Below are 71,645 nucleotides of genomic sequence, written 5' to 3'. Positions count from 1 at the left end.
ATCCGTCGCCCCGCAGAGACCGGGTCAGGGATCCCACCAAAGGCAATGACCTCCTCCCGAGTAAAACCTCACACGGAATCCCACGAAGGGTCAGCCAGTGTTACCGAAGGAGGTAGCGGTGGGCTCCCAATTCCCACGGACAAGTGTGTCAAACCGAAGCCCTGGGCCGTCGGTAAGCCAGGAGAGGGAAGCGCGGGGGCCACCTGCTCGAGCACTCCTCCCGCCCCAACCCTCTGGCCAGAGGGTAACACCGGCGCCATAGGAGATGCGGCCTTCCTGGCCGCCGAAGGAGAAGGGGGGGTCGAGGCCACCTGCCCCAGCCCACCCTCCTGCGCCACTAGATGCGTGGCCACTCTAGCCGAGGCCGGAGAAGAAGGGACCGAGGCCACCTGCCTTGGACCGCCTCCCCCACGGCCGACCGTCGTCGGTGTCGCCTGTGTCGCTGGCGCCAGGATCTGAGGAGAAGAAGTCGAGGCCACCTGCCCCGAACTCCCTCCCCTAGACAAATCATCCAAAGCAAACGTCATCTCCCGGTATGCGACCGCTGGGGGATCGGGGGAAAGAGAATCCACCTCATGCTCCACCTCCCCTCCCCCATCCAAGGTCGTCGCCGAGGGCGTCCTCGCCAAGCCTCCAGTCATGGTACTATCAGCAGCATCAAACTCCAACACAGGGAGCATGCACTCAAACACCTCATCAGATTCCACCCGGTCGCTCCAGAGTCTGGGAGGCGCAGAAGCTGGCTCAAACGACCCAAACCGCAAGGAACTCATAGGCTGCGAGGAAGATGGTGCCGTCTCTACCCCGGGCCCATCCTCGGGCAGCTGAGCAACAGGTCCCGATCCTTTGGACACCTCTCGTCCAACCTCATCAGTCGGTGCCCCTTTAGCACCCGCGTTGTCATCACCCTCGTGCATATCCACATCAGTTCCATTGATCGCCTCAGCAAACAGATCTGCATCCTCAAACTCAATCTCGATAGGTAAAACCTCCCCCTTGTAAGTCCAGTTGACCACATCAGGGATGAACTCAATGTCCAGAATGCTCACTAGAAGTTGGGCCACCCCATGAGCGCGGGTAAAGGCCATATCCACTTTCTCAGTTTTTCCAACCATAATGCCCAAACTAGCCACAACTGGAGAATCCTTCAATGGCTCAGAAGGAGCCCTAGAAAACCGCAACCAAACCTGAGTAAGGGGCCTGCCCTTTGGCTCCACCTTCTTCCACTCGTGAAATTCCAGACTGCATTTAGTGCCAGGAACTCTGCACAACCCAAAGCTCAGCAATCTCTGCAAATCATCCACAGTTGGGAAGTCAACCCTGAACACATTGGCCTCAATACTGACAAGCTCCCACTGGAACTCACCTGGAACCAGTTCCTGAAGCCTCTGCACAACCTGAGCCTCAGAAACCTCTCCCTGGGTAGCTTTCACAATCCCAGTGGTCAAACTCAGCGTCTCCACCGGAATCTCTCTCGCAACCGGGGACTCAAAGAACATCAACTCAGCACAATATACTCCATACATTGTAAGAGCCAGGACCTGATCACGCAAAAATGGGCAATCCCCCGTGACATGTGCTGGCTTACCACACGAATCGCACAGCTCCGCCACGCACTCAGTAATGAAGTGACCCTTCTCACCACATCGATAGCATAACATCTTCTCCTTCTTACATGCCCACTTGGACGCTCTCTCTGAATCAGTCTTGTCTCCTGCCTCAGCTGTAACCCCAGTCCCAGGAACCTCCACATTGGCCAATGTCGTCACGACGTCCATCGCCTGGCTAGGCAAATCAGTCGTCTGAATGAGATCGGCTGCCACGACAGATGCGGAATGGTCAGCGACGACCGGTGGCGGAGGTTGTCTGCGGAACCGACCACGACCACCATGGTGACCACGGTAGCCATCTCTCTGCCGATAGTTTGGGCATGAAGCACCCTCGATAAAACCACCCGGAGGCCGAGAAAAGGTCTCTCAGCAGAACCATCACTCTGCCAGGCATAACCACGACCACCTCCCGTAGATGACGAGCCACGGTCTTGGCCATCCCCATATGCATCATAACCATCGTCCCCCCACTGTCCCCGGGGCGGATCATTGGCACCCCGGTACCCACGTTCTGAGACGAAGATGCATGCATCTGCACCTGTCCATGCTGTGTTTGCGGCGGCCTTGTGACATAGTGAGGCGGTGTCGCCCGAGATTGAAGGCCAGGTGCCGACGACTGGTTCCCCGGTGGCAGCGCCCGCGACCCTTGGGCCGAACCACCCCGCCCCGCAGTGATACGTCTCCAACGTATCTATAATTTTTGATTGCTCCATGCTATATTATCTACTGTTTTGGATGTTTATGGGCATTATTATAAACTTTTATATCATTTTTGGGACTAACCTATTAACCCAGAGCACAGTGCCAGTTTCTGTTTTTACCTTGTTTTAGAGTATCGCAGAAAAGGAAAATCAAACGGAGTCCAATTGACCTGAAACTTCACGGAACTTATTTTTGGAAGGAAATCAACCTGATGGACTTGGAGTGCACGTCAGGAAAGAAACGAGGGAGCCATGAGGTAGGGGGCGCGCCCTCCACCCCCGTGGGACCCTCATGCCCCCCCTGACGTACTTCTTCCGCCTATATATCTCCCTATACCCTAAAAACATCCGGGAGCACAATAGATCAGGAGTTCCGCCGCCAGAAGCCTCTGTAGCCACCGAAAGCCAATCTAGACCCGTTCCGGCACCCTGCGGGAGGGGGAATCCCTCTCCGGTGACCATCTTCATCATCCCGGTGCTCTCCATGACGAGGAGGTAGTAGTTCTCCCTCGTGGATGAGGGTATGCACCAGTAGCTATGTGTTTGATCTCTCTCTCTCTCTCTCGTGTTCTTTAGGTGATACGATCTTGATGTATCGCGAGCTTTGCTATTATATTTGGATCCTATGATGATTCTCCCCCCTCTACTCTCTTGTAATGGATTGAGTTTCCCCTTGAAGTCATCTTATCGGATTGAGTCTTTAAAGATTTGAGAACACTTTATGTATATCTTGCCTTGCATATCTGTGGTGACAATGGGATATCATGTGATTCACTTGATGTATGTTTTGGTGACCAACTTGCGGGTTCCGCCCATGAACCTATGCATAGGGGTTGGCACATGTTTTCGTCGTGATTCTCTGGTAGAAACTTTGGGGCACTCTTTGAGGTTCTATGTGTTGGTTGAATAGATGAATCTGAGATCGTGTGACGCATATCGTATAATCATACCCACGGATACTTGAGGTGACATTGGAGTATCTAGGTGACATTATGGTTTTGGTTGATTTGTGTCTTAAGGTGTTATTCTAGTACGAACTCTAGGGCTGTTTGTGACACTTATAGGAATAGCCCAACAGATTGATTGGAAAGAATAACTTTGAGGTGGTTTCGTACCCTACCATAATCTCTTCGTTTGTTCTCCGCTATTAGTGACTTTGGAGTGACTCTTTGTTGCATGTTGAGGGATAGTTATGTGATCCAATTATGTTAGTATTGTTGAGGGAACTTGCACTAGCGAAAGTATGAACCCTAGGCCTTGTTTCAATGCATTGCAACACCGTTTATGCTCACTTTTATCATTTGTTACCTTGCTGTTTTTATAATTTCAGATTACAAAAACCTTTATCTACTATCCATATACCACTTGTATCACCATCTCTTCGCCGAACTAGTGCACCTATACAATTTACCATTGTATTGGGTGTGTTGGGGACACAAGAGACTCTTTGTTATTTGGTTGCAGGGTTGCTTGAGAGAGACCATCTTCATCCTATGCACCCTACGGATTGATAAACCTTAGGTCATCCACTTGAGGGAAATTTGCTACTGTCCTACAAACCTCTACACTTGGAGGCCCAACAACGTCTATAAGACGAAGGTTGTGTAGTAGACATCAAGCTCTTTTCTGGCGCCATTGCCGGGAGGTTAGCGCTTGAAGGTATATCTTTAGATCTTGCAATCGAGTCTATTAGTTTCTTGTTTTATCACTAGTTTAGTTTAAAAAAGAAAATTACAAAAAATGGAATTGAGTTTGTCTCATACGCTTCACCTTTTTAATATCTTTCGTGAGTATGATGGAAAGGATAATTGTGCTCAAGTGCTAGAAGAAGAAATCTATAAAATGATTGGCACTAAATCTTTGAATGATGAGCATGATTGCAATGTTGTTAGTATGAATTCCTTGAATATCCATGATGCTAATGATATGCAAAGCCACAAGCTTGGGGAAGCTATGTTTGATGAAGATGATATTTTTTGTCCCCCAAGTTTTGATGAGCAAATTTATTATGATGAAAGCATGCCTCCTATTTATGATAATTATGTTGATGAAAGTGGATTTGGAGAGGTCACGACTTTCTTTTGTGATGAATCCACTATTCCGGAAGGGGTTCCAATTGATTATGAGAACAAAGTTGCTATCTATGATGATTATTGTGATGACTTGTATGCTATAAATAATAATGATATCCATGAAACTTGTCATCATGATATTAGTTTTCAATTGGATTATGCCTCCCATGCTAATTATTTTGTTGAGTTTGCTCCCACTATTATTCATGAGAAGAATTTTGCTTGTGTGGAGAGTAATAAAAATTCTATGCTTGTAGATCATGAAAAGAATGCTTTAGGTGCTGGTTATATTGTTGAATTCATTCATGATTCTACTGAAAATTATTATGAGGGAGGAACATGTGCTTGTAGGAATTGCAACAATATCAAGTTTCCTCTCTATGTGCTTAAAATTTTGAAGTTATGCTTGTTTTGCCTTCCTATGCTAGTTGATTATTGTTCCCACAAGTTGTTTGCTCAAAAAATCCCTATGCATAGGAAGTGGGTTAGACTTAAATGTATTAGCAATATTCTTCATGATGCTCTCTTTATGTTTCAACTCTTATCCTTTATGTGAGCATCATTGAAATCATCATGCCTAGCTAGAGGCGTTAAACGATAGCGCTTGTTGGGAGGCAACCCAACTTTATTTTTATTCCTTGCTTTTTGTTCTTGTTTAGTAATAAGTAATTCATCTAGCCTATGTTTATATGTGGTTTTATGCTTTTAATTAGTGTTTGTGACAAGTAGAACCTTTGGGAAGACTTGGGGAAAGTCTTGTTGATCATGCTGTAAAAAACAGAAACTTTAGCGCTCACGAGAATTGCTGCCATTTTTATTTGGAGAGTACTATTTAGTTAATTATTTTTGAATCTTATTAATAGATCAATTCCTCAGCTCCAGAAATTTATTTGAGAATTTTATGAGTTCCATAAGTATACGTTTTATCCAGATTACTACGGACTGTTCTGTTTTTGACAGATTCTGTTTTTCATGTGTTGTTTACTTATTTTGATGAATCTATGGCTAGTAAAAGAGTTTATAAACCCTAGAGAAGTTGGAATACAGTAGGTTTAACACCAATATAAATAAATAATGATTTAATTACAGTAACTTGAAGTAGTGTTTTGTTTTATTTCGCTAACGGAGCTTACGAGTTTTCTGTTAAGTTTTGTGTTGTGAAGTTTTCAAGTTTTGGGTAAGGATTCGATGGACTATGGAACAAGGAGTGTCAAGAGCCTAAGCTTGGGGATTCCCAAGGCACCCCAAGGTAATATTCAAGGATAGCCAAGAGCCAAAGCTTGGGGATGCCCCGGAAGGCATCCCCTCTTTCGTCTTCGTTCATCGGTAACTTTACTTGAAGCTATATTTTTATTCACCACATGATATGTGTTTTGCTTGGAGCGTCAATTTCTTTTGTTAGGATTTGCTTGCTGTTATTTATAACAATGTTTTGCATCTTTTATTTCAATAAAAGTGGCATTGATAGCCTTTACTATGCCTATGTTACAAGTATACATGTTGCTGTTTGAAAACAGAAAGTTTACCGCTGTTGCAATAATTCCCTAGAAAAGTCAGAATTTGATAAAATGTTGAAACCTTTTGCATATTAAGCTATGATAAATTTAATACAGTGGGAATTTTCTTTCATAATTTTTGGAGCTAGGGAAGTATGGATGTTGCAGCATTCTTTACAGACTATCCTGTTTAGGTAGATTGCTGTTATGTTTGCATTGTTTGCATATGTTTGCTTCTTTAATGATTCTATTTGAGGATAGGACTATTAAATATGAAGAGGCGTTTAGTATGCAATGTTGAATAATAATTTTAGTGATTTGCTACAGTAGAGTATGATAAGGTTTTTGCAATGGTTTATACTAACTTATCTCACGAGTCCTTGTTGAGTTTTGTGTTGATGAAGCGTTTGAGATTTAGGGAGACCGTGCTATGAGAGGAATTAAGGAGACACAGAAGCTCAAGCTTGGGGATGCCCAAGGCACCCCAAGATAATATTTCAAGAAGTCTCAAGCATCTAAGCTTGGGGATGCCCCGGTTGGCATCCCACCTTTCTTCTTCAACAACTATCGGTTAGTTTCGGTTGATCCTAAGTTTTTGCTTCTTCACATGATGTTTGCCATTATTAGAATGTCATTTTCTTTTGCTTTGCTTGCTGTTTGAATAAAATACCAAGATCTGAAATTATTAAATGTTAGAGAGTCTTCACATAGTTGCATAATTATTCGAGTACTCATTGATCTTCACTTATATCTTTCGGAGTAGTTTGTCATTTGCTCTAGTGCTTCACTTATATCTTTTAGAGCATGGTGGTAGTTTTATTTTGAAGAAATAGATGAACTCTCATGCTTAACTTATATTATTTTGAGAGTCTTAAGCAGCATGGTAATGTGCTTAATCCTAATATACTAGGTATTCAAGATTAATAAAACTTTCTTATGAGTGTATTGAATACTAAGAGAAGTCTGATGCTTGATGATTGTTTTGAGATATGGAGGTAATAATATCAAAGTCGTGCTAATTGAGTAGTTGTGAATTTGAGAAGTGCTTGTGTTGAAGTTTGCAAGTCTCGTAGCATGCACGTATGGTAAACGTTATGTAACAAATTTGAAACATGAGGTGTTATTTGATTGTCCTCCTTATGAGTGGCGGTCGGGGACGAGCGATGGTCTTTTCCTACCAATCTATCCCCCTAGGAGCATGCACATAGTGCCGAGGTTTTTGATGACTTGTAGATTTTTGCAATAAGTATGTGAGTTCTTTATGACTAATGTTGAGTCCATGGATTATACGCACTCTCACCCTTCCATCCTTGCTAGCCTCTTTGGTACCGTGCATTGCCCTTTCTCACATTGAGAGTTGGCGCAAACTTCGCCGGTGCATCCAAACCCCGTGATATGATACGCTCTGTCACACATAAACCTCCATATATCTTCCTCAAAATAGCCACCATACCTACCTATTATGGCATTTCCATAGCCATTCCGAGATATATTGCCATGCAACTTTCCACCATTCCGTTTATTATGAGACGCATCATCATTGTCATATCGCTTAGCATGATCATGTAGTTGACATAGTATTTGTGGCAAAGCCACCATTCATAATTATTTCATACATGTCACTCTTGGTCCATTGCATATCCCGGTACACCACCGGAGGCATTCATATAGAGTCATACTTTGTTCTAGTATCGAGTTGTAATAATTGAGTTGTAAATAAATAGAAGTGTGATGATCATCATTTTATAGAGCATTGTCCGAAGTGAGGAATAAAAAAAGGAGAAATGCCATAAAAAAGAGAAGGCCCAAAAAAAGGGAGAAAGGCCATAAAAAAGAGAAGGCCCAAAAAAATGAAAATGAGAGAAAAAGAGAGAAGGGACAATGCTACTATCCTTTGCCACACTTGTGCTTCAAAGTAGCACCATAATCTTCATGATAGAGAGTCTCTTGTTTTGTCACTTTCATATACTAGTGGGAATTTTTCATTATAGAACTTGGCTTGTATATTCCAACAATGGGCCTCCTCAAGTGCCCTAGGTCTTCGTGAGCAAGCAAGTTGGATGCACACCCACTTAGTTTCTTTTGTTGAGCTTTCATAAATTTATAGCTCTAGTGCATCCGTTGCATGGCAATCCCTACTCCTTGCATTGACATAAATTGAGGGGCATCTCCCTAGCCCATTGATTAGCCGCGTCGATGTGAGACTTTCTCCTTTTTGTCTTCTCCACATAACCCCCTCATTATATTCTATTCCACCCATAGTTCTATGTCCATGGCTCGCGCTCATGTATTGCGTGAAAGTTTATAGGTTTGAGATTACTAAAGTATGAAACAATTGCTTGGCTTGTCATCGGGGTTGTGCATGATGAGAGCATTCTTGTGTGACGAAAATGGAGCAAGACTAAACTATATGATTTTGTAGGGATGAACTTTCTTTGGCCATGTTATTTTGAGGAGACATAATTGCTTAGTTTGTACGCTCGAAGTATTATCATTTTTATGTCAATATGAACTTTTGTCTTGAATCTTTCGGATCTGAATATTCATGCCACAATTAAGAAGAATTACATTGAAATTATGCCAAGTAGCATTCCACATCAAAAATTCTATTTTTATCGTTTACCTACTCGAGGACGAGCAGGAATTAAGCTTGGGGATGCTGATACGTCTCCAACGTATCTATAATTTTTGATTGCTCCATGCTATATTATCTACTGTTTTGGATGTTTATGGGCTTTATTATACACTTTTATATCATTTTTGGGACTAACCTATTAACCCAGAGCCCAGTGCCAGTTTCTGTTTTTACCTTGTTTTAGAGTATCGCAGAAAAGGAAAATCAAACGGAATCCAATTGACCTGAAACTTCATCGAACTTATTTTTGGAAGGAAAGCAACCTGATGGACTTGGAGTGCACGTCAGGAAAGAAACGAGGGAGCCACGAGGTAGGGGGGCGCGCCCTCCACCCTCGTGGGCCCCTCGTGCCCCCCTGACGTACTTCTTCCGCCTATATATCTCCATATACCCTAAAAACATCCGGGAGCACAATAGATCAGGAGTTCCGCCGCCAGAAGCCTCCGTAGCCACCGAAAGCCAATCTAGGCCCGTTCCGGCACCCTGCGGGAGGGGGAATCCCTCTCTGGTGACCATCTTCATCATCCCGGTGCTCTCCATGACGAGGAGGGAGTAGTTCTCCCTCGGGGCTGAGGGTATGTACCAGTAGCTATGTGTTTGATCTCTCTCTCTCTCTCTCTAGTGTTCTTGAGGTGATACGATCTTGATGTATCACGAGCTTTGCTATTATATTTGGATCCTATGATGTTTCTCCCCCCCTCTACTCTCTTGTAATGTATTGAGTTTTCCCCTTGAAGTCATCTTATCGGATTGAGTCTTTAAAGATTTGAGAACACTTTATGTATGTCTTGCCATGCATATCTGTGGTGACAATGGGATATCACGTGATTCACTTGATGTATGTTTTGGTGACCAACTAGCGGGTTCCGCCCATGAACCTATGCATAGGGGTTGGCACACGTTTTCGTCGTGATTCTCTGGTAGAAACTTTGGGGAACTCTTTGAGGTTCTATGTGTTGGTTGAATAGATGAATCTGAGACCGTGTGACGCATATCGTATAATCATACCCACGGATACTTGAGGTGACATTGGAGTATCTAGGTGACATTAGGGTTTTGGTTGATTTGTGTCTTAAGGTGTTATTCTAGTATGAACTCTAGGGCTGTTTGTGACACTTATAGGAATAGCCCAGCGGATTGATTGGAAAGAATAACTTTGAGGTGGTTTCGTACCCTACCATAATCTCTTCATTTGTTCTCCGCTATTAGTGACTTTGGAGTGACTCTTTGTTGCATGTTGAGGGATAGTTATGTGATCCAATTATGTTAGTATTGTTGAGGGAACTTGCACTAGCGAAAGTATGAACCCTAGGCCTTGTTTCAATGCATTGCAACACCGTTTACACTCACTTTTATCATTTGTTACCTTGCTGTTTTTATAATTTCAGATTACAAAAACCTTTATCTACTATCCATATACCACTTGTATCACCATCTCTTCGCCGAACTAGTGCACCTATACAATTCACCATTGTATTGGGTGTGTTGGGGACACAAGAGACTCTTTGTTATTTGGTTGCAGGGTTGCTTGAGAGAGACCATCTTCATCCTACGCCTCCTATGGATTAATAAACCTTAGGTCATCCACTTGAGGGAAATTTGCTACTGTCCTACAAACCTCTGCACTTGGAGGCCCAACAACGTCTACAAGAAGAAGATTGTGTAGTAGACATCAAGCTCTTTTCTGGCGCCGTTGCCGGGGAGGTTAGCGCTTGAAGGTATTTCTTTAGATCTTGCAATCGAGTCTTTTAGTTTCTTGTTTTATCACTAGTTTAGTTTAAAAAAGAAAATTACAAAAAATGGAATTGAGTTTGTCTCATACGCTTCACCTTTTTAATATCTTTCATGAGTATGATGGAAAGGATAATTGTGCTCAAGTGCTAGAAGAAGAAATCTATAAAATGATTGGCACTAAATCTTTGAATGATGAGCATGATTGCAATGTTGTTAGTATGAATTCCTTGAATATCCATGATGCTAATGATATGCAAAGCCACAAGCTTGGGGAAGCTATGTTTGATGAAGATGATATTTTTTGTCCCCCAAGTTTTGATGAGAAAATTTATTATGATGAAAGCATGCCTCCTATTTATGATAATTATGTTGATGAACGTGGATTTGGAGAGGTCACGACTTTCTTTTGTGATGAATCCACTATTCCGGAAGGGGTTCCAATTGATTATGAGAACAAAGTTGCTATCTATGATGATTATTGTGATGACTTGTATGCTATAAATAATAATGATATCCATGAAACTTGTCATCATGATATTAGTTTTCAATTGGATTATGCCTCCCATGCTAATTATTTTGTTGAGTTTGCTCCCACTATTATTCATGAGAAGAATTTTGCTTGTGTGGAGAGTAATAAAAATTCTATGCTTGTAGATCATGAAAAGAATGCTTTAGGTGCTGGTTATATTGTTGAATTCATTCATGATTCTACTGAAAATTATTATGAGGGAGGAACATGTGCTTGTAGGAATTGCAACAATATCAAGTTTCCTCTCTATGTGCTTAAAATTTTGAAGTTATGCTTGTTTTGCCTTCCTATGCTAGTTGATTATTGTTCACATAAGTTGTTTGCTCACAAAATCCCTATGCATAGGAAGTAGGTTAGACTTAAATGTGCTAGTAATATTCTTCATGATGCTCTCTTTATGTTTCAACTCTTATCCTTTATGTGAGCATCATTGAAATCATCATGCCTAGCTGGAGGCGTTAAACGATAGCGCTTGTTGGGAGGCAACCCAACTTTATTTTTATTCCTTGCTTTTTGCTCTTGTTTAGTAATAAGTAATTCATCTAGCCTATGTTTATATGTGGTTTTATGCTTTTAATTAGTGTTTGTGACAAGTAGAACCTTTGGGAAGACTTGGGGAAAGTCTTGTTGATCATGCTGTAAAAAACAGAAACTTTAGCGCTCACGAGAATTGCTGCCATTTTTATTTGGAGAGTACTATTTAGTTAATTATTTTTGAATCTGATTAATAGATCAATTCCTCAGCTCCAGAAATTTATTTGAGAATTTTATGAGTTCCATAAGTATACGTTTTATCCAGATTACTACGGACTGTTCTGTTTTTGACAGATTCTGTTTTTCATGTGTTGTTTACTTATTTTGATGAATCTATGGCTAGTAAAAGAGTTTATAAACCATAGAGAAGTTGGAATACAGTAGGTTTAACACCAATATATATAAAGAATGAGTTCATTACAGTACCTTGAAGTAGTGTTTTGTTTTCTTTCGCTAACGGAGCTTACAAGTTTTCTGTTAAGTTTTGTGTTGTGAAGTTTTCAAGTTTTGGGTAAGGATTCGATGGACTATGGAATAAGGAGTGGCAAGAACCTAATCTTGGGGATGCCCAAGGCACCCCAAGGTAATAGTCAAGGATAGCCAAGAGCCAAAGCTTGGGGATGCCCCGGAAGGCATCCCCTCTTTCGTCTTCGTTCATCGGTAACTTTACTTGGAGCTATATTTTTATTCACCACATGATATGTGTTTTGCTTGGAGCGTCAATTTTTTTTGTTAGGATTTGCTTGCTGTTATTTATAACAATAGTTTGCATCTTTTATTTCAATAAAAGTGGTATTGATAGCCTTTACTATGCCTATGTTACAAGTATACATGTTGCTGTTTGAAAACAGAAAGTTTACCGCTGTTGCAATAATTCCCTAGAAAAGTCAGAATGTGATAAAATGTTGAAACCTTCTGCATATTAAGCTCTGATAAATTTACTACAGTGGGAATTTTCTTTCATAATTTTTGGAGTTAGGTAAGTATGGATGTTGCAGCATTCTTTACAGACTATCCTGTTTAGGCAGATTGCTGTTATGTTTGCATTGTTTGCATATGTTTGCTTCTTTAATGATTCTATTTGAGGATAGGGCTATTAAATATGCAGAGGCGTTTAGTATGCAATGTTGAATAATAATTTTAGTGATTTGCTATAGTAGAGTATGATAAGGTTTTGGCAATGGTTTATACTAACTTATCTCACGAGTCCTTGTTGAGTTTTGTGTGGATGAAGCGTTTGAGATTTAGGGAGACCGTGATATGAGAGGAATTAAGGAGACACAAAAGCTCGAGCTTGGGGATGCCCAAGGCACCCCAAGATAATATTTCAAGAAGTATCAAGCATCTAAGCTTGGGGATGCCCCGGTTGGCATCCCACCTTTCTTCTTCAACAACTATCGGTTAGTTTCGGTTGATCCTAAGTTTTTGCTTCTTCACATGATGTTTGCCATTCTTAGAATGTCATTTTCTTTTCCTTTGCTTGCTGTTTGAATAAAATACCAAGATCTGAAATTATTAAATGTTAGAGAGTCTTCACATAGTTGCATAATTATTCGACTACTCATTGATCTTCACTTATATCTTCCGGAGTAGTTTGTCATTTGCTCTAGTGCTTCACTTATATCTTTTAGAGCATGGTGGTAGTTTTATTTTGAAGAAATAGATGAACTGCATAACCGGCACCTGCCCCGGCGGCCGAGCGCCCATGTAGCCACCACCGCGACCCAGAGTGCTCAGTGCCACTCCATCACCCGCCAGCGGTGAGGGAGTCCTGGATTAGGGGGTCCTCGGACAGTCGAACTATATCCTTTGGCCGGACTGTTGGGCTATGAAGATACAAGGTTGAAGACTTCGTCCCGTGTCCGGGTGGGACTCTCCTTTGCATGGAAGGCAACCTTGGTAATTCGGATATGTTGATCTCCTCCCTTGTAACCGACTATGTGTAACCCTAGCCCCCTCCGGTGTCTATATAAACTGGAGGGTTTAGTCCGTAGGACAAGAACAATCATAATCATAGCCTAGCTTCTAGGGTTTAGCCTCTACGATCTTGTGGTAGATCAACTCTTTTAATACTCATATCATTAAGATCAATCAATCAGGAAGTAGGGTATTACCTCCATCGAGAGGGCCCGAACCTGGGTAAATATTGTGTCCCTTGCCTCCTGTTACCATCCGCCTTACACGGACAGTTCGGGACCGCCTACCCGAGATCCACCGGTTTGGACACCGACATTGGTGCTTTCATTGAGAGTTCCACTGTGTTGTCACCATAAGGCTTGATGGCTCCTTCGATCATCGGCAATGATTCGATCCAGGGTGAGGTTTTTCTCTCCGGACAGATCTTCCTATTCGGCGGCTTCGTACTGCGGGCCAACTCGCTTGGCCATCTGGAGCAGATCGAGAGCTACGCCCCTGGCCATCAGGTCAGGTTTGGAAGCTTGAACTATACTACCAACATCCGCGGAGACTTGATCTTCGACGGATTCGAGCCCATGTCAGGTGCGCCGCACAGTCACAACGAGCATGACTTAGCTCTACCGTCGGACGGTGCATAGGAGATCACACCTGTGGCTACTGCGGCCCTCAATCCGGAGAAGATCGTGCCATCCAAGGACAGGTGGATGGACCCCGCCATGGAGGCCGCACACTCAGCGGCGATAGAGCCGAATACTTACTTCACCTCCTATGAGACCTGTGTTGCCGGACCCTTGGATTCGTCCCCGGCCACAGGCTCCGAACTGCCTGCGTCCGTGTCTATCGAATCTGATTGGGCACCGATCATGGAGTTTACCTCCGCGGATATCTTTCAGCACTCACCCTTGGGCGACGTGCTAAATTCATTGAGGTCTCTCTCCTTGTCAGGAGACCCTTGGCCGAACTATGTCCGGCTTGAGTGGGAAGCGGACGACGAAGAAATTCATTCCCCACCCACCACCCACTTAATAGCCACTGTCGACGACTTAACTGACATGCTTGATTTCGGCTACGAAGACATCGACGGTATGGACGACGATGCAGGAAAAGAACCACCGCCCACAGGGCGCTGGACAGCCACCTCATCATATGATATATGCATGGTGGACACCCCCAAAGAAAGCGATGGCAATAAGGCAACGGAGGATAATTAGAAGCAATCTAAGCACCGGTGTCATCAGCGCCGCTCTAAGCCCCGCCATAGAAAAAGCAGCGATACCGGCACAAGAGACAATAACGTTGCGGACAGTGCCGAAGACGAAGACAATCCCTTCCAGCCAGGCTTCGAGCGGGAGGATGGGCAAGCTAGACCTAAGGAATAGGCGGTAGAAGGAGAATCAGAGGATGACAATTACATGCCCCTCTCTGATGACGAGGTGAGCCTCGGCGACGAAGAATTTATCGCGCCTGAGGATCCCGTCGAGCAGGAGAGCTTCAAGCGTCGGCTTATAGCCACAGCAAAAAGCCTGAAGAAAAAGCAACAGCAGCTTCAAGCTGATCAAGATCTGCTAGCGGATAGATGGACCGAGGTGCTGGCAGCCGAGGAATACGAACTCGAGCACCCAACCAAAAGTTACCCAAAGCGCAGGTTGCTACCCCAACTCGAGGAGGAAGCATTAAAGCCTACACTACCAGCGTATGATGCGGCTGACCGGCCACCTCGTGGCCGAGACAAAGCGGCATATCAGCCCGAAGTCCAGCCCGCACCACGTCACCAGTCAAACAAAAATACCAAGGCCCAGGGTAACACGTAGGACCTGTGAGAAGTATTGGAAAACAAATCAGGACATAAAAGATCGGTCTATGGATCACGAGGGCGCGCCCCAATGCGTGACGACAACCGTCATGCCGGATATACTAAAAGCAAATCCGGCCAGGCCAAACACAGCAGACAAGACTCGTATGAACTGCGTCGTGATATAGCCCGGCACAAAGGCGCCGCACACCCCCTATGCATCACTGATGAAGTAATGGATCATGAATTCCGAGAAGGGTTTAAACCCGTGAACATTGAATCATATGACGGCACTACAGACCCCGCGGTATGGATAGAGCATTTCTTCCTCCACATTCACATGGCCTGCGGGGATGATCTACACGCCATCAAGTATCTCCCGCTAAAACTCAAGGGGTCGGCTCGGCATTGGCTGAATAGCTTGCCGGCAAACTCCATCGGAAGCTGGGAGAACCTGGCAGACGCATTCCTGGACAACTTCCAGGGCACTTATGTGCGGCCACCGGATGCTGACGATTTAAGTCACATAACACAGCAGCCCGGAGAGTCAGCCAAGAAATTCTGGACTCGGTTCCTAATTAAAAAGAACCAAATTGTCGACTGTCCGGATGCCGAAGCCCTAGCGGCCTTTAAACACAACATCCGTGACGAGTGGCTCGCCCGACATCTCGGCCAAGAGAAGCCAAAATCCATGGCAGCCCTCATGACACTCATGACCCGCTTTTGCGCGGGCGAAGATAGTTGGTTGGCCCGTAACAACAACACAACAAGCAACCATGGCACATCAGAAGCTAGAGATAGCAACGGCAAACCCTGACGCAACAAACACAAGCGCCGCAAAAATGGTGGAAAAGCCGAAGATACGGCAATTAATGCCGGATTTAGGGGCTCCAAGTCCAGTCAGCGGAATGGGCCACTCAAAAATGACAATTCGGGTCCGTCCAGTCTGGACCGCATACTCAACCGCCCATGCCAAATTCATGGCACCCTAGGAACACCAGCCAATCATACCAACAGAGAATGCTGGGTCTTCAAACAAGCCGACAGGTCAAGTGCCAAAAACAAAGATAAGGGGTCTCAAAGCAACGATGGCGACGAGGAGCGCAAATCACCGAGTATAGGAGGGCAAAAGAAATTCCCCCCGCAAATCCAAACGGTGAACATGGTAAACGGCACTCACACTCCCAACCCGGACCGGACGCACACCCTTAGGGATGTCGACTTAACGGAACCAGTCGTCCCACAATATAAACTAGGGCCGATCACCTTCAACCGCACGGATCGTCCGGTTAACACCAATCAGGGCAATCCAGCCGCACTAGTCCTCGACCCAATAATTGACGGGTTCCACCTCACACGAGTCCTTATGGACGGAGGGAGCAGTCTAAACCTACTTTACCAGGACACAGTGCGCAAGATGGGCATCGATCATTCGGTGATCAAGCCCACTAAAACCACCTTCAGAGGTATTATACCAGGTATGGAGGCCAGTTGTACAGCCTCCATCTCCCTTGAGGTAGTCTTCAGATCACCAGACAATTACTGTGCCGAAGAGTTAATCTTCGACATCGTCCCCTTTCGCAGTGATTATCAGGCGCTGCTTGGGCGAACCGTGTTTGCTCGATTCAATGAGGTACCACATTATGCCTACCGTAAGCTCAAGATGCCCGGTCCGCGTGGCGCCATCACAGTTAATGGCAAGGCCGAACTTCCCCTCGGCACCAAGGAGTATACCGCTACTTTAACAGCAGAAGCTACAAGTGGCACCTTCCAACCGAACCTCGAGTCGATGACCCGATTCCTGGACACCGCCAAAGGACTTCGAACTACTTCGCGGCAAGATAGCCCGGCTCGTCCAGAGCTCAATTAAACACTCCGGCGAAAGCCAGGACAGGACACATACCGCGGCTCAACCGCTCGGCGGCACACAAGCATTTCTTATATTTTGTTTGCAGGTTCAACTTTGCACAGACCAAGACTGACGATATGGAAGCTGTTCGAACACGCAAGGGAATCCTTAGTTATTCCCCGCGATGACCATCCGACTATACTCCGGATCCACACACAGCTTCTCCCCCCTGGTCTCAGAAGGTTCCACAGTCATATTTCTTTTTTATCACATTACCTGCATTCACACGCATCGACGTACTATTCAAATACAACATGTGGATTTATATAACGCTTATTTGATGTTATTTCTTATTCTTTTGTCAAGTGGCATCCGTACACCGCGATATGCTTTAAATATGCCAGGGGCTTCGTTTTACCCATAATACGGCAATGAAGTCCGAACACCTTCATGGAAGTTCGGCACCCAGAACTTATAGCATTATATGCATCAGCTCCGAATCATGTCTTGGGTCAAATGTTGGGTTTGCCCGGCTCCCATGTTTTGCTGCCTTACGTTCCGCTATATCGACTAAGGCGGCACAGGGAGAACTACTGCGATTGTGTCCCGGTTCTTCCGGACGAGCACCTCAGTAGAGAAAGCCAAAAACTGACTGTCATGATACGGCGAAAGCTGGTCAGCTGTTTGATAGGTTGTAAAATCTTTAAGGATTTCTCCCGCATAATGCCATAACCAATGTAGCGTGTGGTGGATCGGCTTTTCTTCCAATCAGGTGCTTATATAGCCCCTCGTGCGGTCTTTTGAACACCAGGGGCTGCGCCTACCTTACTTTTATAAAGCTCCTATGGCTAAGTGAGAGTGATAAAGCCCTATAGTCCGATTGCCTGGTTCGTTGTGCTGAACACCTCCTTCGAAGGACCCAAAACTAGGATAAAGAGTGATTAGGTTTATCCCGAACACCCTCGTATTTCCTACGTGGGGGCAGAAGCAGACGACTGGCCAACTCTCAGGATTAATATATAAAACAGCCGCGCAGGAGGATAAACTTTTATATAACAGGCAATAAATAATAGAAATGACCTTGTTCAACATTACAAAGGACAACATGATTGTATTCATGGAAATATAATGTCCTTGGTACATTGCTCCGCCGCTAGGCATGATCCTTTCAGGACACTTTCATAATATAATTCGGGATTGCGGTGCTCCTTCCCCTCTGGCGGTCCCTCGGTCATCAGCTTTTCAGCATCCATCTTCCCCTAGTGCACCTTTGCGCGGGCGAAGGCCATTCGCGCACCCTCTATACAGACCGACCGCTTGATGACGTCAAGTCGAGGGCAGGCACTCACAAGCCGCTTCACGAGCCTGAAGTAGCTGCCTAGAATCGGCTCGGCAGGCCATAGCCGGATAATCAAATCCTTCATGGCTAGTTGATGTCTACTACACAACCTTCTTCTTGTAGACGTTGTTGGGCCTCCAAGTACAGAGGTTTGTAGGACAATAGCAAATTTCCCTCAAGTGGATGACCTAAGGTTTATCAATCCGTAGGAGGCGTAGGATGAAGATGGTCTCTCTCAAGCAACCCTGCAACCAAATAACAAAGAGTCTCTTGTCTCCCCAACACACCCAATACAATGGTAAATTGTATAGGTGCACTAGTTCGGCGAAGAGATGGTGATACAAGTGGTATATGGATAGTAGATAAAGGTATTTGTAATCTGAAATTATAAAAACAGCAAGGTAACTAATGATAAAAGTGAGCGTAAACGGTATTGCAATGATAGTAAACAAGGCCTAGGGTTCATACTTTCGCTAGTGTAAGTTCCCTCAACAATACTAACATAATTGGATCACATAACTATCCCTCAACATGCAACAAAGAGTCACTCCAAAGTCACTAATAGCAGAGAACGAACGAAGAGATTATGGTAGGGTACGAAACCACCTCAAAGTTATTCTTTCCAATCAATCCGTTGAGCTATTCCTATAGGTGTCACAAACAGCCCTAGAGTTCGTACTAGAATAACACCTTAAGATACAAATCAACCAAAACCCTAATGTCACCTAGATACTCCAATGTCACCTCAAGTATTCGTGGGTATGATTATACGATATGCATCACACAATCTCAGATTCATCTATTCAACCAACACAAAGGACCTCAAAGAGTGCCCCAAAGTTCTACCGGAGAATCACGACGAAAACGTGTGCCAACCCCTATGCATAGGTTCCCAATGTCACGAAACCCGCAAGTTGATCACCAAAATATGCATCAAGTGAATCACGTGGTATCCCATTGTCACCACAGATACGCACGGCAAGACATACATCAAGTGTTCTCAAGTCTTTAAAGACTCAATCCGATAAGATAACTCCAAAGGGGAAACTCAATTCGTTACAAGAGAGTAGAGGGGGAGGATAAACATAAGATCCAACTATAATAGCAAAGCTCGCGATACATCAAGATCGTGCCAAATCAAGAACACGAGAGAGAGAGAGAGATCAAACACATAGCTACTGGTACATACCCTCAGCCTTGAGGGAGAACTACTCCCTCCTCGTCATGGAGAGCACTGGGATGATGAAGATGGCCACAGGAGAAGGATTGCCCCTTCCGGCAGGGTGCCGGAACGGGTCTAGATTGGTTTTCGGTGGCTACGGAGGCTTCTGGCGGCGGAACTCCTGATCTAATCTCCGTTCTCGAAGCTTTAGGTTAAGTAGGTATATATGGGTGCAGGAGGTACGTCAGGGGAGCCACGAGGGCCCCACGAGGCAGGGGCGCGCCCTAGGGGGGCGCCCCCCACCCTCGTGAGCACCTCGTTCCTTCCTTGACGTGGGGTCCAAGTCCATCGGGTGGCTTTCGTTCCAGAAATAACTTCTCTAGTTGATTTCGTTCCGTTTCGACTCCGTCTGATATTCCTTTTCTTTGAAACATTGAAATAGGCATAAAACAACAAATCTGGGCTGGGCCTCCGGTTAATAGGTTAGTCCCAAAAATAATATAAAAGTGGATAATAAAGCCCAATATTGCCCAAAATAGTAGATAATATAGCATGGAGCAATAAAAAATTATAGATACGTTGGAGACGTATCAAGCATCCCCAAGCTTAATTCATGCTCGTACTCGAGTAGGTAAATGATAAAAAAGATAATTTTTGATGTGGAATGCTAGTTGGCATAATTTCAATGTAATTCTTCTTAATTGTGGTATGAATATTCAGATCCATAAGATTCAAGACAAAAGTTTATATTGACATAGAAAATAATAATACTTCAAGCATACTAACTAAGCAACCATGCCTTCTCAAAATAACATGGCCAAAGAAAGCTATCCCTACAAAATCATATAGTCTGGCTATGCTCCATCTTCACCACACAAAATATTTAAATCATGCACAACCCCGATGACAAGCCAAGCAATTGTTTCATACCTTTAATGTTCTCAAACTTTTTCAATCTTCACGCAATACATGAGCGTGAGCCATGGACATAGCACTATAGGTGGAATAGAATGGTGGTTGTGGAGAAGACAAAAAGGAGAAGATAGTCTCACATCAACTAGGCGTATCAACGGGCTATGTAGATACCATTAATAGATATCAATGTGAGTGAGTAGGGATTGCCATGCAACGGATGCACTAGAGCTATAAGTGTATGAAAGCTCAACAAAAGAAACTAGTGGGTGTGCATCCAACTTGCTTGCTCACGAAGACCTAGGGCATTTTGAGGAAGCCCATCATTTGAATATACAAGCCAAGTTCTATGAAAAATTCCCACTAGTATATGAAAATGACAACATAGGAGACTCTCTATCATGAAGATCATGGTGCTACTTTGAAGCACAAGTGTGGTAAAAGGATAGTAGCATTGTCCCACCCTTTTTTGGCCTTTTTTATTTGGCCTTTATTTTTTTATTTGGCCTCTCCTTTTTTATGGCCTTTCTCTTTTTTTGGACAATGCTCTATTGAATGATGATCATCACACTTCTATTTATTTACAACTCAATGATACAACTCGATACTTAGAACAAGATATGACTCTATATGAATGCCTCCGGCGGTGTACCGGGATATGAAATGACTCATGAGTGACATGTATGAAAGAATTATGAATGGTGGCTTTGCCACAAATACGATGTCAACTACATGATCATGCTAAGCAATATGACAATGATGAAGTGTGTCATAAACGGAACGGTGGAAAGTTGCATGGCAATATATCTCGGAATGGCTATGGAAATGCCATAATAGGTAGGTATGGTGGCTGTTTTGAGGAAGGTATATGGTGGGTTTAAGGTACCGGCGAAATTGCGCGGTACTAGAGAGCCTAGCAATGGTGGAAGGGTGAGAGTGTGTATAATCCATGGACTCAACATTAGTCATAAAGAACTCATATACTTATTGCAAAAATCTACAAGTTATCAAAGCAAAGTATTACGCGCATGCTCCTAGGGGGATAGATTGGTAGGAAAATACCATTGCTCGTCCCCGACCGCCACTCATAAGGAGGACAATCAATAAATAAATCATGTTCCGACTTCATCACATAACGGTTCACCATACGTGCATGCTACGGGAATCACAAACTTCAACACAAGTATTTCTCAAATTTACAACTACTCAACTAGCATGACTCTAATATCACCATCTCCATATCTCAAAACAATTATCAAGTATCAAACTTCTCATAGTATTCAACACACTCATAAGAGAATTTTATTATTCTTGAATACTTAGCATATTAGGATTTTAAGAAAATTACCATGCTATTTAAGACTCTCAAAATAATATAAGTGAAGCATGAGAGTTCATCTATTTATTTAAAATAAAACTACCACCATGCTCTAAAATATATAAGTGAAGCACTAGAGCAAACAACAAACTACTCCGAAAGATATAAGTGAAGATCAATGAATAGTCGAATAATTATGCAACTATGTGAAGACTCTCTAACATTTAATAATTTCAGATCTTGGTATTCTATTCAAACAGCAAACAAAGCAAAATAAAATGACATCTAAGAATAGCAAACATCATGTGAAGAAGCAAAAACTTAGGATCAACTGATACTAACCGATAGTTGTTGAAGAAGAAAGGTGGGATGCCAACCGGGGCATCCCCAAGCTTAGACGCTTGAGACTTCTTGAAATATTATCTTGGGGTGCCTTGGGCATCCCTAAGCTTAGACGCTTGAGACTTCTTGAAATATTATCTTGGGGTGCCTTGGGCATCCCCAAGCTTGAGCTTTTGTGTCTCCTTAATTCCTCTCATATCACGGTCTCCCTAAATCTCAAAAGCTCCATCCACACAAAACTCAATAAGGACTCGTGAGATAAGTTAGTATAAACCATTGCCAAAACCTTATCATACTATACTGTAGCAAATCACTAAAATTATTGTTCAACATTGCATACTAAATGCCTCTGCATATTTAATAGTCCTATCCTCAAATAGAATCATTAAAGAAGCAAACATATGCAAACAATGCAAACATAACAGCAATCTGCCTAAACAGGATAGTCTGTAAAGAATGCAGCAACATCCATACTTCCCTAGCTCCAAAAATTATGAAAGAAAATTCCCACTGTAGTAAATTTATCATAGCTTAATATGCAAAAGGTTTCAATATTTTATCAAATTCTGAATTTTCTAGGGAATTATTGCAACAGCGGTAAACTTTCTGTTTTCAAACAGCAACATGTGGACTTCTAAAATAGGCATAGTAAAGGCTATCAATGCCACTTTTATTGAAATAAAAGATGCAAAACATTGTTCTAAATAACAGCAAGCAAATCTTAATGAAATAAATTGACTCTCCAAGCAAAACACATATCATGTGGTGAATAAAAATATAGCTCCAAGTAAAGTTACCGATGAACGAAGACGAAAGAGGGGATGCCTTCCGGGGCATCCCCAAGCTTAGGCTCTTGGATATCCTTGAATATTACCTTGGGTTGACTCGGAAATCCCCAAGATTAGGCTCTTGCCACTCCTTGTTCCATATTCCATCGAATCCTTACCCAAAACTTGAAAACTTCACAACACAAAACTTAATAGAAAACTCGTAAGCTCCGTTAGTATAAGAAAACAAAAGACCACTTCAAGGTACTTTAATGAACTCATTATTTATTTATATTGGTGTTATAACTAATGTATTCCAACTTCTCTATGGTTTATAAACTATTTTACTAGCCATAGATTCATCAAAATAAGTAAACAACACATGAAAAACAGAATCTGTCAAAAACAGAATAGTCTGTAGTAATATGGATCAAACGCATACTTCTGGAACTCATAAAATTATAAAATAAATTTCTGGACCTGAGTAATTTATCTATTAATCATCTGTAAAAATAATTAACTAAATAGCACTCTCCAAATAAAAATGGCAGCAATTCTTGTGAGCACTAAAGTTTCTGTTTTTGACAGCATGATCAACAAGACTTTCCCCAAGTCTTCCCAAAGGTTCTACTTGGCACAAACACTAATTAAAAGCATAAAACCACATCTAAATAGAGTCTAGATGAATTCTTTATTACTAAACAGTAAAAAAAGCAAGGAACAAAAATAAAGTTGGGTTGCCTCCCAACAAGCGCTATCGTTTAACGCCCCTAGCTAGGCATGATGATTTCAACGATGCTCACATAAAAGGTAAGAATTGAAACATAAAGAGAGCATCATGAAGAATATTGCTAATACATTTAAGTCTAACCCACTTCCTATTCATAGGGATTTTGTGAGCAAACAACTTGTGGGAACAATAATCAACTAGCATAGGAGGGCAAAACAAGCATAACTTCAAACCTTTAAGCACATAGAGAAGAAATTTGATATTATTGCAATTCCTACAAGCATATGTTCCTCCCTCATAATAATTTTCAGTAGCATCATGAATTAATTCAACAATATAACTATCACATTAAGCATTCTTTTCACGATCTATAAGCATAGAAAATTTACTACTCTCCACATAAGCAAAGTCATGAATAATAGTGGGAGCAAACTCAACAAAATAACTATCATGTGATTGAAAATTAAGATCCAGATGACAACGTTCATTGTTATCATTATTCTTTAAAGCATACGTGTCATCACAATAATCATCATAGATAGGAGGCATGCTTTCATCATAATAAATTTGCTCATCAAAACTTGGGGGACAAAAAATATCATCTTTATCAAACATAGCTTCCCCAAATGGATGACCTAAGGTTTATCAATCCGTAGGAGGCGTAGGATGAAGATGGTCTCTCTCAAGCAATCCTGCAACCAAATAATAAAGAGTCTCTTGTGTCCCCAACACACCCAATACAATGGTAAATTGTATAGGTGCACTAGTTCGGCGAAGAGATGGTGATACAAGTGGTATATGGATAGTAGATAAAGGTATTTGTAATCTGAAATTATAAAAACAACAATGTAACTAATGATAAAAGTGAGCGTAAACGGTATTGCAATGATAGTAAACAAGGCCTAGGGTTCATACTTTCGCTAGTGTAAGTTCCCTCAACAATACTAACATAATTGGATCACATAATTATCCCTCAACATGCAACAAAGAGTCACTCCAAAGTCACTAATAGCGGAGAACGAACGAAGAGATTATGATAGGGTACGAAACCACCTCAAAGTTATTCTTTCCAATCAATCCGTTGAGCTATTCCTATAGGTGTCACAAACATCCCTAGAGTTCGTACTAGAATAACACCTTAAGATACAAATCAACCAAAACCCTAATGTCACCTAGATACTCCAATGTCACCTCAAGTATCTGTGGGTATGATTATACGATATGCATCACACAATCTCAGATTCATCTATTCAACCAACACAAAGGACCTCAAAGAGTGCCCCAAAGTTCTATCGAAGAATCACGACGAAAACGTGTGCCAACCCCTATGCATAGGTTCCCAATGTCAGGAAACCCGCAAGTTGATCACCAAAATATACATCAAGTGAATCATGTGGTATCCCATTGTCACCACAGATACGCACGGCAAGACATACATCAAGTGTTCTCAAGTCTTTAAAGACTCAATCCGATAAGATAACTCCAAAGGGGAAACTCAATTCATTACAAGAGAGTAGAGGGGGAGGAGAAACATAAGATCCAACTATAATAGCAAAGCTCGCGATACATCAAGATCGTGCCAAATCAAGAACACGAGAGAGAGAGAGATCAAACACACAGCTAATGGTACATACCCTCAGCCCCGAGGGAGAACTACTCCCTCCTCGTCATGGAGAGCACCAGGATGATGAAGATGGCCACCGGAGAAAGATTGCCCCTTCCGGCAGGGTGCCGGAACAGGTCTAGATTGATTTTCGGTGGCTACGGAGGCTTCTGGCGGCGGAACTCCCGATCTAATCTCCGTTCTCGAAGTTTTAGGTTACGTGGGTATATATGGGTGCAGGAGGTACGTCAGGGGAGCCACGAGGGCCCCACGAGGCAGGGGGGCGCGCCCTAGGGGGCGGCGCCCCCACCCTCGTGAGCACCTCGTTCCTTCCTTGACGTGGGGTCCAAGTCCATCGGGTGGCTTTCGTTCCAGAAATAACTTCTCTAGTTGATTTCGTTCCGTTTCGACTCTGTCTGATATTCCTTTTCTTCGAAACATTGAAATAGGCATAAAACAACAAATCTGGACTGGGCCTCCGGTTAATAGGTTAGTCCCAAAAATAATATAAAAGTGGATAATAAAGCCCAATATTTCCCAAAACAGTAGATAATATAGCATGGAGCAATCAAAAATTATAGATACGTTGGAGAAGTATCACTAGTTCGGCCGCCCTATGCAGTTCGATCAGCTGTTTCAGTTGGTCGGCAAAATGCACCGGATAATTCGGTGCCAGATACTGCGACCAGAAGAGCTTATCCGCAGTGTTCCCTTCTTCGGCTCGGTAGAATTGGGCGGCATCAGATATGCTGCGGGGCAGTTCCACAAATACCCCTAGAGAAATCCGAACTCAAAATTAGAAACATGATTTTCTCCTCAAATACTTGCTTTACATGGAAAAAAGCCTTACCTGCCGCGATCGTCCTCGCCTCTTGGATCTCATGCAGGGCACCTTGGGTTTCCCCCTGGGCATCGCGCGTGGCCTGATGAGCCCTGGCGAGTTCGGATTCTTTCTCCGTTAAACTCTACTCCAAGGTCTTGCATTTCTTCAGGGACTCTTGAAGCTCCTGCTCAGCTTCAATAACCCTGGCCTCATGCTTCTCATGAAGAGCCTGCTCTGCGGCTGCCTTTTCCTCGGCCTCGGCAACAACCTTCCTCAGAGCCTCGACTTCGGTCATCGCCCCTAGAACAAATAATGAAACATATTTTATCATACTGAGAATTTGTTCGCACTGAACGCCAACAAGGCTTGCGCATACCTTGTTTATCTTCCAACTGCCTTTTCAACTGGCCAAGTTCTTCTTCGGCCCGCTCCGGAGACTTTGATTCAATATGGCTCCAGACTTCTTCGGCCCGCTGCAGACACCTGCTTATAAAAGAAGAGAGATAGATGTCATCAAGTGAGTCCTCCTGCGAACATAAAATTGATCCTCTGTCCGGTCCTTTCTTGCACCGAACAGTGTATCAGGGGCTACTATCCATATTATGACACTCTTCGAAACCTCATAAAACATACCTCAAAGCCTCTTATAAGGATGATACATGCTTCATTCAGTCCACTCTCAGCAGACTGAATCTCCTTAATCACCGCACCCATCAGGGCACGGTGTTCATCGACGATGGAGGCACTCTTTAGCGCCGCCAACAAAACATCCGGCACCTCTGGCTGGACAGAGATTGCTGGTGGAACAGGCATGCCCCCTCCAGCTGAGGGAGGCCGCCTGCTTGATTCTGGAGCCATATTGGTCTCCGGAATTGCGTCCGGCTGGGAGCCGAATTCAAGATGGCTCCTGCCGTCGACTCCCATGGGAATCTTCTCCCCCATGTCTCCAGCCCCCGAAGTTTGACCTCCAGGCACCACTTTCACGATCTCTTCCCCCCTCCTTGGCCGGGGCCCTTCTGGGACGAAGCCTCGGTGTTATGCACATATTTGGGGGAAGGGGCCTTCGAGGGCGTCCCGCTCTCTATAGCATCCGAGCTCAGTGAATCCTCTGATGAGGATCGTTCGGTGCGGGACCTCGCCGGACTACAAAAAATATAGCTCAGGTTAAAATATTATGCCATGATGAGTCTGGACGCATAAACGTGTTCGGATTTTATACTCACGAGTTCACCAGGGGCTGGGCCCTGGGATCCCACGCCGGGCTGCTATCGGCGGCGGCAGTGGACTCTTCCGGAAGAGGAGTTTTTCCCCTTTTAGGCGACTCGGCCTCCAAGTGCATGGAGGCTGCCCTCTTCTTTCTTCCCCCCGCTGGGGATTCGTCTTCATCCTCCTCCTTGTCCTCTTCGGAGGCAGAACGGACGTTGGAGCCTTCGGATATTGTGCCCGAAGTGCCGCGGCAACGAAGGCCGCCCCGGGTCTTTTTAGCCTCCTTTTTGGTCTTCTTCTTTGGCGCCTTGTACGGCGCCGGGGCCAGCATCCTCGTCAGAAGTGGGCCGGCCAGTTCTTCGGGCAACAGGGCTGGACAATGGATCCGCCCCGCCTTCTTCGTCCAGCCCTAGGGGAGTTGAGGAAACCACATTAAGCATTTCCCTTGGGTTATGCGGGTAAAACGCATAAAAACTTATCGAGCTTGCAGGACGGGACAGTTGATACCCGCGGTCCTCGGCTGAGTCCGGCCATGATTTTCCAGACTTGAAAAGCACCTTCCAGATGTCTTCGTGCGAGGAGCCAAAGAGTTTTCGCAGGGTCTGGTGCTTGGCCGGATCGAATTCCCATAGATTGCAAGTCTGGTGCTGACAAGGCAGGATCCGGCGAACTAACATCACCTGGACTACATTGACAAGTTCGATGTTCTTGTCTTCCATATCTTTAACGCGCGTCTGGAGCATAGACAGTTCGTCGGACGAAGACCAGTTCAGGCCCTTCTTGGGCCAGGACATAAGCCGCAGAGGGGCTCCGGATCGGAACTCTAGAGCAGCGGCCCATTCCGTGCCGCGCGGCTCAGTAATGTAAAACCACTGTTGTTGCCACTCTTTGACGGAATCATTAAAAGTACCTGTTGGCCATGTGACGTTGGGCATCTTGCTCACCATGGCGCCCCCGCACTCTGCGTGCTCGCCGCTCACCACCTTGGGCTTCACATTAAAGATCTTCAGCCATAAGACGAAATGTGGTGAGATGCAGAGAAAAGCCTCGCACACGATGATGAATGTCGAGATGTTGTGGAAGGAATTGGGGGATAGATCATGAAAGTCGATCTCGTAACAATACATGATGCCGCAAATGAACGGGTGGAGGAGAAACCCTAGCCCGCGGACAAAATGAGGGAGGAATACAACCCTCTCTTGGCATTCCGGAGTAGGAATGATCTGTCCCACCGTCGGGAGACGGTGGCCGATTTTTTTGGCCAGATACCCGGCCTCCCGAAGCTTTTTGATATGCTTCTCCTGGACGGTAGAGGCCATCCACTTGCCTCCTGCTCTGGATCCGGACATTTTCGAAAGGCCTTTGTGGGCGGAGAAGACGAACGCTCGGGCGCTGGAGCTCGGGCGAAGGGGAATGGATCGGGAAGAAGAAAGCGTGGGTGCGAAAGGGAGTCCTTATCCCCTTATAAAGGTAGCAGGGATTCTGCGCCTCCCCACTTGCCTGGTAAACTCGCTTATTCCCCAAGCGCCATGATTGATGGCGCGGTTGGGTTACCCACACCCGTATTGATGAGAATCCCGTGATAAGGGGACACGATCTCTGCTTCGACAAGATGCGCCAAGAAAACCGCCTCGCAATATGTGCAGTAGCTGGTTGGGGAAAACGGTTCGTAATGACTGGGCCATGGCAGGACGTAACGTTATAAAAAGTTGTCAGCAGATTAGATTTGTGAAATAAGATACTCTCTATGGTGGTATGTGGAATTTTTTTTGCAGAGCCGGACATGATCCTTGTGTTCAAAATCTTCTATGGAGTATTCGGAGAAGGAACCCGCCTTACAATGCCGAAGACAATCTGCGCGCCGGACTCATCGTCATTGAAGCTTGGTTCAGGGGCTATTGAGGGAGTCCTGGATTAGGGGGTCCTCGGACAGCTGGACTGTTGGGTTATGAAGATACAAGATTGAAGACTTCGTCCCGTGTCCGGGTGGAACTCTCCTTTGCGTGGAAGGCAAGCTTGGTAATTCGGATATGTAGATCTCCTCCCTTGTAACCGACTCTGTGTAACCCTAGCCCCCTCCGGTGTCTATATAAACCGGAGGGTTTAGTCCGTAGGACAAGAACAATCATAATCATAGGCTAGCTTCTAGGGTTTAGCATCTATGATCTCATGGTAGATCAACTCTTGTAATACTCATATCATCAAGATCAATCAAGCAGGAAATAGGGTATTACCTCCATCGAGAGGGTCCGAACCTGGGTAAACATTGTGTCCTCTGCCTTCTGTTACCATCCGCCTTAGACGCACAGTTCGGGACCCTCTACCCGAGATCCGCCGGTTTTGACACCGACAGGCGGCCTTTGGCCATGCGTCACCAGGGCACCACGCTCGGCACCCGCAGCCGGCGGCGGTGCAGCCCCGCCATGACATGCTGCAGCCGGAGCGATGGGTTTTTTGGCGGGCGGCGCCGCAGCCCCGCGGCCAGCCATGGCCCCGAGGGGTTGGATTCGCCTCGCCCATCCAGAACTGCACGCCGGGAAGCCTGGTGTTCCGCTCCTAGGAACCCTAGCAGCAGGTGCCGGCGCACGAGCAAGGGAAAGAACGATCGTTGACGTGCATGGGGTTTCGCTACGAGGAGGGATAGGGTCCGATTCAGCCTTGGTCACATACCCAGCTGACCCTGGCCCATCCACTCGCGGCCCCGACTCCCACCGAGCCGGCCCAGCGCAACCCAACAAGAGATTCAAACGATGTCACATGTCGATCATTTCAGACCTTGATATTCCACATACCATGTTGTTTGTTATCATAAGACCTTGATATCTCATACGGGGTCTGCTGTAGATGCTCTTAAGAGATGCGAGTGGGAAGAGGGGTATACGATGGATCACGGCAAACGGCTCGGTGGCTTTTACATTTCTGTTTTACCCTCCCTACTTTCTCCGTCCAAAATAAGTGTCTTGAGCTTAATACAAATTTATACTGGAGCTAGTATAAAATTAAGACACTTGTTTTGGGATGAAGGGAGTATGAGAGAGAGACCACCTATCGCAATTGAGCTGTGAAATCAATAGAAGACGAGTAGATCCTAACAAAAACATTTTTTTTCGAGGATACGTCAATGGCGTACTTTAGCTTTATAGAAGAGAAAAATATATGTACAAGAGATTACAATTATGCTAGTTAGGAGTCACAAGCCGGCCCTAACCGAGCCTCCACCCCACTCCCACACTCTACTCGACTACTCGGATACTAGTTGTCCTCTAAACGCTCCTGCCATGGCTCATGTCCTCAAATCATCGAAGATCGAGTCCACCTTATCGCCCTAACAAAAACATAAGAGACGGTCGTGGCGGCAACGCAGCAGAGAGGCGCCTGCGCGCGTCGCAGCAAAGGTGCCGCCGCTGTGCAGCAGCGACGACAGGAGAGGGCAGCGTGGGCGGTGTCGTCCCGTCCCGTCCCGCAAGCCATTCCTCGCATGTTACCCTCACGCCGTCAATCGTCGTCACTCATCAACTGGCCACAAAAGGGGAGCCGGCGGAGGCGAGCACGCGCACCGTGACTCGGCCGGAATAGAAAACTCCACTCCCGATCCCACCCCGCGGATTCCCCGAGCCTCACTCCGCTCCGCCTCCCTTGCCCAATTCCGCCGCTGTCTGCTCTCCAAGCCCGAATGGCGGCGGAGGCCCGGGCCGAGGGCTCCGGGCCGCCCGCGCCCCCTCCGCTGCCCGTCCCCGAGAAGCGCCCGGCCCCGGCGGACGGCCGGGAAGAGGAGCGGCCCGGGACGAAGCGGCGCCGCGCGAGCGTCGCGGCGCTCGACGGCGTGCCCTGCGCCGCGGCCAAGGGTGGGGATGGCGAGGCGGACGGGAACCGTGACGGCGGCTCGTCCTTCTCCTTCCAGCACGCGCGCGGCGGTTTCGTGGCGCTGGAGACGACGCCCAAGTTCGGGTCGTTCAACCCGCCGGTGGCCGCCGAGCAGGAGGCCCTCGACCCGGAAGATTCCCCGGTTGCGAAGGAGGAGGAGGATACGGCCACGGCCTCGGACACCGGAGCTGAGGACGGCAAAGACGGGAGCTCACAGTCAGTGGCGGCGGTGGGCGATCAGGGCCGTCGCCATCCGGGAAGGCAAACTGAATCGGAACGATGACTCCCTGGATTTGATTCGTTTCTTGTCCGCGACCCAGCTTAGATTTCAAGGGCGTCAATGTCGTTCTCTTCCTTCCTAGTAGATCATGTGATAGTTTCAGTTGAAGGGAATGTATGTCAAAGCTTTGTTTTCTTATGGAATGGAAGATTGGAAGTCAACGTTGATCCCCTTCAAATATACTGTAGAACCAAACCTGGTGTTTTCCCTCTCATACAGAATGCACCCACTCTTTTCTTGCCAAGTGATCTGGAAACAATTGTGATTCCTTACTGCGCATGCTAGTGATAGATACCCACTGAAATACTCCCTCCCTCCCTCCCTCCCATAATGGGCCGGAGGGAGTAGTTAGTTCCAGGATTTGCTTGATTTAATTACCGTTTCCCTTTACAAAATCAAATTTTCTTATCAACAAACTTGATGGTGTAGCTGCTCTTCTCATGTCAACATGTATTGAACAAATCCACACCTGTGTGCCACAGCCGCAAAACTGAGACCAAATACAGAACCTCACTCGGTCAGTCCACGACTGGTGCTGCCTCTGACAGTGAATCTTCTTTGCTAAACCTGGCATTCGACGACATTGGTTCCCTGTACCACTCATTCTCGTCGCGAGTGAGAAAGCGAGCCTCTGCACCAAAGACATGGAGGACTCAAAATTAGCGCAATACAGGTTCCAAATTGTTTGTTTAACACAACTTTTGTCTGTTCGGATATCAGCAATCCAGTTTTGTCTATGTGTTCGGCAATTCGGCTAAGCGTTTCGACCGTGTATAGATGAGGAACATGAATTTTGTGAAATGCAACAGGCAACATACCTGACACAAAAACATCCTTGTAGTCGTCATCGTCATACACAAACGCAGGTGGATCTGGGGAACCAATTCCAACTATAGTGCTTCCACTGCATGAAACATTCACAATGTTGTCCCTTTCAAATAGTTTGCCTACTAAATGCATTTCCAAATTCCAAATGCAGATACGAGTGTTGAATAGGTCAACAGGGGGGGGGGGGCATATTTGCCCTGATTGTTATAATCAAACTTGTAGCATGGAATCTCACACCTTGAATACGTTATTTTTGCTACTGAAATTTGACAGAATGACTAATGAAAGCACTTAGGTAGATTGCAATGCTAACTACACAGCAAAATTTTAATATTTGGAGCTCTCAAAAAGACTCATCTAATCGACCCAAGATCAGGGCAAAGTATAATTTTCTGAGGGAAGTCAAATATAAATTAAGGCAAGACGCAGAGAATAATACGATGGTGATTAAAGCTAGAATAAGGCTATTTTGGAAAAAACAGATTTAGTTCAGCAAGAGAATGTGCCCTCCTTACCTTCCTGACATAAAAACAGCGCTGTAATCTCCCCGGTTGGATGCAATAAATCGTTTCTTCAACTTCTTTAGTGAACGCAACACCTCAAAAGCTGGAGGCTCTGATAAAAGAAAATGAGGAACATGAAGCAGTTTTACTAAATGTTCTCCAGCAACATACTGAAAAGACAAAGAATTGAAGATACATCTAGTGATAGCATATAACAAGTTATTGTAATCACACTCCATACCTAGATCATTTACACAGACATCTTGTGATATTCCGTTTTGCGTAATCTCCTTGAGCAAAGCCAGAGGATCAGCTTTACTAGTCTGGTCTAACCGGAGTCGCTGCAGTATATAAAGCTTGTTAAGAAAAGCATGTGCTTTAAGTTAAGAAAATTTAAATATATATTACCTTGTAAACTTCAGCGGTTGCGCATGCTTCAGGTGGCTTTATTAGAACCATTGGCAGATTCTCTGGCAACAGGTTCGGAATATCTTGGACAATCTGCATACATTTAACTTGAAAGTTGTAGATTATGATCAGCCACTTCAGCAGTAAGGTAAACATAGATCATGGACATACATTTCCATGTCAGTTTCTAGTTTATACTCCCTCCGTCCGAAAATACTTGTCATCAAAATAGATAAAAAGGGATGTATTTAGAACTAAAATACGTCTAGATACATCCCCTTTTGTTCATTTTGATGACAAGTATTTCCAGACGGAGGGAGTAGTAATGAATAAATAAATTTTGGAATCTGAAAGGAACCCTCTATGAAAGTGGGTATTTGCTCGAACACAGTTGAATAAGGCAACTCCTGTAAATAAAAATCAATAATGTAGTATGGCCCAATTGCGATGTACTCCCTCCGTAAATTAATATAAGAGCGTTTAGAACACTAAAATAGTGACCTAAATGCTCTTATATTAGTTTACAGAGGGAGTATCAGCTAAACCAATTATCTAATCAACTGTCAATAGGTTGAAAAAGGGTTCAGGTAAGATACTTCACTCTTTCTGGTCCAGGATATTATAGATGCACTTATAAGAAATTGAATGATGGATCTGCTCCAATCAGATTAATGTGGCCTGGCCTTTCTTCCAGATTTTCTTTCTAACATAAGAGTCCACATATAGGAAACTGAAAAAGATACGGAAGTTCTTTTGGGGAGACCCAGAATGTGCTATCAGGATTGTAACAAAGAGTTTCATGCCAGTATTACAGAAAATCATCACTCAGTTCTCAGCAACTTGAGGAAAGGTTTTGGTGGATTCCATCCTGGGGAACTAAGCTTTGGGTGTTGGCAGGTGTCAAGGCACTCCGGCGTCTACCACTCCATGCCCTGTCTCCCTACGCCGTACCCTAGCTTAGCTAGCTCCCTGTATAGTCTTTTTCTTTTTGCTGTCTAGTTGTTTTTGTTTCCTTAGCTAGGCTGCTTTGTATCGGTTTCAGTTTTTCGTTCGCCTTCTACTTTGCATCATCTTGATGCCTTCTTCTGATATACAATGACACATATTTTGGTTTCTGTTCGAGAGAAGAAAAAAAGAACACGCACATGCCTTAATGGAGTAGGGACTATTCACTGGGAAGTAGTGCTTCACATACCTCTCCTCTACCGGTACAATATGCTGCTCCTCGTGAAAAGAAGAAGGGGATATCTGATCCAATCTCACCAGACCATTCTTGAAGATCTTTTTCTGAAGCAATGCCACCACTAAACTGGTTAGCAGCCCATAGTGCAGTTGCAGCATTACTGCTTCCTCCACCAAGACCAGCACCAGTTGGGACCTTCTTATCAAGATGTATCTACACTTCAACAAGGACAAGAGTAAAAGATAAAATCTATAGCAAACATACCAAGTAAAATAAAATAACCTTCACTCCCTTTAATGTCAAAACAATGTATAGTTTACATACCCAAAAGTGCTTATCAGTGCCAGTTTTCTTGCGGTAAAGGTCAAGTGCCTTGATGATCTGCGAATTCATGAAATAAAAAAGTAAGGTAAGGTAATAAAGATGCTTCAAGTGTATTTGTAAGTCCATATAAGAAGTATCTATATCAAACATACCAGGTTACTATCATCAACTGGGACACCTGCAACATTGGTTGATAGCCGATCTTTGCTCTTACTTGGCGACAGTGAGAATTTGATAGTATCACCCAAACTAACCACCTGGTTCATATATATGATTATCAAAAGTGATACAAAGAACAGCTCTATAAAGCAGAACAAATCGTAACCATATCAATAAAAAGGAAGGACACACCACTATAACATAGGGCTAAGATCAGATCTGGCAACTTAATTTGGAGAAGGAATAATGTACATTGCAGAGCCAATTGTTTATTACTAGCTCTAATTACCCGATGCACAAGAACTTAGGGGGAAACTGACATATTAGTAAATAGAATTGTTATAGCTAGACCAGAAAAGATCATACAGCTGATAAGTTGGTACATCTGACAGATTATGCGAATAAAAGAAACATCTCTATAGATTTATTTTTAATCTTCCACCTGCTGGGTTTTCCCCCAAAAAATATTAATCTTCCATACTACAACTCCATGAAAAGATGAATGGTGCTAAAATTATAAAATCACCCTTTCCACATATGTTCATGCAGATATCACTAAATATCACTACAACAAGCACAAGAAATAACTCACGTGAAACAGAGAAGCCAGGTCATGGAACCCGTCTGGTCTCTTCCCGGTTATCCTCAAGAAGACATTAATCTACAAGGTATATGCTATACAGGTCTAGGTCAATGGGCAAAACAATAATAACCAAATTTAACCTTTCCCTTGCTTATCAGAAACATAACAACTGATACATACTTTGCAAGGTGAGAACAGGTTGAGCCGTGTAATCCCGACATCCTGGTCAATCTGGTCGGCTAGCTGGTTAAACTTGGCTTGTGCGTCATACGTAAGCTTAACAAAAGAACACAGCTATAAATTAGAATACAAAATATGGTGGAGAAACAACAGCTGCAGTAGATTTTCTTAAATTGCCAAAACTGCAGGGCAGATAGTCTATGGCGGGCAGATATCGTAGCAGTATGTTACATCAAGGGAAAAAATGATCACACAGAGCTTGAAGCAATTCGCTATGTTGTAGCCAATACAAATGCTGTTCTCAGAGTGAAATACTGAATCTGTTGATACCATATAACTATGATGATACACTTGGTGCTTACTCTACAACACGAAGAAACGAAAGTCCATGACTGTTGTCCAGAATTATTTTATTAATTTGCAGTAAAGCATCATGGGATGAGCGGAACCACACAGGAAATTGCGCCGGTGACTAACTAATTGGAGGGGGTCAGAAATCACAGATGACGCCCGGAGAGAGTGCAGAGCAATCAATTACCTCGATTTTCTTCCTCCCTTGCTCGGCCGACGCGGCGACTCTTACGCTTGGAGACCGTCGGCTCCTGGTGCTGGAGCTGGAGCTGACGCCGGCGGAAGCCGCCGCCGCGGGTCGGGCCTGGAAACGGAGGTGCTTGGACGGGGCCGGGCAGGAGCGGTGGGACTGGTACAGGCTCTGCGAGAGAAGATGGGCGGAGCAAGCCATGACTGCCGCCGGGCGCCGGCCGGAGTCGGAGCTGAGAAACGGGGAAGGGAGCGGGGGGAGGAAGAAGAGACTGGGAAGAAGATAACACGGTAGCTAGCCGGCCACTCTGGCGGGGCGACGGCTTTTGGGCAGCGGCCTCCGGTCAAGAGGTCCTCGACATGTGTTTGGAATTTTGATGAACGTGAGATAGATAAGTCTGGGCGGCCTGACTAAACAAGTATGCTACAGTAGTAGCAGGACAAAATGGCATCTCCATGCCTCGCTCTTCTCGCTGGCACGTTTCTTTTGTGCGACAACGCAGGAAACACGACCGATCAAACTCTTCACAGATCCTTATGTGTGACAATACAAAGTTCAGCTGGAACTGAACTGGTACAGTCCGATATACTAGTTTACTTTACTGCAGAATATACGGAGTAGTTCACTCTGCTCAGTAGACAGTTTGGGTGAACGTTACAGGCACCCATCACAGATTCATCATATATATCTAAGCTCCACACCACGCCTCCAGCTTGGAGCAGGAGCTCAGGGGAGTGTCACGGATCATAGTGCCACTCAGAGTAGGTTATCTGCCCAGGGTCGTCGTTGTAAACCGCAGGCGCAGGCTCACCCCCGCCTCCTCCGTACTGGTAAGAACTGGGACCGGAGCTCGACGACCCGAACGGCCAGAGGAACGAGAAAGGGCTCCCTCCTTCGTCGGCGCCGTTCCTCATGACAGGCCCAGGGTCCGCTCCGGCACCGTCAACCCCATGGCTCACGGCTTCGCCGGCGTGGGCCGAAGGTTGTGGACGGGCTGCATTGTTGTCCGATCCTCGCTGCGGCGGCAGCGGGTGGCGGCAAACTGGGCAGGAGTTGTGCTGAACCAACCAGGGGATGATGCAGCTGGCATGGTACAGGTGCTTGCACGGCATCTCCCTCGCCTCCGAGCCAATTTCAAATCTTTCCGTGCAGACTGGGCAGACTGGATCATCGCTCAGATGCCTGCGGGTTATCCTCACCACCGGCATGGAGTCGATCGCGGACTGTGGAGCCGGCGCTGGTCCTTGACGGTTGCCGGTCTGCAGTAGCAGCTGCTCGAACAGAGCTTCCAGGCTGGGGCCGCCGACAAGGAAGCCACTGAAGTTTGGACGGTCAGCGCCGATTCTGCGGCCTCCCCTGACAAGCACGTTTACTCCGCTGTCGTCGCTCCCCTGAGCAGGCATGTTGCTGCCGAATATCAGCCTAGGGCCAATAGGGGATGGCCTTCCTTGTGTAGTACTTGCCCAAGCTGCATTAGGATCAAACACAGGATTGCTGCCCATTTCTGCCATCCGGCGACGCATGAGGGCAGACATAGCATCCATCATTCCAAATCGTCCATCTAGGCGATCATCGAAGCGTGGCCCAAACATACCGTAGTTGTTCAAAGCGCCTCGTGTCTCACTGATCTCTTGTATGAAGCCATCATTGCAGTTGGGACAGATTATATCTTGTCCACGAAGACGAATTGGCCGACGGCACGCATAACACCAATGTGTGGCTCTGTTTGACATCTTGAATCTGTGACAGATTAAGCTCCCAGCATTAGCAGGCAGTTTCTATATTTTGTAGTACCATACAAGCAACATTTGAAAACATACACTAGCACAAGTGATTACTAAGTGGAAAAAGGTAAGCAGGATAAACTGTACTTGATTAATATTACGCTTAACTCATCATTCATCAAATGGCAAGTTTGCTCATATAGATATACATATGTCATGAAGCAGAATCAATGTGTTTAGCTGCAAATATCACCTCTATATTTCCTAATTTGGGTTTCTATTGTTCATGCGTACAACAATTAACTCCGTGTAAATTCATATCAGGAAGACAACAAAAGAATGGTGTCAGAAGGTACTGTGCTACTGCAATGATAATCTCTTACTCAACTTATCACAGATAGAATGCAATCCACTTTGGCTACACTATGATAAAAAGAGATAATTGTATCAGTCCAATTGCATGTGATTTGTACCATATGCAGAGCACACACTGAAATGCTTTTTAAAAATGTAATTTTAAAAAAATTGACTGCAATTGAAATGCTTGCTTGTCACTGCATTTCATTACGGTTAACATTTGGGGGCTATAGTACAGTTTGTTCTTCAGTAGACTGGAAGGAAATAACAGATAAGAACAACTCACGTTTCTCACTAGAACTTATCCCACTGAGGTTTGGAAGACTGCAGGCAGTGCTTATTGCTGCTTTTTCTACGCTGAATTGAATTAGTATCTTAGATTTGTTTCAGGGATAAACCCTAACCCCCAGGGTACTACATGGAAAACTCACCACTTACGATTGGTTATGTATGCTATCCAAATTTCATATGGTTGCCTGTGAGCATGCTACAGAATGGTGTACTCTGAATAAACAAAGTATCACCTCAGTTTCGAATTATACGGCGTTTTGAATATTTCAATATGGACTACATACGGACAGAAATGAGCGAACAAATACACTAAAACGTGTCTATATACATCCGATTCAGAAAAAAGTTAGAACATCTTATAATACGAAACGGGGGGAGTAATTGCCAGTGATTTCTTAGTGAATCATCCACTTACATGATTGCTGAGAATAAGGCTCTTGAACCAATTATCCTACTAGACCAAAGTTTAGCATTATTTGCCCATTACACTGCCTATGCTTTGCCTGTCAAAGCAACAACCAATTATCCACCGGATCCAGACGCACTATGATTCTGCTAAGACGTCAAGACGCGATACGAAACAGAGTGCACTTGCTAATAAGCTATCCAGCCTGTGTGAAAACCCCTATTTTGCTGCGTGGCTGCTGTGTTAAGTGGTGCAGGATGTGTATTTAGAACCGCTATGTCGGAGTGCTTTTGTTAGTAGTACTGCCAGATAAAAATACTGGAGGTTCAACAAGTTGTTCCCCTGAATCCAATTCCAATTTTAAAAGGGGAAAGAAAGATCTTCGTACCCAACCAACCCTAGGACCACGCAGTCGTCTCGTGCAAAAGAGAACAGTAAAGGCTACAGAACTCATAATCTCACACCTCGCGTCAGAAATCAGAACCAGTTGTTCAGGACCCATAATCTCACAACAGGCCTCAATTGGCCCCTGACAGGAAGGTAAACGAGAGACGAACAGCGCCATGAATCATCCAATGCATGAATCTAGCAAATCATGCATCCCCAATTCGGCAACAGTCCCCACACACCCCACACGCAGCCCCCAAATCTCGCGCGGCTGGGCACGGAAAGGGGCACCGGAATCGGCGCTCATGCAGAAACCTTAAGCGATTAGCACGAGGAGCGTCGATCGGGGTTGGTGGTACGGTACCTTTGATCCCGGCGGGGAGGAGGGATGGCGGAGGGGCGGGCGGTTGGGGCGCTGCTGGGAGTGGCGAGGAGTGTGTGCGTGATGTGTGACGGGGAGTGATCAGGCGGTGCGGTCATATAAACGCGGCGGGGTTTGCGGCGAAGCGTGGCACGCCGGTGGCACCGATCGAGTGAGCAGTGCGCCGTTCGCTGTACCGCGCGGGGCCCCATGGTTAGCTGGCGTGCGCGAGGGTTGGAGGTGGCGTGGCGCGCTCCAGCACCACTCGACCACCACGCTACGCGCGCTTCCGGGTCACCACCAGCAAGCATGGGCCGGAACGAGTATAAATAATAATTCTGGAGTATCAAACAATTCTCGAAAAAAACTTGTCATAAAAAGAACTAACGCGTGATTGGATGACTGCAGGATGGTTGTGTTGTGTTCCCAGCCCATGAGGGGAAAAAGTGAGCTTACATGTGCTCGTTCATATGGGTAAGCACATGTGCGTGTATGTTTGTATTGTGTTTCTCACAAAAAAACTTGTTGTAGCGTAGATTTTACGCCGGGCATAAAAATAATAAATTTAATTCTTAACTTATTGTTTTTGAAGTACCAAGCAAATGAATCCCTCGACAGGTCTCCTTTTGTGGATCTGAAAAAGGAGGCCCTGAGCGTTTCGAAGCTTATGAAGGATTTCAAAATCGTGAAGATTGATAGACAAGCTAATAGGGTTGTGCACGAGATTGGTAAGTTTAGTTTTGTTAGCAGGACCGATGGTGCTTTATGTAATAGCGTTTCGTCTTGCGTGGCTACTTTTGTAATGAACGATTGTAAGAATCTTGTTTTTGACTAATTAATATATGGGGGTTTAAAAAAAACTGGTCTTTCCTCTTAAGTGCAAAAGTGTTCTTTTTGTTATGAAGAGTTGATAAGCACACAGTAGACATGAACACATATTTGCAAATGTTTATAGACAATTTTTGACACTTCAAACATTTCAACAAATTTAATGTTCATCGCAAGAGAAGTCGTTTTCACTTTCTTAATTTATTGACTTAGTTGTTATGATTTGTATTTTAAAGGGAGTCCGGGACTCAGTGGTTATGGTCAATTTTAAGTTTGGCAACTGTTAAGGTAACACCTAGTTAATCTTTAGTATAAATCAAGCAAGTTGAATAAGTAATGCAACGGAGAATGATAACTTGCATGAAAGTAAACAGTTGAGTGAAGATGATGTGAACATAGAAGGGCTTGAAGATGTTTTACCGAGGTTCGGATGGTTGCCGCTATCCTACTCCTTGTTGATGGAGGCTTTGAACCAAATGGTTCTAAGATTACAAGGACCTTGATTGCGACGCCCACCAAACATAATGTTTTACCATGGTCTATCGACCTTTCATTGTCAAGCCTCGCAAAGGGGTAGATCTCACAAATTAGGCCATTTCCTTGCCTTCACAAACTCTCAGGTCCTTCACAAGTAGAGGATGAATGCTCTTAAGTAACTGCCAACTATCAAGGAGGTGCACATCCTTCAAGAGTAACAACAAAGCAAAGTCATTGGGTATGACTGCTCCGCTCTAAAAGATCTTTAATCAAAGTTCTTCTCAATAACCAATAGGATCTCTCTCTCTCTCTCTCACACACACACACCCACACACACCCATACACACACACACACACACACAAAGGATGTGAGCAGTGTAAATAGAGATAAACACCAGGTTTGTGGTTTCAAGAGAAAGGTAGAATACTAGTCTTCAAAGAATCGAAGAAGTGTTCACAGAATCACCCATCACTTCTTGTCTTGTCTTCCTACCTAGAGGCTCTCCGCACCCCCCCCCCCCCCCCCGTGTGGTAGTTGGATATGAGTGAAAATGAGTTGAATGGCTTGCCACAACAATGGCGCATGCAGATTTATATATAGAGCTCGACAGAAATCTAACCATTACTTGAAAAAATAACTAGCTCAAAAGTTCCAAAGTGGAGGAAAAAAATTATTTGGAACTTCAAAATGCGTTCAAAATTTGAACGGCCAGAACAATTCTTGGGAAACGTAGGATAATACAGTACTCAAAAGTACCGGGATAAGAATAAGCAGTCCAGAAGACCAAAATGTGACTTTTGTGTGTAGAGAACTAACTCGGAAGTACCAGGTAAAACAAACTGTTCTGTATACCATAGTAGATGGAAAAGTTCTCAAACAAGGATCATCCATAAATATCAAGGTCACACCTTAGAAGTACCAGATGAAAAAGCTCAGAGGTACCGGGAATTATTGTGAACATATAGAGAAGCAACTAAAAGGAGTTCAGAATTGTCATGTAAAAATTAAAACTTCAAACATGCCATTAGCACAAGAATCACGTATAAATAAACACATCATGTTAAAATAGACTTTTATTGATGAGCGGAGGTATAGTCTCGAATATATGCATATGTGCCTTCGTAAAAAAAGAGTTTAAGCTTAAGATTTCAGAACCCTCCTAAACTAGATTGTTTCCCTTCTACTTAATGAATATCCAGAGATTTTATCTCGAGTGTATACTACGTTGCTATTAATAGAAATATCTGCTAGCATAGTTGGTTTAACTTGAATTAACTGTTTTGTTTCTTGGTTTCCAAAATTTTAAAACTTTCAGAAAAATGTGCTTACAATTTTGAAACTAATGATTTTTATTTGTGTGTATTGAATGATATCGTTATAACTCGAAGACTAATTTATAAAATCCCAGATCTATTATTGGCTCAAATAAGCAAAGCATGATATGGTAGAGTCATTTTTAGTCAAATAACAACTAGCCATGTTATCTTCTGGTACAGTGTAGCTTCCATGTCGTAGCTTTGATCTTCAAGAAGAAAGGGATTGTGTTTGTTTCGCCAGTGACTATTATACTTCTTAATCATTGTAAATTTTATTCATTCCTCTACAACTTCAATAATAATAATTATATTTACTTTAAAGTTGGCCAACTAAACAAGCCCTTTACTAAACCACTCCATGTTTTGTCAGGTTTACATTTATGTGTCAATACGCTTTGACACCGATCCGGATGCAAGCTTTCACACCGATCTGGATGACTCTGAGTCTCAATCTATATACGTATTGGACGTGGGAGCAATTAGTTAGAGTAGCTCTATGCAGAGCATTGTAGAGATAGATATTTGCGAAGTACACATGGATCTGAATGTTACAGACCCGTTCACTGAAACCTCTCTCACAACCAAAACATGATCAAATCCCAGAACTCATTGGGTGTTAATCACATGGCGATGTGAACTAAATTATTGACTCTAGTGTAAGTAGGAGACTGTTGAAAATATGCCCTAGAGGCAATAATAAAATGATTATTATCATATTTCTTATTCAATAATCATGAATGGGAAATGTGATAATAACCATTTTATTATTGCCTCTAGGTATTTCCAACAACATCATCATCTTACAATGTTACACGCGGTTTTCTTGAGCCCCAAAGTTCTCACAAATGACAATTGTTTAGTTTCCCTACTCACTCATATTATTTGTGCTTCTTATCTCTTGGAATGCAGAAATGGTATATTTGAAAAAATAAAGTTTATCACACTTAGAAGATAGTTTATTTTAGGTGGAAACAATTCTAGAACCATTTGATAGTTTAACTTGTTATTCTTGTTGGCATGAAGTAGCCATCATGATCTTTTAGAATGAGTACTCGCCTAGAATCATCCAATATTCTTGGTTGTTATTCTTTTTTGCACTTGCACCAAGTAGTCAACATATGCTCTATCTTTCCTTTTTCTGTCCACATGCAAGCTGTATGCCATATGAACACCACGTTTCATGTGTCCTTTTTCCAATGCATTAATAAAAGTGACTAAGGATTTCTGTAAGATTTATCTCTGTGTTTGTGTTTGCCCTTTTCTTTTCTTGTGCTCAATATCATGTTTTATTAATATGCTTTTGTATGCAAAAATATATTCTGCATTCCCAAAGTTGGCATAAGTATCAACAAATGTTATGTTTAAAGATATTTTTCAATGTGCCTAACATAAGCTAGAATATCACAAAGTATCATGTTCAAATATTTTCCTAAATTGATGGTTGAAACACATGTGGTCCATCAATAGGACAACTACTCATTAGTTGTATTGTTGATGTGTTTCTTGTGTGTGGAAGCGACGCGACTGGCATAGGTTGCTCGATTGGTCTAGCATGAGTACGAGTCAATTAGTCCCTTCTCATTCTCCATTTCGTCTATCAGCCCATCAGTGCATGCCTTTGCAACCTATAATAAATGCCGAATATCAGTATGTCTACATTTCATTCTTATCACGTGCCATTTTGCTTGAAACAGGTGGGCCAACACTACCAGATTAGCAAGACAAGGTATATCATGACATTTTGATACTAAATTAGTTGCATTGGCGAGAAAAACGTTAAATTAATTATTCTCTACCTGTGGTGCCATTTAGGTACAAACCAAACTTTACTAATAATTTATTTTAGCAAGGCTTCCTTTAGGTTTAGAATAAAGCTAGCAAAACCTCAATGTCTAGACACTAACATAAAACCATGATTTCAAACCCCACAGAGACGTGGTTGATTGAAGTAACTGGTATAATCACAATATGAAAATTCGCCTCATGAAATCCATGGCATCCCAATTAACCTGTGGCGAAGTGGCACTGCCTGGCCTTGCGACCTGTGAAGCTATGTTATGTCTTCATGATGGCCTTACCGAATTATTCTCTGAAATTCAAACATCTAATTATATACTGCAAAACAGTGAAGCAATATGCGTAAATTGCAGTTTTTGCGTGGGAATGCGTAAATTGCAGTTAGTAAGTCTTGTGAATTTTGTTGTGCTTACGTTGTCAAAGGCCGTGGGTGTACAATAGTCGATGGTGTGAAAACACTTCTTGATGTCGAATTCCAAAAATCAGCAAGAGGTTCCCCACTCTTCTTTGATCCATCTGAGGGCCGAGTGGCAGCCTCGACCGAGCGGAAGTGCGATGTGTTTGGAAACTCGGGATTGTAAATGGATTCGGGTACCATTTTGATAGCCTCTTTCATGATCTTTTCTGTGGGTAGAACTATTATGAGGGATCTAAACTTCCCCTTTCTTTCTTTCTTCATTTAAAGAAGGGGGAGCGAAGCGGACCTGTTTTTTGCTCCCTCAATTGATAGATCAAGGCACCACCTGCCACCCCAACGAAAGGCTCTTTAAAGAAGCAGTCCCATCACTCTTAGGCCCGGCACCAACCAAGAGGAGGCGGGGCTCTCTCCAATCATTCTGAAGAGCCGAGATCTCGTAAAGGAAACATTAGCTAGCGCACTCTGATTTGTGTGATGATGTTTCTTCGTCCAGACATTTAAATGAATGATGGAGATGGTTGTCAACATAAATTCGCAGGAGTAAACGTTTAGACAGTACATGTGATAGGTATCCTAATTCTGTAACAGCAAAATCAATCTAGATAGTAAAATTATATCCAGAGAGCCAAGTATTCAAGGGAAAAAATAAGACATTTCCAAGTTGCATTTAACTGAAGATAACACAGTAAACAGATCATTATCCCATTACAGAACACAACTGAATTTTTAAACAGTGGTTAATTGTTCCAGAGAAGACCAACCTAAGGGCACTTTGGAAAGCACAGATCATGCTGGGTCACACTTACTAGTAGCTCCATCCAATACAAACACAACAAGTACATTACAAACCGAACACTTCAGAACAGAAGTATAATCAGCAAGACCTTGATAGGGTGTCTCACTTCCACACTTCTGTTCCCAGCCACCATTTATTCAAGTAGGCTATATGAAAGGAAGCCATTTTCTATCTGATACTGTATTTGGGTACAAAGAACTTCATCCAATTATGCAGGAGAGTTCACGAAGCTGGCAACAGCATCCACCACTTCAGGAACACCAAGTTCTCCCGAAACGATGCCACCGCCATCGATCTCGCAAGTCTCCCAGGCCGCTGGTACCTCAGCACTGCCAGAATCAAAGCATGGTGCTGTCGGTTCTGCAGCAGTGCCGACGACAGAGCCGAAGCTGCACCGCTCCTGGAACGGCCGGCCGCCGATCTCAGCCCCATCGATCTTGCCTCGGACATCGAGCAGGAGGCCCGTCAGCCTCGCCACCTCGGCCTCCAGCGCCGCGTGGCCCTGCAGCCGCCTCAGGAGCTGCTGGTTGGCGGCGCGGAGCTTCTTGACCTCCTCCTCGAGGAAGGCTGCGTGGGCTTTCTTCTTCTGCCGGTACTTGCGCACGGCCTCACGGTTCCCCAGAGGCTTCCGGAGATTCCTCAGCTGGTCATGCTCCGCGTGATCTTCGCCGGAAGCTATGACTTGGGTGTGCGCGTGCAGGCACGTGTGGGAGTGCGCCGCGGCCGGCCATGATGGAACGTTGCAGGTGTGTGTGTGAGTACACGCTAGGAACTCATCATCGAAGCCGTGGGAGATCTCAGGATATGGAAACAGAAGGTGGCTGGGGATCGGAAGGTATAGTCCGTCGTCCATTTTGTCACAAAATGTGCCAACAAGCTAGATTCTCCTCCTATGATTAGTAACTGGGGAAGTCGGACAAAAGCGCCAAAAAACAGTTCAAAAACTCGAGAACTTGGTACCCTAGCTTGCTCCATAAAAGCTTATTACCGATTCAGAAGATCTTATTAGAGGCAAAATCAATTCAAAATAAATTCATGTAACCCCTAGATTACTACCACCTCTGTTTTCAAACTGCCAAAACGTCTTATATTTAGGAACAGGGTGTGTACTTATTAGTGATTGAATGGTCGAAAGATCATGTAGTAAGTACCAAATTTGCATGATGGCCAGGAGCATGAACATGTCAACTACTCTCACCACAATCGCAAAACCTCACAGGATTCCAGTTAGGACACCAACGTTCCTGCATGTGAATACATGGTAAACAACATCAGTATATTTGAATTTTGAATGAGGAGTCAGACTGAATCAACAAAAGTAGATTTTGAGCGCAAAATACCTATAGACTACCGAAGTGCATCAAAACGGTATGGACTTGATGTGTAGACCTGTCAACAACTGTTGCTCCTTGCAACTGCAAACCTCTTACTGTTGCCTCTCTTTCTTTCTTTTTGCCTACACCTTTTGCTCGTCACCTCTCCATCAATCTTGTGTTGGTGTTCTCCTGCCCCCTCTCCTTTTATTTTGGGTATCTCGAAGGAGGAGAGACCTAGAGGGAATGAAGCAAGCGGTGGACAACGATGTTATTGGATCGGAGCGGACAGGATAGAAAAGGTGGAGAATCCTAGTTCTTGCCAATGTTCTCCGTTTCCCCATTTCCATGATGCTTGCCACTATTCATGGACTACTATTTTCTCAACATGATTTTCTTATGCTACGATTCCTTTTACGTTCATTTCAACCAGTAGCATCTGGCACTGTGGGTTTCAGCAACTTGGCTGAATTTTTATCTCAGAATATAATCTCCAAAGCATGGAATTTGGATTGATTCTTTGAACCGTTGATTAGCTGGGAATTTTAGACATTTATATTCTCTTGCCATTGTGTTATCACGGGATAACATAGAGAGATAAAGAAAAATAAATACATAGCTTATAATATTCTAGAAGGAATAAGCAATTATTTGGAGGCATATCATAAATTCCTTTTCATAAGTAAAGTCGGACACAAATATATTTGGGGAGTCTAAGAAGAATAAAGGTTTTGAAGCTGAGAAAGAGATTATCAATTTGGGGAGTTTGTCTTTGGCTCAATATGAAATTTGAAAGCTGATAAAATAAATGTAACAACAAAGAAAGTTGCTAGTGACACACATCCAATATTTGTTGAGCCGTTAGATGATAGACTTAAGTTGAATGCTAAAATGAAAGAGGTGGAATATGAGAATGCTAAACAAACTATTAAATAAAATTGTTATGGACAAAAAAAGGACGCTAATAACGCCCACACGTGTGGTGGGAGCGACATCCGCCCACACGCCTTATAACACACAGACCGCGCCACATCACCGCATGCATGCATGTGAGAATTTTTTTGATTTTCAGTTTTTAAAATGTTTTATCTCTTAAATGAAAAATCGGATTGAAGATCCGTTTTCACCACTAAATCCATCGTGACAAGATCTTGGAAACTAGATCTCATATCAATATATTTCGCTGACTTTTTTGGGGGTTAAAAGTTATCATGTCTATTGCACATGAATTGCCATGGTGTTTACACTGAAGTTGCCATGATATGTTTCAACTATTTTCTTCTACATTTAAAAGTAAATTTTTACATATTATAAAACAGAGAATTAAGAAACTAGACTTGCCATGAACCATAAGCTAAAATTGCCATGATACATGCACTTAAAATTGCCATGGTTCATACAAAAAATAATTTTCATGGTCAAAGTACTAGAATTGTCATGGTCAAAATACTAAAATTGCCATGCTCTATAAACTAAAATTGCCACATGGCAACTTTAGTGTAAACACTATGGCAACTTTTGAGCAAAAAAAATTCGTTGAAATATATTAACATGGGATCTAGTTTTTAAGATCTCGTCGAGACGGATTTAATGGTGAAAATAAATTTTTAATTGGATTTTTTAATTAGGAGATAAAACATTTTTAAGATGAAAACGAAAAAGATTCCCGCTGATGTCATATGTTTTGACGTAGCAAAATGAATGGTAATGAAGGCGTTTGGGCCATGTTACTTCGTGCCACATGTGTGGGCGTTAACATTTGCGAAAAAGAATGGGAGATAATGAAGCTGGAAGGAATAAGTTACAATAAGATGCTCCAAAGAAGTTATGTGCCTCCTAAATAAGAAATGGAGGAATTAGGAAATGGTATGGAGTAGAAGCTTGGGGATACACGAGATAACTATCTGGAACCTATTGATAATAATGCCAATTAGACTGAAGTGGTTCTAATTCCTTTGGAGTTGTGATGACAAGGATTACTCGTATTACTGATTTTGATGGGCAAGAGGAGGATACTGGGGAGGATGGCAATGATAGGGTACCTACAAGATGCCCCGGACTTAAAGATAGGGAGGATGTGAGAGTGGAAGACATGGCTAAGGAAAGAGCAGCTGCAAAAGACACTTATGTATGATAATGATTTTATCCCTAATCTTTTGGATATTAATAATACTTCATTGCTAACCATGTCTTCTTGCGTTGGTATTGATTTAGGATGCACTATGGATTTGATTGGGCATAATATCAAAATGATGAGAACTCTAGAGATTGCTAGATTAGATATGATCTTTGGGCATGATAAGAATACTGATAGTGATATGCTTGCTAGCTCTCCAGGTCATATTGCCACTGGAGATGCTGACTTAAATGAATTATGTTCTGATAGGGACAACTCTGATATTGACTTGGAAGAAAATATTTGGAAAAAATTAAAAAGCTTTTTCTCTAAGAAAAATAGGGAGGTCTAATCTCCTGTAATTGCTAGGTTGAAGGAAGGTATAGGGAGGGGCGTTTTGGCTCTCGGGAGCATATGCTTCCGGATGAACAGTAAATTCAAAAAACATGTAAGAAATCAAAAAATTCTAAAAAAATTAGATGTTTGTGTTAGTGTCGCAAGCATGCTTGACAAATTTCATGCGAAACGGAGCACTAGTGTGTCGTCGGTGAAAAAAAAACAAATTCGAGGTGACATTTGGTGTTCAATTTTTTTTTGCACATACCAAAATGCTTAACCTTTTTGCCTCGAAATTTGTAGATAGCGTTTGGATGTGAGTAAGAAGACATAATTTTTTGTCTTGATTTTTTTGACATTTCAAAAACTATTTTTGGGCCCGGGAGCACGTGCTCCCAGGAGCCGAATTGAATTTCCGAAACGTATACATGTTAATAGATCTGCTAAAAAAGCAAAAAGAACATTAAAAAGTGAGAACAAAAATGAAAGGCTTGTTTTGGAATGCTTGAGGGATCGGTGGAGAAATTAAAATAATATTTATTAGAGAGACTGTAGTGGATTTCTCTTTAGATTTCTTGGGGATTCGGGAAACCATAAAAGATCACTTTACTAACAATGAATTGCACTCTTATTGTGGGGTGGAGAGCCTTTAAATGGCATTAGTGCTCCTCCTAGAGGGCAACATGGGAATTCTAATGAGTGTGAATGAAGATTCTTTAGGAATTTTAGATACTAAACATGGAGAATACTTTCTGAGAATGTTGGTTTATGATAAGAAGGTTGATTTGACCATGAAATAAACTTAAATATTTTCTATGGAGCCGCTTAACCTGAGAGGAAAGTTGAATTTTCAGCTAAAGTATCCATGTTATATATACAAAATGCTTTGCCTTTCCTAGGGAATCTTAACATAATTAGAAAGAGCTCTAAAAAGAATAAACCCAATACTCATGGCCATTAGAGTTTTGCTTTTAATGTTTAAACATGTCGGGCCTAGAGAACTACCCTTGGGTGATAGAAATTATAGCTGGGCAAATAATTTGGAGGATCCTACATTTGAAAAACTTGACAAAAATTGTTGTGTCCTAATTGGGAAGAGAAATATCCTTTGGCTACAGTTACCCCATTAGAAAGGGAGATTGCTGATCATACTCCCCTAATTCTAGACACCAGTGAACACAATTACAGAATTCCTATATTTATATATGAAAATTCTTGGATTCTGAGAGAGGATTTTAATGAGGTGGTTTTCAAAGTCTGGAATGCTGGATATTCTCGATCTAGTATTGAAATATGGCAGAAGAAACTGAGAACACTTAGGAAAAAACTGAGAGGGTGGGATAAAAATGTTACTTCTTGATATAGAAAACTAAGGAAAAATATTCTAGGAAAATTAGATGCTATTGAGAAGCACCGAATATTTTGTACTCACCATTGATGTTAGGCAGAAGCAAAAAGATCTTAGGGAGCAACTGAATAGATTGTTGAGACATGAAGAGTTAAAAGGGCTACAAAGATGTACAGAAAAAGAAATCATAGAGGGTGATTCTAATACTAGGTATTATCAAGCCAAGGCCAATGGGGGGCATTATTACCTGTTTGGAGCAAGATGAGCAGGGAATTACTGGGAAAGATAATTTCATGAAATATAACTGTTTAGGAAACCTAACGAGTTTAGTATTTCTCTGAATATCTACGAAGCTAGTAAAATATCTGAAGTTGATGCTAATAAACTTATTGGAGAATTTTCTATGGGAGAGATCCATAAGGTTTTTTTCCAATGGAACATGATAAAAGTCGGGGTCCTGATGGCTTTCCAATAGAGTTCTATCAAAGGTTTTGGGGTCTAAGAAAAAATGACTTGAAAGCTATGTTAGGCAAGTCATAGGAAAAATTGAATCTGTCTTGGCTGAATTATGGTATTACCACTTTAGTCCTTAAAATTCAAGATGCGAGATAGTTACAAAAATTAGATCTATCTGTCTATTGAATGTAAGATTTATTTTTACCAAAACTTCGATTAGTAGACTAAGTGAAATAGTGGGACCTTTGATTTTCATTTCCAAACAACCTTTATTAAAGGCAGACATATTATGGAAGGAGTGTTGATTCTTCATGAAGCTCTAAACTCTATCCATGTTTAGAAAATATAGTGCTATGCTTTTCAAAGTTGACTTTAGAAAAGCATATGACAAATGAACTGTCCCTTTGCACAAAACATGTTTAAATTGGAAGGTTTTCCTGATAAACGGAATGATTTGTTTATGGAAACTATGAGAGGGGGGCATTTAGGGATCAAAGTTGAGGATGTAGTAGGCCCTTATTTCCTTAATTTTAACGGTTTGAGGTAAGGATATGCTCTCTCTCTCCCCCCCTTGCTCTTTAATCCGGCAGCTAATGATCTTGCTAGGATTTTGGAAAATCCTAAGAATATGGCTATCTTAAAGGGGTGATGGTTGAATATTGTGAGGAGGGGTAAATATGCTCAATTGCGTAGATGATACAATCTTCCTCCTCCCTCATGATGTTAGTAGCACCCAAAATTTTAAAATTATATTGTTTTATTTTGAGAAAATGTCTAGGATGAAAATTAATTTTCATAAGAGTGAAATAGTTTTGTTTGGAGATGCAAATGATGAGAGGGAAGTTTATAAAAATATTTTCACTTGTCAAGTGGTGGATCTCCCTATAAAATGCTTAAGAGTTCCTAGTAATAAAGTGAGAACTAGAAATAGGGATTGGAAGCCTGTTGAGAATAAAGTTGAGAATAGATGTGCATGTTGGTATGGTAAGATGTTAATCATGGCTGGTACATAACTCAAATACAGTCAAGTCTGATAGGTCTATCGATTTTCGTGATGTCCTTTTATCCCATTCCTATGGGAGTTAAAAAGGCCTTTGTTGATCTAGGATTACTTGGCAGGGAGATAAAGATAAAAATAAATACCATCTTGTCAACTGGATTGAGGTTTGCCAGCCAAAGAGGCAAAGGGGTTTGGGGAGTATTAATTTGGAAGTTTTAAAAAAAGCTTTATGGGCTAATTGGATCTAGAATCTTGAAACTGAAGAGGGGCCCTGGCAATCTTTGTTGCTAAATAAATATGTTAAAGGATCTTGTATTTCTGGTATTAAATGTAAACAAGTGACTTTCAACTGGTCAGGAATCTTGTCTGTAAAATATATATTAGAATCTTGCCTGTAAAATATATATTATATAAATATGGAAAAAATGTTGGTAATGGGGCAACACATGGTTTTGGGAAGGCTAGTGGATTGATGTCAGACCTAATGTTTCATACAATAGATTATGCAATATCTGCTTTACCAAAAACATTACTATGGCTAAAGCTTTTGAAAAATGATGGGGTCATTTTTAGTTTAGAAGAACTTTGTGGGGTGGTAGACTAAACCAGTGAGATGAGATTAAGCAAGACTCCTATAAAGTTTGTCTAGTTGAGAGAAAAGAGAGTGTAACTTGGTCTTTAACTAGCAGTGGGAGTGAGGGAGTCCTGGATTAGGGGGTCTCCGGACAGCCGGACTATATCCTTTGGCCGGACTGTTAGACTATGAAGATACAAGATTGAAGACTTCGTCTCGTGTCCGGATGGGACTCTACTGGCGTGGAAGGCAAGCTAGGCAATACGGATATGTATATCTCCTCCTTTGTAACCGACCTTGTGTAACCCTAGCCCTTTCCGGTGTCTATATAAACCGAAGGGTTTTAGTCCCTAGGACAACATACAATCATACCATAGGCTACCTTCTAGGGTTTAGCCTCTCCGATCTCGTGGTAGATCAACTCTTGTAATACTCATATCATCAAGAATAAATCAAGCAGGACGTAGGGTTTTACCTCCATCAAGAGGGCCCAAACCTGGGTAAAACATCGTGTTCCCTGCCTCCTGTTACCATCCACCTTAGATGCACAGTTCGGGACCCCCTACCCAAGATCCGCCGGTTTTGACACCGACATTGGTGCTTTCATTGAGAGTTCCTCTGTGTCGTCGCCGTTAGGCTTGATGGCTCCTACGATCATCGATAGCGATGCAGTCCAGGGTGAGACTTTTCTCCCTGGGCAGATCTTTGTGTTCGGCGGCTTCACACTGCGGGCCAACTCGCTTGGCCATCTGGAGCAGATCGAAAGTTACGCCCCTGGCCACCAGGTCAGGTTTGGAAGATTAAACTACACGACCGATATCCGCGGAGACTTGATCTTCGACGGAGTCGAGCCTCTGCCTTATGCGTCACGCGGTCACGATGAGTACGATTTAGCTCTATCATCAGACAGTGTTCAGGAGATTGCACCGACAGCCGCTCCGACCCTCAATTCGGAGCCAGTTGCGACGTCGATGGACGGGTGGATGGATCCCGCCACGGAGGCCTTACCCTCAGCGGTGATCGAGCCGAACATCGACCTTACCCTGCACGAGAGCCGTGTTGTTAGACTGCCGGATCCTTCTCCGGCCATGGACTCCGAACCGCCTACGCCCGTTCCTAACGAATCCGATTGGGCGCCGATCATGGAGTTTACCTCCGCGGATATTTTTCAGCACTCGCCCTTTGGCGACATAATGAACTCATTAAGGTCTCTCTCCTTGTCAGGAGGATCCTGGCTGAACTATATCCGGCAGGATTGGGATGCGGATGACAAAGAAATTCGCTGCCCACCCACCACCCACTTAGTAGCCACTGTCGACGACTTAACCGACATGCTCGACTTCGACTCCTAAGACATCGACGGTATGGACGACGATGCGGGAGACAAAGAGGAACCACTGACCACAGGGCACTGGACAGCCACCTCATCATACGATATATACATGGTGGACACGCCCAAAGAAGGCAATGGCGATGAGACAGCGGAGGATGACCCCTCCAAGAAGCAACCCAAGCACCGACGTCAGCGGCGCCGCTCTAAGTCCCGCCAAAGCAAAAGTGGTGATACCGGCACAGGAGATAATAGCACTCCGGATAGTGCTGAAGATGGCAACAATCCCCTCCAGCACGATCTAGGACAGGAGGATGGAGAGGCCAGCCCTCCAGAGAGAGCGGCAGATGGAGAGGCGGAGGATGATAATTACATGCCCCACTCCGAAGACGAGGCAAGCCTCGACGATGACAAATTCGTTGTGCCAGAGGATCCCGTCGAACAAGAGCGCTTCAAGCGCCGGCTTATAGCCACGGCAAATAGCCTTAAGAAAAAGCAGCAGCAGCTTCAAGCTGATCAAGATCTGCTAGCTGACAAATGGACTGAGGTCCTTGCGGCCGAGGAATATAAACTCGAACGCCCCTCCAAGAGTTAGCCAAAATGCAGGTTGCTACCCCGACTGGAGGAAGAAGCGTATGACGCGGCTGATCGGCCACCTCGTGGCCGCGATAGAGAGGCATTCCAGCCAAAAGCTCAGCCTGCACCTCGACACCATTCAAATAAAAAGGCATGAGGAAATACGCCAGACCTGCGAGACGTATTGGAGGACAAAGCAAAACATGCAAGATCGATCTACGGATCACGAGGGTGCGCCACTATGCGAGACGGTAAACGTCATACAGTAAAAGTAAATTCGACCGGGCCGAACACAGTGGGCAAGACTCATTGGAGCTGCGTCGTGATATAGCCCAGTACAGAGGTGCCGCACACCCCTTATGCTTCACAGATGAAGTAATGGATCATCAAATCCCAGAGGGTTTCAAACCCGTAAACATAGAATCATACGACGGCACGACAGATCCTGCGGTATGGATCGAGGATTTCCTCCTACACATCCACATGGCCCGCGGTGATGACCTACACGCAATCAAATACCTCCCACTCAAACTTAAAGGACCAGCTCGGCATTGGCTCAACAGCTTTCCAGCAGAGTCCATTGGCTGTTGGGAAGATCTGGAAGCCGCATTCCTCGACAACTTTCAGGGCACTTATGTGCGACCACCAGACGCCGATGACTTGAGCCACATAATTCAACAGCCAGAGGAATCGGCCAGGCAATTCTGGACACGGTTCCTAACTAAGAAAAATCAAATCATCGACTGTCCGGATGCAGAGGCCCTAGCAGCTTTCAAGCATAACATCCGCGACGAGTGGCTTGCCCGGCACCTTGGACAGGAAAAGCCAAAATCTATGGCAGCCCTCACGACACTCATGACCCGCTTTTGTGTGGGAGAAGACAGCTAGCTGGCTCGCAGTAATAACATATCAAAGAACCATGGTACTTCGGATACCAAGGACGGCAATGGCAGGTCACGTCGCAACAAACATAAGCGCCGCATTAACAGCGACAATATCGAGGATACGACAGTCAATGCCGGATTCAAAGGCTCTAAACCCGGTCAGCGGAAAAAGCCATTTTAAAGAAGCACTCCGGGCCCGTCTAGTTTGGACCGCATACTCGATCGCTCGTGTCAAATACACGGCACCCCCGACAAGCCAGCCAACCACACCAATAGGGATTGTTGGGTATTCAAGCATGCCGACAAGTTAAATGCCGAAAACAAAGATAAGGGGTCACATAGCGATGACGAGGAAGAGCCCCGGCAGCCGAACACCGGAGGGCAGAAGAGGTTCCCCCCACAAGTGTGGACGGTGAACATGATATACGCAACCCACATCCCCAAGAGGGAGCGGAAGCGTGCGCTCAGGGACGTATATGCGTTGGAGCCAGTCGCCCCAAAGTTCAACCCATGGTCCTCCTGTCCGATCACCTTTAATCGCAGGGACCACCCCACTAGTATCCGTCATGGCGGATTCGCCGCACTGGTCCTAGACCCAATCATTGACGGATTTCACCTCACTCGAGTCCTTATGGATGGCGGCAACAGTCTGAACCTGCTTTACCAGGACATAGTGTGCAAAATGGGTATAGACCCCTCAAGGATCAAACCCACAAAAACGACCTTTAAAGGCGTCATACCAGGTGTAGAGGCCCATTGCACAGGCTCAGCCACACTGGAAGTGGTCTTCAGATCCCCGGATAACTTCCGAAGCGAAGAGTTAATCTTCGATATAGTCTCGTTCCACAGTGGTTATCATGCACTGCTCGGGCGAACTGCATTTGCGAGATTCAATGCGGTACCGCATTATGCATACCTCAAGCTTAAGATGCCAGGACCTCAGGGGGTCATTACAGTTAACGGAAACACAAAGCGCTCTCTCCGAACGGAGGAGCACACTGCGGCCCTCGCAGCGGAAGCGCAAAGCAGCCTCTTAAGGCAATCCACTAGTTCGGCGTTTAAGGACCCAAACACCTTCAAGCGCGCCCGGAGTAATCAGCAACAGGACCGCCTGGCATGTTCCGAGCTCGCATAGCAATGCGGCCCCCACCCCGGCCCAAGCCAAATGGCGAAATTCGTGCCACGCGTACATAATTACGCATTAAAAATACCATGGGCACAGGCGGGGAGGGGGGCATGACTATGGCACGCCCCAAGACGCGGCTTAAACCGCACTAGGGGCTTCCCGTTTTGTTACTTTTTCTTTTCAGGACTTTAATCTCTGGAAACCCGGTCCGGCAGCATGATTGTCGAACATATGATGCAGCAACCAAGAAGGCAGAAAGCTACGTCACACCACGGAACTCTCAGGTGGATTACGATAACGAGTGTAATACTTGCCTTAATACTATTCTTCAGCTCTCCCTTGGAGGGGACATAGTCCTACTTTTTGCTTATTGCACTGCACGTATAATTCTGCTTTAACACACCTTTTTGAATAAACAATGCATAGCATTAAGACTATTATTGCATTCTTCTTTATATATATATATATATATTCATTCATGACATCCAGCACCCATGCACTCTGGTACGACCAATACGCTAGGGGCTTAAGCATACCCCACGGCGTGAGAAGTCCGGACACTTTCAACAGTGCGGCACCCCGAACTTATAGCACTATATGCATCAGCTCCGAATCATGCCTTGGGTCAATAGTTGAGTTTGCCCGGCTCCCATGTTTTGGTACCTTACGTTCCTCTATATCGGCTAAGGTAGCACTGGGAGAACTACTGCGATTGTGCCCCGGTTCTGCTGGGCTAAGCACCTCAGTAGAGAAAGCTAAAACTGACTGTCATGATAAGGCGAGAGACTGGTCGCTGTTCGAGAGGTTTTCGAGTCCTTAAAGACTTATGGCGCTTAGAGCGAGGAGTCGGCCCTGTCCGGCTTAAGGCGTGTATCGCGCCCCAGATTCGGCCTTCCGAATACTAGGGGCTTCGCCGAAATTTAAAATTATAGAATTCTATGGCTAAGTGAGAGTGATAACGCATTATAGTCCGATTGCCTTGTTCGTTGTGCTGAGCACCTCCCTCGAAGGACCCAACAATGGGAACAAGAGTGCTCAGGTTTAGCCCGAACACCCCAGCACTCGTGGCGTGGGGGCAGAAGTCGACGACTAGCCATCTCTCAGATTTGATAAACAGACGAACAAAAGGTAATATTTTAAATTCAAACAAGCGTTGCATAGCGCATATGAACAAGTTTTCATAACTACAGGATTACACGAGCGGGTTTACTCAAATATTATATCTTTGGTACACTCGTCCGCTACGAGAAGGGCACCCTTCAGGACACCCTCATAGTACATCTTGGGGTGGCGATGCTCCTTGCCCTCCGGCGGCCCTTCCTTGATCAGCTTCACGGCGTCTAGCTTGGCCCATTGCACCTTCACACGGGCGAAAGCCCGGTGTGCACCTTCGATGCAGACGGACCACTTGACGACTTCCAGCCGTGGGCAGGCATCCACAAGCCGCCTCACCAGGCCGAAGTAGCTGTTCGGAAGGGCGTCGCCAGGCCACAGCCGGACTATAAAGCCCTTCATGGCCTGTTCGGCCGCCTTGTGTAGCTCGACCAGCTGCTTTAGCTGGTCGCTCATAGGCACCGGGTGTTCGGTCCTAGTATATTGGGCCCAGAAAAACTTCTCCGTTGAGCTTCCCTTCTCGGCCTGGTAAAACGTTGCAGCATCCGACACGCTGCGGGGCAAATCTGCGAATGCTCCTAGAGAGCTCCGGATTCGGGTAAGTAACAAGTAATTTACTTTCACATGCTTGCTTTGCATATAGAATGTCTTACCCGCCGCTATCTTCTTCATCGCATCAATCTCCTGGAGGGCCTTTTGAGCTTCGGCCTTGGCACTCTTTGCGCTCTCGAGGGCCGCGACAAGCTCAGACTCTCGCATCTTCAAGTCAAGCTCCAACGCCTCGTGCTTCGTCACGAGAGCATGGAGCTCTTGCTGCACCTCGCCCATCCGTGCCTCATGCCTTTTCCGCTCGGTGCACTCCTTGGCTGCTTTGTTTTCGGCCTCGGATGGCGCTTGCTTCAGGGTCGCTGTCGGTGTCAAAACCGGCGGATCTCGGGTAGGGGGTCCCGAACTGTGCGTCTAGGATCGATGGTAACAGGAGGCAAGGGACACGATGTTTTACCCAGGTTCGGGCCCTCTTGATGGAGGTAAAACCCTATGTCCTGCTTGATTGATATTGATGATATGGGTAGTACAAGAGTAGATCTACCACGAGATCAGAGAGGCTAAACCCTAGAAGCTAGCCTATGGTATGATTGTTGTTCTGTATGTTGTATCGACTAGCCTGGCCCTGGTTTATATAATGCACCAGAGGCCTAGGTTAACAAGAGTCCTAGCCGAATACGCCGGTGGGGAGAAGTCCTTGTCTTGATCGCCAAGTCTTGTGGAATCTTCCTTGTATGCGGCGGCTGTCCGAACTGGCCCATGAGTATACGGCCACGGGGGTCCTCGGCCCAATCTATCAGATCGGGAGATGACGTGTTGAGTACCCCCTAGTCCAGGACACCGTCAGTAGCCCCCTGAACCGGTCTTCAAGTTAGGGACGCTCCTCGATTCTTCCGAACTGTTCTTCATCTTCGGTCGTCGGTCTTGAAAACTGGTTCAACAAATCTTCTCATCTTCGATCTTAAGGATCGCCGAAATGCATTTGATGAGTTTATACGTCGGGTATCCGAGGAGCCCCTTAAAGTTTCCGGCCTTTATCAATGCCTTATTACTTTTATGCCATACCTCGGGTTTGAAGTTGTTCTCGGGAGGCAGTGTCCTCTTGCGTCCGAGCTCTAACACCGGACTGCATTCGAGGTATCTTTTGCAGCCGAGCACCAATGCCGGACCGCTTCCCAGCTCTAACGCCGGAATGTATCCGAGCCCCAACGCCGGACTATGTGTCCGAGCTCCAACGCTGGACTGTATCCGAGCTCCAACGCCGGACTATATCAGAGGTGTCATATCACCTTGGTTCAAAAAAGTTGAAGGAGTTTAGCCGAGCTTAATGCCGGAAATGCCCTCTATGGAGCCAGCCACTAGCGCCCGAGCTTTATGCCAGACTACTTCCGAGGTGGTGCACCACCCCGACTATGGGCCGATTTTTTGTCAATATTTTTTATTATTGCAATTTATTCTTTGCCGAGATATATAGCCAGTAGCCCTCAAGGTGTGTATCAGTCTAAAACCTGAGATGCACCTGAAGGATGACGTAAGACCGCTGATCCTAGTAGTCGCTGAGACTCAGGTTGATTTGCAAAATCGACCTGAGGATCAAGTCCAAGCTTGGCAGAATACTTCGGGACACTAAAAGCGGCGTGCTCAGTCCTCGAGACTCAGGTTGGGTGCGGCCGACCAACCTGAGGATCAAAATCTCCTCGGAAACTATATTGCACATAAATTTTTTTGCATTGGACAAGCAATGCAGTACCCCTGAGACACTGGTCGGGTGGCAACACCAGATCAGGGGATCGATGTGCCCCTTTAATATTTGTAAATAATAAGCCCGAAGCCCAGTAGCCCCCGAGCCTTAATGCGGGCACGGGTGGCCGAATTAAGGATCAATATCCATAGTAAAATCACAAATTATGTGTAATGACTCTATGTATCCAAGTACTTTACGTCCTTAATGCTCAGATCCGCATTGTACAAAACTTTGTTGAACGACCATCAGCTTCCACCTCCTCGGCCAGTAGCCGAGGAGTGTTTGTCCTACTTTATAAAGCCTTTATGAGGGCAAAGATTCACAATAAACAAGGCAATCTGGCCATACGGTTTTATAAACAAAGGTACGCAGAGAGTTATATTACTGTTTAACAGAAGAAATGTCTTCCAAAGAAAATAGTCCCGCTATCGGTTCCTTTCTCTGGGTTGTCACGCTAAGCATGATCATTAAACCTCAGCTCTAATTTAAGAGCAAAATATTGAGGATTTAGTTTGGGAGGCCAGTTAATAGCCCCCGGTAGTGTTCGGCGACAGTCGGGGTCAAGCCGTAAACACTTCGGCCAATGTTATGAACGGCCCATCTTTTAACATAGTCATCGGATCGCTGACTAGCTTACGCTTATTGTGAAAGTCAGTTTTCGGCTTTCTCCACTGAGGTGCTTAACCATGTGAGCTGGAAGCACAATCGCAGTGGTTCTCCCTTTGCACGCCTAGCCGAACAAAACGAAAGTAGGAAGCAAGTGCAGGAGCCGGGCAACCCAACTATTGACCGAAGACACAATTCGAAACCGATGCATATATAGCAATATCTGAGAATGTTTTTGCCGAATCCCTAAAGGTGTCCGGCGTTGCACTGCGAGACTAATGCTGGAAAAAGCACAAATAGTTTTAAAGTGCCAAAAAGCTTGGAAAACCAAGAAACGTCAGTAAAAACATGACGTCTGAACAATATCAAGTGTTCGGTGCCAATCCGAAAGTTGGTCTTAGAAAAAAGAAGTGCTTCTGTCGTGCTTTAACATGATACGTCCTATCTCAAGACTTCGAGCGGGTCAGCCTACGGCTTCAACCTCCTATCCCGAGGGCGGAGTACTTCTCATCAGGCCAGTTTGGCAAACTAAACTCTAGCGGCTTTGAGAGAGAAATTAGGCTCCCCGGCTAGTGACCGCACACTCGTGTCGAAAAAAGGAGTGATAAATAATAATAAAACTTTGCAACGACTAAGAAGAAGAACACTTATTATAAAACGGCTCAAATAAACTTAAGAGCCCCCAAGTGACTTGGGTAGAAGAATGATTGCATGTACCGAAGTACTTATATCATATCTATGTTCAACCGAACTTTAAACGCGTCTTAACCGACCGTCAGCTTCTCCCTCTTCGGTCAAGGAACGAAAAATGTTATGTACTCCATCGGTCGAGAATATCGACGGTGTTTCCAATAACCAGGCAATCAGGCCATAAGGCTGTAACAGACAAAGCGCGCTCAGGGAACTTACGCTATATTACCGTGAAGTGTAAGAAGCATCTTCGAAGAAAATAGTACCCCCACCGATACCTTTCTTCGGTGATCATTGTTATTATGAGACTTGTGCAATAGATTTTTTGTACTCATGAGTTCCGTTGTGTGCTGACCATCATTGAAAACTATAAGAGCGCTAGCTTTCGGCTTCACCCAGTCTGAGGTCCGGCTCGGTTGACCCGATCATGACAATCGCAGAGGTGCTCCCTTTACTCCCTAGCCGAACAATCGGGAACGTAGGGGTAAACACAGGAGCGAGGCAACCCAGCTTGCAAATCGCTTAAGTCAATATGGTGCATATTGTGGCGTAATACACGAACAAGGAACGAAACCGTACAAGTATAATCATATGCAACAGGAAAAGCTTCATAAAGGAAGCCCCCAAGTAAACGGGGTATTTGAATTTATGCGTCACAAACAAAGTTTGGACAAGGAAATTTTTTACAAGCAACTTTTTTCCAAAAAAGTATAATGCTTGGTCGAACCGAGCACAAGTTAGAAATTAAAGCTTTGAGCATGAAAGCGACTTAACTGGTTAATGTGTTCAGTATTGATGACGCGGTCCGAACTTGATGCGGGGCAAGGTTCCATCCCCCAAGCCAGTCCCGAGGTGGCGGAGCGGAGAGCTCGACACGCCGAAGTGGTGACATAGCACGGTCAATGCAGACCGGCAGAGTGACGTCGAAGTCCCCGGATCATTTTCCTGTGCACAAAAAATTAATGCAAACCGGAGATAATAGTAATAATGATAATTAAAAAAATGTTGCATAATAAATAATTTATGCAAAGTGAGTAATAAAAGAAATATGGCCTGGCGCCGAAGTCAATGTCGATGCAGGGCGTCGGCGTGATGTAGTAAAGCCGTGGCAAAGCCTGAATTCACAGGTCGGTCCGAGCTCCGGATGCGGGCGTTCGCCGGACTATGTACGGAAACTGATCGAATCACCATGCGACCTTCGTTAATGTGGTCACCATTTGATAGACCTGTGTACATATCATGGACAAACCAGAATAATAATTCCTTGAGAAAAATGAACCCAAACAAGCAAAAAATATTGGGATTAATAGCACCTGGTTTATTTGTTGTAGCAATCCGAAGGAAGATGATTCCCAAAATTGGGACTCGCTCCGCACACCCATTGCCTGATGGGCGATAAAACAACGGCATGGCAATGCTGGTAAAGGTTGACTCGCCGAGGCAAAGCCCTCGGCCCAGCTAACGTAACGGAGCTGGTCGACTAGTGACGCCGAAGCGTCCGGAGTAGGTTGATGAAGAGATGGTGAAGCCCCTGGTCCAGCCGAAATGTCGAAGTAGGTCGGCGTGATGGACACCAGCTTGAAGAAGCAATAGTGCGGCCCTGTCGATGCAGGTCGTGACGTGGTCGATGCCGGCTTGATGAAGCGACCGTGCAGCGATGCCGGTATGCCCGCTCCGTGTAATCTGTGGGGCGGCGATGTTGATGATGATTTATCCTTCGCGATGCCGGACTCTTGTTTGGCTTGCCGAGATGATGATCCGGAGAAGTTGAGCTCGGCTAAAGTGATGATGTGTCTAGCGCAGGTCGGCAGCCGTGGAGTAATATTGCCGGACTGGTTTGACACCAGCATGATGTTGAAGATCATGTTCAAAAGATCTTAAAGTTAGTGGGATATGTTCGGGAACAAAACACAATACCCCATACAAAACTTCCTTCAAAAGGGATGTCCGAAATCCCGTTCATAAAAAAGATGAACTCGGGTCGGATTCGTTTTCGCGCAGAAAACAGTTCCGAAAAGTGATGCACTAATCAGAAGGTTCCCGGAGTTTGGACGGTCGGATCGAGCTGAAATTTTGAGAGGTGGTAGATATAGGAATTACGCAGCCGATCAACGGTTGGATCTTCCAAAGGACTTCCGAGCTAGAAACTGCACACCACGCTCTAAACTCATCCAAATTCTCATCCACATTTGACAGGGCTCCGGTATATCGTGGATTGCCAGAGATTCCTCCATCGGTACTCGACGAAATTTTCCAGGGTTGTTATAGACCCAATTCCGCACAATTCCACCAAAGGGATCGTCAAAGCGATACTCGAGGAGGTGGTGGCGGCAGATACGAGTTCGCTGTCCAAAAAAACAGCACGGTCACTTGAGGGCAATGTTGACGTTGAGCCCCCGAGCTCCATAGATAATTCCTTCGTGATCTTGATAGAGATCGGAGTTGATGTTTGATGAAGGCCCTCGTCCGAACATGGTGATCCGAACACGGGGCGCAATTCTTGGTCGAACCAAGGTGACCAGTTGAACTGGTGACGAAGACGCCAAAGTCGCGGTTGATCTGCAGGCGAGCCATCGATCCTTTTGTCGATCACACAACGGAACTCTCAATGAAAGCACCAATGTCGGTGTCAAAACCAGCGGATCTCGGGTAGGGGGTCCCGAACTGTGCGTCTAGGATCGATGGTAACAGGAGGCAAGGGACATGATGTTTTACACAGGTTCGGACCCTCTTGATGGAGGTAAAACCCTTCGTCCTGCTTGATTGATATTGATGATATGGGTAGTATAAGGGTAGATCTACCACGAGATCAGAGAGGCTAAACCCTAGAAGCTAGCCTATGGTATGATTGTTGTTCTGTATGTTGTATCGACTAGCCTGGCCCTGGTTTATATAATGCACCAGAGGCCTAGGTTAACAAGAGTCCTAGCCGAATACGCTGGTGGGGAGAAGTCCTTGTCTTGATCGCCAAGTCTTGTGGAATCTTCCTTGTATGCGGCAGCTGTCCGAACTGGCCCATGAGTATACGGCCACGGGGGTCCTCGGCCCAATCTATCAGATCGGGGGATGACGTGTTGAGTACCCCCTAGTCCAGGACACCGCCAGTCGCCACCTCGGTCGTGGCCCCTGGCAAATTTACGATGATCCTGCCATTTTGCAACCGCATTCTTTTTATACATATTCATAAACTAGGTACTACTTACCTTTGTTCTCCTCGAGCTGCCTCTTGGCAAGGCCGAGCTCATCCTTGGACCCTTTAAGGTCCTTCTTCAGTGCGGCGACCTCCGCAGTCAGTGCGGCAGAGGCCAGCAGCGAAGCCTGCATACACATATAGACATACTTATATTAGACTCATGCGATATTGTTTGATCCTCTGTTCGGCTTTTCTTTGTGAACACCGAACAGAGCATCAGGGGCTACTGTCTATGCAGTAATATTTCTCCTATATTTCAAAAACTTACCTCAAAGCCTGTTAGAAGGCTGGCATAGGCTTCAGTTAGTCCGCTCTTGGTGGACTGAACCTTCTGGACCACCGCACTCATAATAGTGCGGTGCTCCTCGTCGATGAAAGCGCTGCGAAGCGCTCCCAGCAGATTGTCCGGTGCCTCTGGATGGACAGAGGTCACCGGCACAGGCGTCTTGCCCCTCTTGGAAGGAGGCCGCCTGCCCGAGTCTGGAACCACTAGAGGTTCCGGCATGGTGTTCGGCTGAGGGCCGAACTCGGAGCCCTCGGGGCCTTTGCTCCCCCTGCTCCCGGAGTCCGGAAGGTCGCTTTGAGGCGCCTCCGGGACTGTCTCCCCTCGACCCAGTGCCTCTTGAGACAACACCTCGACGTTGTCCGTAGGGCAAGGGGAGGTGGCGGTCGGAAGTGGATCGCTATCCATATTCGACGAGCCCAGGGAGTCGTCCGACGAGGATACGTCGATACGGGTTCGGGGCGGTCTGCACAATCATAATTCGGCGTTAGGAGAAGCAATGCGACAAAGGAATACTATGAGTTACTCTGGTATCCGAATACTTATGACTTCGCTAGGGGCTTGGCCCTGAGCAGCGACTTGTCTTCGCCTTCGGCGGCGGTGGTGGAGTAGTCCGGAAGGAGAGTCCTTCCCTTCTTGGACCCTTCGCCCCCCAGTAGGGGCGGCCTTCCTTTTCTTGTCTCCCCCGATTGGAGGGGGAACATCTTCATCTTCCTCCTCGTCTTCGGGGGAGGAGTGCATCGCGGAGTTATCGGACGGTGAGCCCGATAACACCTGGCGCCGGGAGCTCTTTCGGGTTCCCTTGGCCTTCTTGGTCTTCTCCGGCACCTTGTAAGGAGCCGGAGTCAACATCTCCGTCAGGAGAGTGTCCGCAGTGTCTTCGGGCTGAGAGGCCAGACAGTTAATCTGCCCCGATGTATCCACCCAATCCTGTCAAAGGCATGGAGATCAGACCCCGCACATGGTTAAGCTAGGGGAAATAAATATCCTACCGGATGTATAGAACTCATCGAATGTTCTCGGCGCTTCGCGCTTAGCCTGCGGTCCTCGGTGAGAGAGGGAGGGACCTCGGCGCCCTTGAACAACACCTTCTAGACGTCCTTGTGCGTCGTGTCAAAGAGCTCGCTCAGAGTCTGGTGCTGGGCCGGGTCGAACTCCCACAAGTTGAAGTCCCATTGTTGGCACGGGAGGATCCGGCGGATGAGCATGACTTGGACTATGTTGATAAGCTTGAGCTTCTTGCTTGTCATGTTCAAGATACATTTCTGGAGTCCGTCCAGCTCCATCGATGAACCCCACGACAGGCCCTTCTCTTTCCAGGAAGTGAGCCGTGAAGGGAATCCAGATCGAAACTTGGGGGCAACCACCCATTTGGTCTCGTGCGGCTCGGTGATGTAGAACCACGCCGATTGCCACCCCTTTATGGTCTCCACGAAGGAGCCTTCAAGCCATATAACGTTGGGCATCTTGCCCACCATGGCTCTGCCGCATTCTGCTTATTGGCCGCCCACCACCTTCGGCTTGATATTGAAGGTCTTTAGCCATAGGCCGAAGTGGGGGAGGATGCGGAGGAAAGCCTCACAGACGATGATGAACGCCGAAATGTTGAGGATGAAGTTCGGGGCCAGATCATGGAAGTCCATCCTGTAGTAGAACATGAGACCGCAGACGAATGGATGAAGGGGAAATCCCAGTCCGTGGAGGAAGTGGTGGAGGAAAACTACCCTCTCATGGGGTTCTGGGGTAGGGACAATCTGCCCCGCAGCGGGCAGCCGATGCGCGATATTCACGGCTAAGTATCCGGCTCCGCGCAACTTTTTGATGTGTTCCTCCGTAACGGAGGGAGCCATCCACTTGCCTCCCGCTCCGGACATGTTTGGAGGAGGTTGAGGAGAAAGATGTGGACTTGGGCGTTGGGGCTCGAGTGCGCAAGAATGGATGGGCAAAGAGGAAGAAGGCGTGGGTAGAGAAAAGTTAAACCTTATCCCTTTATAAGGGCGGACAAAACTATGCGCCCCCACTAGCCTGGTAAAACTCGCTTATCACCCAAGCGCCGTAATCGATGGTGCGGTTGGGTTACCCACGCCCGTATTGATGGGAATCCCGTAATAAGGGGGACACGATCTCTGCTTTGACAAGACGTGTCAAAAAACTGCCTCGCGTTATGTGCGGGGCTAGTTAAAGGAAACGGTTTGAATAATCACCGGGCCATGGCATAATGTCGTGTTGCCAAAACAAGTCAGCAAATTAGATTTGTAGAAATGTTATTCTCTCTATGGTGGTATGTGGAACTTATTTTGCAGGGTCGGACACTATCCTTGTATTCAAATTCTTCCGTGGTGTATTCAGAGGAGGAACCCGCCTTGCAATGCTGAAGACAATACTGCGCGCCGGACTCATCGTCATTGAAGCCTAGTTCAGGGGCTACTGAGGGAGTCCTGGATTAGGGGGTCTCCGGAAAACCGGACTATATCCTTTGGGCGAACTGTTAGACTATGAAGATACAAGATTGAAGACTTCGTCTCGTGTCCGGATGGGACTCTACTTGGCGTGGAAGGCAAGCTAGGCAATACGGATATGTATATCTCCTCCTTTGTAACCGACCTTGTGTAACCCTAGCCCTTTCCGGTGTCTATATAAACCGGAGGGTTTTAGTCCGTAGGACAACATACAATCATACCATAGGCTAGCTTCTAGGGTCTAGCCTCTCCGATCTCGTGGTAGATGAACTCTTGTAATACTCATATCATCAAGAATAAATCAAGCAGGACGTAGGGTTTTACCTCCATCAAGAGGGCCCGAACCTGGGTAAAACATCGTGTTCCCTGCCTCCTGTTACCATCCGCCTTAGACGCACAGTTCGGGACCCCCTACCCGAGATCCGCCAGTTTTGACACCGAGAGGGAGGTTTACAATGAAATCACTGTACAACCAAATGATCTTGAGTGAAATCCACTTCACATTTAAGTTTCTATGGAAAGTTAAAATGCCACCTAAGATTAAAAAAAATCTATGGCTTACTCCGACAAATAGTATTCTTACCGAACATAATTTGCTGAAAAGGGGATGGTCTAGAAATAATAGATGTCTTTTGTGTCAATGAAGAATTAGTAGATCATTTTTTTCATTGATCAGTAGCAAAGTTCATGTCGAGTTTACCGAGACAACTTGAACTAGTTCCCACGTGATGTGAAAACCCTTTTTACTTCATGGATATAGCAGTATGGCAAAGAAAAGAAAATGATGATCTTGGTTGATATCTCTTCAATAATTTGGTCTATTTGGCTATGGAGAATTTGCATGTGTTTTGAACGCAAGAAGGTGTTAGACCCCTTTGCGATTTTGCATAGATCATATGCTTTGCTTAATTCTTGGTCCATTTTATAGATAAATCCAGACAAACAAAAGGAGATAATGTGGGGGAATAAAGCTACTAGAGGGAGTAGCAAGTGATATTTTCAGTGAAACTAGAGGATGGCACCTTGGTCCTGGAGTTCTTCATATTACAGTTGGTTGAAGGAACAAAGATAAAGAGAAAACTAGGTGACCTTGCTTGGTGCCTTCAAGATGTTGTTGTTTAAAATGATCTCATATATGTTGTTGTGCTTTAGTCTCGCTTTTTTTCCTATGTTGATACTTCCTATCATATTAGTTGTTGTAATGGTGTCTTAAAAAGTGTGTTATGTGGAGTTGACTATTATTTTGGTTACCCACTCATGATATTATTAATATGGCTGGTTTTTTGTCTGAAGAGAGATTTGTGTCTTTACTCTTTTGACTCCGAGTCTGTGATGATCTTATATCTTCAGGTGGCTCTAGTTTGCTATAATGGTTTATATGCTATATTTTCTTTCTATATGGCTATGGCTGTGAACTCCTGATGGTTTCTATCAATGGATATCATGGAAAATCTCTTTTGCTCAAAAAATAATAATAGGTAAAGCCGAACATCACAATAAAAATAGTATAAAAGTTTAATTTTGAACCTTAACTTATAGTCCTTGGTCCAGCTTGAATAGTAGATTTTTGAAGTATCTACTCTTTTATCGAATTTGAAGGGCCATGAAATTTTATACTTCCGTTTCCCGTCTTTCTCCACATAATAAAGAGTAAAATCAGTGCCAGAAGTGCAATCCCGCAAAACATGATAGTCCAAATTCTGTGAAATTATAACTAATGTCACAAAATCACACCATTAACATTCTTCATATTCAATTATGCAATTTGCAATACTTCAAATAGCATACAATATTTACCCCAACTCCACAAATTGAACTTTTAGCCAAGAAGATAATGAAATTTCATAAACATTATAGCATCCTGGAATGCATGCAACAAGGTTTTGCCATCCTCCTCTAGTAGCAACCCATTGACGGTGTCCTGGACTAGGGGGTGCTAGCCACGTCAGCCTCCCAATCATGGGCTGGGCCGAGGACCCCTAGAGAACCAATGAATGGCCCATGTTTACCCTGCCCCACAGCATACTCAAGATGGAATCCTCCGAAGACTTGGCATGTACTTCATGACATGTTTGAATCATCGGCATGTTTATGATACGTCCATTTTGCATCATGCTTCTATATCGATATTTATTGCATTATGGGCTGTTATTACACATTATGTCACAATACTTATGCCTATTCTCTCTTATTTTACAAGGTTCACATAAAGAGGGAGAATGCCGATAGCTGGGATTCTGGGCTGGAAAAGGAGCAAATATTAGAGACCTATTCTGCACAGCTCCAAAAGTCCTGAAACTTCACAGAAGTTATTTTTAGAATATATAAAAAATGCTGAGCGCAAGAAGTACTAGAGGGGGGCCACTCACCAGCCACGAGGGTGGGGGCGCGCCCCCTGCCTCGTCGGCCCCCTGGTGGCCCTCCGATGCCCATCTTCTGCTATATGGAGTCTTTCGTTGAGGAAAAAATCATAAGCAAGCTTTTGGGACGAGACTCCACCGCCACGAGGCGGAACCTTGGCGGAACCAATCTAGGGCTCTGGCGGAGCTGTTCTGCCGGGGAAACTTCCCTCCGGGAGGGGGAAATCATCACCATCGTCATCACCCACGCTCCTCTCATTGGGAGGGGGCCAATCTCCATCAACATCTTCACCAGCACCACCTCCTCTCAAACCCTAGTTCATCTCTTGTATCCAATTCTTGTCTCTAAGTCTGGGATTGGTACCTGTAGGTTGCTAGTAGTGTTGATTACTCCTTGTAGTTGATGCTAGTTCGTTTATTTGGTGGAAGATCATATGTTCAGATCCTATATGCATATTAATACCCCTCTGATTATGAACATGAATATGCTTTGTGAGTAGTTATGTTTGTTCCTGAGGACATGGGAGAAGTCTTGCTATTAGTAGTCATGTGAATTTGGTATTCATTCGATATTTTGATGAGATGTATGTTGTCTTTCCTCTAGTGGTGTTATGTGAACGTCGACTACATGACACTTCACCATTATTTGGGCCTAGAGGAAGGCATTGGGAAGTTATAAGTAGATGATGGGTTACTGATACGTCTCCAACGTATCTACTTTTCCAAACACTTTTGCCCTTGTTTTGGACTCTAACTTGCATGATTTGAATGGAACTAACCCAGACTGACATTGTTTCCAGTGGAATTACCATGGTGTTAGTTATGTGCAGGAGCAAATGTTCTCGGAATGACCTGAAACTTCACGGAGCGACTTTTCAGAAAATAAGAAAAATACCTGCAAAAGATGGAGGCTAGGGGGCCCACCACCTTGCCACGAGGGTGGGGGCGCGCCTGCCCCCCTAGGGCGCGCCCCCCTACCTCGTGGGCCCCCTGTTACGTCTCTGACTCCAACTCCACCTCCATATATTGAGTTTCGATGAGAAAAAAAATCAGAGAGAAGAAATCATCGCGTTTTACGATACGGAGCCGCCGCCAAGCCCTAAAACCTCTCGGGAGGGCTGATTTGGAGTCCGTTCGGGGCTCTGGAGAGGGGAATCCATCGCCATCGTCATCATCAACCATCCTCCATCACCAATTTCATGATGCTCACCGCCGTGCGTGAGTAATTCCATCGTAGGCATGCTGGACGGTGATGGGTTGGATAGGATCTATCATGTAATCGAGTTAGTTTTGTTAGGGTTTGATCCCTAGTATCCACTATGTTCTAAGATTGATGTTGCTATGACTTTGCTATGCTTAATGCTTGTCACTAGCGCCAGAGTGCCATGATTTCAGATATGAACCTATTATGTTTTCATCAATATATGAGTGTTCTTGATCCTATCTTGCAAGTCTATAGTCACCTACTATGTGTTATGATCTGTTAACCCCGAAGTGACAATAATTGGGATACTTACCGGTGATGACCGTAGTTTGAGGAGTTCATGTATTCACTATGTGTTAATGCTTTGTTCCGGTTCTCTATTAAAAGGAGGCCTTAATATCCCTTAGTTTCCGTAAGGACCCCGCTGCCACGGGAGGGTAGGACAAAAGATGTCATGCAAGTTCTTTTCCATAAGCACGTATGACTATATTCAGAATACATGCCTACATTATATCAATGAACTTGAGCTAGTTCTGTGTCACCCTAGGTTATGACTGTTACATGATGAACCGCATCCGGCATAATTCTCCATCACTGATCCATTGCCTACGAGCTTTCCATATATTGTTCTTCGCTTATTTACTTTCCCATTGCTATTGCTATCATCACTACAAAATACCAAAAACATTACTTTTACTATTTTTACCTTTTGCTACCATTACCACTACTATCATATTACTTTGCTACTAAACACTTTGCTGCAGATATTAAGTTTCCAGGTGTGGTTGAATTGACAACTCAGCTGCTAATACTTGAGAATATTCTTTGGCTCCCCTTGTGTCGAATCAATAAATTTGGGTTGAATACTTTACCCTCGAAAACGGTTGCGATCCCCTATACTTGTGGGTTATCAAGACTATTTTCTGGCACCGTTACCGGGGAGCATAGCTCTATTCTTTGAGTCACTTGGGATATATATCTACTTATCATTATGAAGAACTTGAGAGATCCAAAAACCAAGATCTATCCCTCAACTACGAGGGGAGGTAAGGAACTGCCATCTAGCTCTGCACTTGATTCACCTTCTGTTATGAGTAAGCTTGCGACACCTACACCTGCTTCTGCTATTTGTTCTGGTATGTCGCATGTTATTGATGATGCCACTTCTGCTATGCATGATACTTATGATGACACTACCTCTATGCCTGATACTACTGTGCCACTTAGTGATCTCCTTGATGAACAAATTGCTAGGGCTAGAGAAATTGAAAATATTGAATCTGATGATACTGATGAAAGTGATGA

General features: G+C 44.7%; 4 protein-coding genes across 5 annotated transcripts; 1 reads left to right on the top strand and 3 right to left on the bottom strand.

Annotated features, from left to right (window-relative positions):
* The first annotated feature begins 30,174 nt into the window (after positions 1-30,174).
* LOC125545059 (uncharacterized) lies at positions 30,175-31,382 on the top strand. Its single transcript, XM_048708917.2, has one exon. The coding sequence runs from the start codon at positions 30,745-30,747 to the stop codon at positions 31,216-31,218; it is 474 nt and encodes a 157-aa protein (XP_048564874.1). The 5' UTR covers positions 30,175-30,744; the 3' UTR covers positions 31,219-31,382.
* Positions 31,383-31,601: 219 nt separating this feature from the next.
* On the bottom strand, positions 31,602-36,294 carry CDPMEK (4-(cytidine 5'-phospho)-2-C-methyl-D-erithritol kinase). Its single transcript, XM_048708912.2, has 11 exons — positions 35,922-36,294; positions 35,384-35,479; positions 35,213-35,281; positions 34,614-34,718; positions 34,462-34,518; positions 34,150-34,350; positions 32,955-33,047; positions 32,788-32,887; positions 32,559-32,658; positions 32,034-32,119; positions 31,602-31,846 (listed from the first exon to the last, which is right to left on the bottom strand). Exons 1-11 carry the CDS (start codon positions 36,123-36,125, stop codon positions 31,734-31,736), a joined length of 1,224 nt encoding a protein of 407 aa, XP_048564869.2. The 5' UTR covers positions 36,126-36,294; the 3' UTR covers positions 31,602-31,733.
* Positions 36,295-36,432: 138 nt separating this feature from the next.
* LOC125545058 (putative E3 ubiquitin-protein ligase RHC1A) lies at positions 36,433-39,738 on the bottom strand. 2 transcript variants are annotated; one of them, XM_048708915.2, is made up of 3 exons: positions 39,454-39,472; positions 38,712-38,799; positions 36,433-37,664 (listed from the first exon to the last, which is right to left on the bottom strand). In XM_048708915.2, the coding sequence occupies exon 3, from the start codon at positions 37,655-37,657 to the stop codon at positions 36,662-36,664; it is 996 nt and encodes a 331-aa protein (XP_048564872.2). In that variant the 5' UTR covers positions 37,658-37,664; positions 38,712-38,799; positions 39,454-39,472; the 3' UTR covers positions 36,433-36,661. The 2 variants fall into 2 exon arrangements, with proteins under 2 accessions (XP_048564872.2, XP_048564871.2); XM_048708914.2 differs by lacking the exon at positions 38,712-38,799 and having other exon boundaries at positions 39,454-39,738.
* Positions 39,739-44,933: 5,195 nt separating this feature from the next.
* Positions 44,934-46,648, bottom strand: LOC125548732 (basic leucine zipper 23). Its single transcript, XM_048712279.2, has 3 exons — positions 46,424-46,648; positions 46,235-46,327; positions 44,934-45,986 (listed from the first exon to the last, which is right to left on the bottom strand). The coding sequence occupies exon 3, from the start codon at positions 45,934-45,936 to the stop codon at positions 45,292-45,294; it is 645 nt and encodes a 214-aa protein (XP_048568236.1). The 5' UTR covers positions 45,937-45,986; positions 46,235-46,327; positions 46,424-46,648; the 3' UTR covers positions 44,934-45,291.
* Positions 46,649-71,645: the final 24,997 nt, after the last annotated feature.

Source organism: Triticum urartu, chromosome 3A, assembly GCF_056163025.1.
Source record: "Triticum urartu cultivar PI428250 chromosome 3A, HENAU_Tu73, whole genome shotgun sequence".
NCBI lineage: Eukaryota > Viridiplantae > Streptophyta > Magnoliopsida > Poales > Poaceae > Triticum > Triticum urartu.
Note: the sequence above shows the minus strand (reverse complement) of the source record. Positions and strands in the feature narration are given on the sequence as shown.

What these genes read in the sequence shown, in the direction of transcription:
- LOC125545059 (XM_048708917.2), top strand. Translation starts at nt 30,745, where the DNA reads ATGGCGGCGGAGGCCCGGGCCGAGGGCTCCGGGCCGCCCGCGCCCCCT.
- CDPMEK (XM_048708912.2), bottom strand. Translation starts at nt 36,125, where the DNA reads ATGGCTTGCTCCGCCCATCTTCTCTCGCAGAGCCTGTACCAGTCCCAC. An exon ending in ACCTGTTCTCACCTTGCAAA is followed by an intron (nt 35,282 to 35,383) that starts GTATGTATCAGT and finishes TATACCTTGTAG; the next exon opens with ATTAATGTCTTCTTGAGGAT. An exon ending in ACCTGGCTTCTCTGTTTCAC is followed by an intron (nt 34,719 to 35,212) that starts GTGAGTTATTTC and finishes TATATGAACCAG; the next exon opens with GTGGTTAGTTTGGGTGATAC.
- LOC125545058 (XM_048708914.2), bottom strand. Translation starts at nt 39,662, where the DNA reads ATGGGGCCCCGCGCGGTACAGCGAACGGCGCACTGCTCACTCGATCGG. An exon ending in CCTCCCCGCCGGGATCAAAG is followed by an intron (nt 37,665 to 39,453) that starts GTACCGTACCAC and finishes AATCTGTCACAG; the next exon opens with ATTCAAGATGTCAAACAGAG.
- LOC125548732 (XM_048712279.2), bottom strand. Translation starts at nt 45,936, where the DNA reads ATGGACGACGGACTATACCTTCCGATCCCCAGCCACCTTCTGTTTCCA.